The 70,820-nt window shown below is 46.5% G+C and overlaps 2 protein-coding genes across 4 annotated transcripts; both read right to left on the reverse strand.

The window, feature by feature from the left end:
- Positions 1-15,761: 15,761 nt before the first annotated feature.
- RNF122 (ring finger protein 122) lies at positions 15,762-29,761 on the reverse strand. 2 transcript variants are annotated; one of them, XM_047091866.1, is made up of 6 exons: positions 29,326-29,761; positions 24,455-24,611; positions 19,232-19,277; positions 18,674-18,715; positions 17,381-17,460; positions 15,762-17,105 (listed from the first exon to the last, which is right to left on the reverse strand). In XM_047091866.1, the coding sequence occupies exons 1-6, from the start codon at positions 29,348-29,350 to the stop codon at positions 16,991-16,993; spliced, it is 465 nt and encodes a 154-aa protein (XP_046947822.1). In that variant the 5' UTR covers positions 29,351-29,761; the 3' UTR covers positions 15,762-16,990. The 2 variants fall into 2 exon arrangements, with proteins under 2 accessions (XP_046947822.1, XP_046947821.1); XM_047091865.1 differs by having other exon boundaries at positions 17,381-17,463.
- A 12,648-nt stretch (positions 29,762-42,409) lies between these two features.
- DUSP26 (dual specificity phosphatase 26) lies at positions 42,410-48,068 on the reverse strand. Of its 2 annotated transcripts, none has more exons than XM_047091288.1 (4): positions 47,766-48,068; positions 45,427-45,721; positions 43,766-43,980; positions 42,410-43,264 (listed from the first exon to the last, which is right to left on the reverse strand). In XM_047091288.1, exons 2-4 carry the CDS (start codon positions 45,645-45,647, stop codon positions 43,065-43,067), a joined length of 636 nt encoding a protein of 211 aa, XP_046947244.1. In that variant the 5' UTR covers positions 45,648-45,721; positions 47,766-48,068; the 3' UTR covers positions 42,410-43,064. The 2 variants fall into 2 exon arrangements, with proteins under 2 accessions (XP_046947244.1, XP_046947243.1); XM_047091287.1 differs by having other exon boundaries at positions 45,427-45,724.
- Between the last annotated feature and the right edge of the window lie 22,752 nt (positions 48,069-70,820).

The raw sequence follows: 70,820 nt of genomic DNA on the forward strand, positions 1-70,820 counted from the left end.
AAGTAGGTTCATTGTGTGACTTCACAGGGCAAAAAGCTGAACACAAAGTGAAGGCTCATCAGTGGCACCTCTGCACTGGGGAATTCTTCCACCATTTACTAAAAGAATGAAGTGGAGCTCAACCAGACTACTGGGAGGGTTCTCCATAAGGTGTTGTGCAGTGGTGATCACAGGATGCAAGAGAGATGCTATGACCACCGTTTTATAAAACAGTGCTTTTAAAAATGCATGCTTCTGCAGGAAAAGACCTCTCTGACCTCAGGCGCAGCAATTTCTTACTTGACACATCCCCAAAGGCAAGGGAATTAAAAGCAAAAATGAACTATTGGGACCTCATGAAGATAAAAAGCTTCTGCACAGCAAAGGAAACAATCAACAAAACTAAAAGGCAACTGATGTAATGGGAAAAGATATTTGCAAATGACATATCGGACAAAGGGCTAGTATCCAAAATCTATAAAGAGCTCACCAAACTCCACACCCAAAAAACAAATAATCCAGTCAAGAAATGGGCAGAAAACATGAGTAGACACTTCTCTAAAGAAGACATCCGGATGGCCAACAGGCACATGAAAAGATGCTCAACGTCGCTCCTCATCGGGGAAATACAAATCAAAACCACACTCAGATATCACCTCACGCCAGTCAGAGTGGCCAAAATGAACAAATCAGGAGAGGATGTGGAGAAATGGGAGCCTTCTTGCACTGTTGGTGGGAATGCAAACTGGTGCAGCCACTCTGGAAAACAGTGTGGAGGTTCCTCAAAAAATTAAAAATAGACCTACCCTATGACCCAGCAGTAGCACTGCTAGGAATTTACCCAAGGGATACAGGAGTGCTGATGCATAGGGGCACTTGTACCCCAATGTTTATAGCTATTCAACAATAGCCAAATTGTGGAAAGAGCCTAAATGTCCATCAACTGATGAATGGATAAAGAAATTGTGGTTTATATACACAATGGAGTACTACATGACAATGAGAAAGAATGAAATATGGCCCTTTGTAACAACATGGATGGAACTGGAGAGTGTGATGCTAAGTGAAATAAGCCATACAGAGAAAGACAGATACTATGTTTTCACTCTTATGTGGATCCTGAGAAACTTAACAGAAACCCATGGGGGAGGGGAAGGAAAAAAAAAGAGGTTAGAGTGGAAGAGAGCCAAAGCATAAGAGACTCTTAAAAACTGAGAACAAACTGAGGGTTGATGGGGGGTGGGAGGGAGGGGAGGGTAGGTGATGGGTATTGAAGAGCGCATCTTTTGGGATGAACACTGGGTGTTGTATGGAAACCAATTTGATAATAAATTTCATGTATTAAAAAAATAAAAAATAAAAAAATAAAACTGAGTATAACCTAAAAAAAAAAAATGCATGCTTCTGTAAGTAAGATACATGAATATGTGTCAGGGTCAAAGAATACCCGGGTGAGGAGAAAACACGGAAGGATACATCCCAGGTTCTCAGCACAGATGGCCTTGGACGTTCTGGTAGGGCAAAGGAGGAAGACAGGAAGCTGCTAGAGCAACAGCAAACCAAAAACACGGAGAGGAAAGACTGGCCACACCGCTTCACAAAGCATATAGGTGACTTCCGGAAAATTACGTATGGATGTGGTTATATGTAAAGGGATTAAATTGTTAAATATTTCCTTTAAGGAGACATGGAAGAATGCAATAAATTCCAGAGATTTGGTGGCTGAACATTTAGCAGTGCCTCTCAGTTTCTCCAAGGCCATATAATTAACGATTTGAGGAGAAGACTTCTTCCTAAGGAGAAGCAAAAATGAGAGAAAGTCAAACAGACAAGGGTCCGCTCCCCTGCATGCCACGAAGAGTAAAAGCTGATGTGTTCAGAGCGTGACAGCATTGCAGCTACGCCTCTCAGGGTTCCCGCGGTCTCAGCGTGGTTAATAATAGGGTTTGGAACACACTGAAGGTCATTACTGCTCGTGGCAGAGCCACTTTTCTGATTGCCAGCCAAATGGGAAAAGGAGAAGACAATTTACAGCCCTTGAATGCCTGTGGAGGGCGAGGCGGCCACTATATCGTTTTGCGTATGAGGCTACAAAGTTTTTAACCTAATGAAGGCTGGTTTGGGCGAAAAGAGTATACGAATTATTTGGAAGGTTCACACGTGCATAAGATTTGTAGGGTAAGCACCAAATGGCTTTTAATGAGCCAGAATTCTTTGAAACAGTGTCAAGAGAGCTGTAAAACAAAAGAATCCTGTAAACACCGAATATCCACCAGAATAACAAAAGCCATATCTGTGTTGAAAATTTGACTACATGAGCCCGCTTTCGCTGTGCTATAAATCCACTGCATCTCCAATATGCCTTTCTCCCTCCTAAACGCTACGTTTGCTTAGCTCCTTTTTCAGATCTGTGCCGTCAGCTTAATATTTCTACACGCGTTTCTTATTAAGGTAGCGTAGGCTCTAAGAACACCTTACCCAGGGGCTGCTCCTTCTACGGGGGCTGGGATCCTGCTCACTTGTGTTTCCTTGAGGACTTCATTCCAACGGCATTCCCTTCCTGTGTTCTAATCATTCCCCTTAGTGCCCCAGAGGGCTCCCTCCATTCCACCGTTCAAATGTTCTTCCTGATGCCAAGCCCCTCTGCGGCCACCACCCTATTTGTCTGCTCAGCAAAACGTCTCAAAACAGAAAACAAAATAGCAAATCCACTCCCCATCTCTGTCATTCGCTTAGAAAATTTTTTTTCGAATGTTTATTTATTCTGAGAGAGAGAAAGAGAGAGGGAGAGGTTTAGAGCCAGAGCAGGGGAGGGGCAGAGAGAGAGGGAGAGAGAATCCCAAGCAGGCCCCACATTGTCAGCACAGAGCCTGATGTGGGGCTTGAACCCACAAACCTGAGCTGAAACCAAGAGTCAGATGACCAACTGACTGAGCTACCCAGGCGCCCCTAGAATTTTTTTTATCATGGAAATTTTCCTCCTGGTTATCTCTCTTGAGTTTTGAAATCTGTATAATAGCTTCCCTATTTTTTAAAAAGTGCCATCGAAGGGGCGCCTGGGTGGCACCGTTGGGTTAGTGTCAGACTCTTGGTCCTAGCTCGGGTCATGATGTCGCAGTACATGAGTTCGAGCCCCAAATCGGGCTCTGTGCTGATGGTGTCCAGCCTGCTTGGGATTCTGTCTCTCCTCTCTGCCCTTCTCTCTGAGAGAGTGCTTTCTCTCTCTCTCAAAATAAATAAATTTTTTAAAAAATGCCATTGAAGAAACAAGGCTATTTGTCTTGTGAAAGGACTGAAACTCTGGATTTAGCAGATTGCTGCTTCTTGGTGTCATTGACTTTTCCCCTTTATCTCCCCCATTTCCTATAGAGTGATCGTTAGATCTAGAGGCACAATGCAGGATCAGCCTCAGGGGCAGGGTTGTGTACTTCTGATTGTATCACTGGAGGCACGTGACTTCCCCTTTACATTGATGAGAGATCTATCTGGCATAAAGTTTCCCACCAACCTTTCCCTTGATATTTCAATACAGTTTGTACAGGAAAAGCATGGTAAATGCTTGGTTCTTCTCCTTTACTTACCAAGTTTAAGGATGAGTCCAGCGTCCTACCAGCCTTCAGTGAATACCTGATATTTTGCTGTTGTTAGTTTCATATGATCTCAAGGAATTTCATATATTTGATGAGTTTTATTCCATTGTCATTATTCTTTTCATACTCAAACTATCCTATCTCTTGCCAAAGGGAGTCTTGAAAATATCTTTAAAAATACAGTAATTTTTCGAGCAGTTTTAGATTCACACCAAAACGGAGGGAAATGTACAGATTTCCTGTATACTCCCCCACCCCCACCCCCACTCACACACACACACACACACACACACACTTTTAAGGCCAATGGGAGTCTTTTCATGTTGGCTCCTGTGTCTTTTTGACATGACCAGAAAGCTTGGATTTCTTCCTTGCTTTCTAGAATAGTAAGATTGAATTAACCATTCAGGAGCCCAGGCTCCTTCTAAAAGGAAATGTTATTTAAAGGCTATAATCCAGGGTCTCCTGCATGGCTTAGTCAGTTGAGTGTCTGACTCTTGATTTCAGCTCAGGTCATATCTTCCGGTTTGTGAGATCGAGCCCTCCCGGTTTGTGAGATCGAGCCCTGCATCAGGCTCTGCGCTGACAGCATGGAACCTGCTTGGGATTCTCTCTCTCCCCCTCTCTCTCTGCCCCTCTCCCGCTTGCACACTCTCTTTCTCCCTCAAAATAAATAAGCTTTAAAATAAATAAAGGCTACAATCCAAACAGTGGGATACCATTCCTCCTGAGTTTTTATTGATTTTAGGTTTCCAGGGGATGCCTGGGTGGCTCAGTCAGCTAAGTGTCTGACACTTATTTCAACTCAGGTTATGATCTCACGGTTAGTGAGTTCCAGCCCCACGTCAGGCTCTGTGCCAACAGTGCAGAGCCTGCTTGGGATTTTCTCTCCCTCTCTCTCTTTCCCTCCCCTGCTCATTCTCTCTCTCTCTTTCTCAAAATAAAGAAATAAACATTGACTTTAGGTTTCCAGCCTCAGCAGACACATCTAGGAAATATTTCAGCACGTCTGAAATATTTCTTCTCAGAAAAAGAAAATAAATCATGAATTCATATTGATATTCCCAATTCAAATTAAGGTATTAGGTTTATACTTTCGAAGTATAAGACATATTTCTCTTTCACTGAAAATCTTATTTTCTAAAAACATTAACAATTATTTGCTTTATCCTAAATATACACATAAAGATATTTAAAAAGTGTTATCACTAAACATAAGGTTATTGAACATGACTTAAGATTTCTTTGCTGTTCTTTTTTGTGTTTAGGATATGCCAGTGAATAATCACAATCAAATGTGTGCCAAGCCACCTGAAAAATGTTTTTCCCGTCTTTATGGCTCTGGGACCAACCTGATATACATGTACTCGATTCACTTACTTTTGTTTCTTTTCAGTTTTGTAGGAATGGCTTCTTTCTCCTCATTGACTTTTCAACACCCTCAACTCCACCCTCACTACCCACCCACCCCGAATCTAGCAAAACTGCTCTCGGGCCACCGATGGTCCCCTCGTTGCCAAAGCCAGCGGCCGCTTTCACACATCTCTTGTTTGATGGCTAAGGAACATTCGACTCTTGATCTTTCTCTCTTTAAAGCCTTCTCTTCTCCAGCTTGTGCAGAGCTCACCTCTCCTGGTTCCCCTTCCCCTTCTGTCACTCCTCCTTTCCTGGATCCTCTGCCTCCTCCTGGTCTTGAAAGGCTGTAGTGCCTCAGGGCTTGTCACAGACCCCTTCCTCATTGCCAGCCTTCTCTCCTGAGGTGAGCTTCCTGCAGCCTTCAGTCCCACCTGTAAGTTCAATCCCCACTGTGAACATGAAGCCCACTCTCGCCGCTGAGCTTCGGAATTGTGCATTCAGGGGACACCTGGGGGGCTCAGTCAGTTAAGTGTCCGATTGATTTCGGCTCAGGTCATGATCTCACAGTTGTGAGATCAAGTCCCGAGTGGGGCCTGCTTGGGCTTCTCTCTCTCTCTCTCTCTCTCTCTCTCTCTCCCTCTCTCAAAATAAATAAACAAACTTTAAAAAACAAACAAACAGGAGCTCCTCAGTGGCTCAGTCAGTTAAGCTTCCGACTTCAACTCAGGTCATGATCTCACGGTTTGTGAGTTCGAGCCCCGTGTTGGGCTCTGTGTTGGGCTCTGTGCTGATAGCTCAGAGCCTGGAGCCTGCTTGAGATTCTGTGTCTCTTTGTCTCTCTGCCCCTGCTCACTCTCTCTCTCAAAAAAATAAACATTAAAAAAAAACATAAACAAACAAAATCATGCATTCAGATTCCTATCTAGCATTTCCACTGGTATGTCTCATGAGTAAATTTAATATTTCTAAACCGAAATTAGAATCTTCCCCTCGAAAACTTTTCTTTCTATATTCTCATTCTGATTGAATGACCCTTCCATTCACCAAGTCGTTTAGCCAGAAACCTGTCACCCTTCCTATTCCCTCCCTCCCCACACGCAATCTGTTGGCAATTCTGTTGATTTTATCTCCAAAAATGTACGTTGAATTCATCAATTTTTCTTTGCTGCTGCTAGCCCCATCTCAGTCCAGGTTTACCTCACCTGATCCATTTTGGTAGCCTTCCAGTTGGCCTCTTGCTGCCATTCTTGTCCACCATCCCATCTCCTTTAAAAACTCAACTCAAATAATGTCACTTCTCTTTAAACCCTGTTATCATAACTTAAAACCCCTTACTGTCGCTGCTTGGACCTACATGATGTGCCCCAGTGTCCCTTCAATCTCATCTTGTACCTCTCTTCTTCTCTTGCTGAGCTCCAACCACACTGGATTCGTTCCCCAATCATCCGGGCTCTGTCTTGCCACCACGTTCTCACGTATGCTCTCCTGTCTGGTCTTTCCTCAGTTTTTGTCATTCTTCCGGTTTCTGCTTAAATACCTCTTGCTCCAAGAGGTCTTTCCTGCCTGCGCTAACACCCACCCCATGTTTAATTTATGTGGGCGATGCATACTTTATCACGTTTGGCACATGTATACATTATATTTAGTATCTGTCTCTCCCATAAGACCATAAACATCTTGGGAGTAGGGGCCATTTGGTTTTTGTTTATCAGTTAATATATGTTGGCCGATGAATAAATTTAAGAGTTTCGAATACATATTCCTCAATATTTGGCTCTAAGTACAAAGACCCATATCAGACTTCTCTACAAACAGCATATTCATCGTCTATCAGCTATGCCCAGTCAAGTAAAGCAAATCCTGGGTGCGGCACCTGTGACATCGTAAACGCTTGATGAAGGACTACTGGACTGTTGGAGGAAATACACAAGCTTTCTTATTTCTTGCAGACTTTTCATTTAGTCCCCTTACTTGGGGGTCTAAATCCCTATTACTTTAGAAACAAAAATAGCTTATATTTGAATCTGACTTTGAGCCTGTGTTATACATTCTTTTATGTATTCTTCTTAACCACAGTCTGGAGGCGGTATGATTATCTCCATCTTACAGAGGAAAAAAGTAACGCTTAGATTACTTAGATTAGCCAGGTCTCCCAGCTAATTAGAGACAGAGCTGGGTTTAAAACCCATTTTTTGTTCCACTACACAATGTATGTAGCCTCCTAATGAGAAGCAGCACAGAAGGTGCCCCTGATCTCCTAAAAAGCCACAGTTCATCGCTGTAAACCTTTTGCTTCTCCAATACTGAGCCCTTCCCCCACTGTAAAACTATAATGAACAAAAAGCATTCATTCAAAACTTTGCTCTCTTCATTTGTGCTGACTTCATGCATTTCTCTTTGCAAACCAGACTTAAGGAAATTCTGTTGCATTGTATGGGTATCCCTTGCTTTAAGAAAACCTGATTTTACATGAAGATTTTAGTGTTTCAAATTTCAGGAATTAAAAAGTGAAAAAGTCCTTAAACATCTTTTTAAAGACTTTTTTTAGTCCTCAGTAGACTCAAAGGTAGAATTCCCTTAAGTAATGAAACAGGCTTGACACATTCAAGGCAACTATTCAATCCCGTGGGCACCCTCACCAGAACATACAAGATGCCTGTCATGCATTGCCTTGTTCTGAGTCTGAATGTAGAAGCTTCTGCTCCTACAGACCTGTAATGAATTTGCTGGGGTTACTGTCTTTACTCTCTCTTCAGCATATAATAAAGGAATAATCTGCTGCTTTGCAGAATAGTTTGAGGACATTATATTCTAATTCTAACCACAAAGAAATGCAGATTTCCCCCTCTTTGGCATTTTTCTTTTCAAAAAGGTTGCTTAAAGTGGTACTTAAAAGATAATTCTAGCTTGCTAAATTTAGGGTGTGGAAAAAGTCCAAAATGAGAATATTCCGGGGGTAATTGTGCAAGAAATGTTAGTATGTGCAGTAAGAGGAGGATGTCCTACACTCTGGATGTATTTCTCCCCTCCCCTGCCCCTTCTTTTTTCCTCGACACTAGCATAACGTTGAGCAGGGTTAAAAGTTACCAGGGGCAGTGAAAAATTCTTTACTCACCCCATTTTAAATATAAAATGACCTGAGTCGTTTCTAAAACCACCCTGAAGTCAGAGCTTCCCTTCAAAATTTATCTGCAAGTTATCAAAAAGTGCATCTCTTCATATTCAAGGCAGATTTCTGGTCATTCTCCATTCAGCTGGAAACAGAGAAGCTAACTGTAAAGTGTAATATAAGAAGTGTACTGGAATCTGAAGTTTGCTTTCAAATGCATTGAAAACAATACATAGATTGTGGATAAATGGATAGATACGGGATAAAAACAAATATAACAAAATGTTGATTGTGGAATACAGGTGGTTCACGCTGTAATTCTTCAACCTGAAAAGGAAAATGGTGGCAGGTCCCGAGGTTAATGGGGGCTGGCACCTTAGCCTGAGATGGTGTCAGTGGAGGAAGCTGTGTGGGTTGGGCCCTTAACGCCTCAGCAGAGGCCTCTCAGACTGCAAACTGGGCACCGGGACTGATAGATATGGAGTCTCAGAGCCCAGAAAACAGACGGATCAGTGGTTTCATAGGGTGTACAGGGGATGGGGTTAGAGGGTTGATCTGCGTAAGACTCTAAGACTCCCGAATAATTCGGGGAGGAAGACAAGCACGGTGTGTACGGAAAGATGAGGAGAAAGTTGGTGGCTCAGGGTCGAAGGCAATTTGAAGGGAAGAAAACAATGTATTTCTGGAATGACTTTGTCATGGAGATTCATGCTTACAACATAATTTGGAAGACCACCATTAAGTTGCTTGCCCCTATGTCTTTACCCATGCACATTTAAAATACGCCAGTTTCTTCCTCATGGGACTTTTTATAGCCTCTCTGTTTTTCCGCAGACATAAAAATCTGAATAAAATTATTCAATAGAGATTTGGTCAATACTGAAGAACATTGAAGAAAGTGGAGAGGATGCTGAGTATAGACATGCTATTGCATTTTGGATTTATTGGGATTTTTACTAACTTATGCCCAACTTGACATCCACTGTGCTTCCAGATCAGTTTCTATCAGCTGAAGTAAACCTGTTGTTTCCTTCTTTTGGTTTTGGATGTAGTGGCCCCTCTCATGTTGCATCATGCCTTTATTTTTTTAATTCATTTTTTAAATTTATCTTTTTTATTTGAGAGAGAGAGAGAGAGAGAGAGAGAGAGAGAGGGCATGAGCAGGGGAGAGGGAGAGAGAGAATCTTAAGAGAGAGAATCTTAAGCCCCCTGATATGGGGCTCGATCTCATGACCCTGGGATTATGACCTGAGCCAAAATCAAGAGTCAGATGCTCAACAGACTGAGCCACACACACACCCCTGTATCGTACATTTAAAGTCATCATAGATTCTCTTTGTGTCTTAGAGAATATCAGCCACTCAGCCACCTTCTTCTTCTTCTTCTTTTTTTAAAGCAGAGAAAAAACCCTTCATTTCTATCAATTTAAAAAGTAGGAAACATTCTTCAAGCAAGATAATCAAAACAGTCCATAACAATTAACAGGAGAGCATGTACAGATTAGACTACAGATTTAGATACTTTGAATTAAGCATGTATAACCAAATCAAGAGGGCTGACAACTTTTGCACTGAGGAAAACCAGTGATTCATCATGAACACACAACTTATGGGAAACTGAAACTGACTTTTCGCAGGACAGCAAACCAAAGCGACAAACTGTCACTTGCTTAGAGAACAGCTTTGAACATGAAAGGGGTCACAGTGAAACATCATTGTAATGCACCAGTGTCCCCAGAGATCTGTTCATCTCTAAAACAGGGGTATATACGGGGCATCTGGGTAGCTCAGTTGGTTAAGCATCCGACTTTGGCTCAGGTCGTGGTCTCACACCTTGTGAGTTTGAGCTCCGCATCAGGATCTCTGCTGAGAGCCCACTTCAGATCCTCTGTTCCCCTCTCTCCCTGCCCCTCCTCCACTTGTTCTCTCCCTCAAAAATAAATTAATAAACTTAAAAGAAAATTAAAAAAATAATAAAACAGGGATATATGAAAATCAGTACTACAAATTCTCATAAAACTAGAAAAACCCTCTAAGCCCTAACACTTTGGAGATTACATAAAGACTGTTTTTTTTTTTTTCCCTTCCCTTTACTCTTCTCTAAATTAAATACAAATCAGGGGCACCTGGGCGGCTAAGTCAGTTAAGTATCCAGCTCTTGATTTCAGCTCAGATCATGATCTCATGGTTTGTGGGTTCGAGCCTGCGTCTGGTTCTCCACTGACAGTGTGGAACCTGCTTAGGATTCTCTCTTCCTTTTCCTTTCTCTGCCCCTCCCCCACTCACACACTCTTTCTAACAATAAGTAAGCTTATGGGGTGCCTGGGTGGTTCGTTCGGTTAAGTGTCCGACTTCAGCTCAGGTCATGATCTTGCAGTTTGTGAGTTCAAGCCCCGTGTTGGGCTCTGTGCTGACAGCTCAGAGCCTGGAGCCTGTTTTGGATTCTGTGTCTTCCTGTCTCTCGGCCCCTCCCCTGCTCATGCTCTGTCTCTCAGTAATAAATAAATGTTAAAAAAAATTTTTTTTAATAGGTAAACTTAAAAAAAAAATCTTCAAAAAAATAAAAAGCAAGGGGCACCTGGGTGGCTCAGGTCATGATCTCGCAGTTCATGAGTTCAAGCCCCACGTCAGGCTCTGTGCTGACAGCTCAGAGCCTAGAGCCTGTTTTGGATTCTGTGTCTCCCTCTCTCTCTGCCCCTCCCCTGTTCACACTCTGTCTCTCTCTCAAAAATAAATAAACATTTAAAAAATTAAAAAAACAAAATGAATAAATTAAATACAAAACAGTTTGTTTTTATTTAGTACATTTTTTTTTTAAGAGAGAGAGAGAGAGCAGGGGAGGGGGCAGAGGGAGTGAGAGAGAGGATCCCAGTCCCAAGCAGGCTTCATGCTCAGCACAGAGCCCAACTTGGGACTCAGTCCCACAACCCCAGGATCATGACCTGAGCCCAAATCAAGGGTCAGATGCTCAACCAACTGAGACACCCAGGCACCCCAGTATATTTCTGACTTACAACCAAAGCTTTGAAACGAAGAAAGGTTTCATGAAATGGAAATAGACCCACATCAACTCTAGGGAGAATCTCAAGGATCGCTCCTTGGAAAAGTTTTAAAACAGGAAATTTTATTTCCATGATGACACTGTATTTCCTTGAATACCTAATTATTACCAGGAAGGAATGCATATCCATGCCATCCAAGGGCTCTCATTCTTTTGGAAATGTTTCACCATCTCTCCATCCCCCACCTACTCCCTCCCTACCTCTGCTCCCAACACACAGACACACAGACAAACAGACACACACACACACACACACACACACACACTCATCAAATTGGGAGAATTTCCTGAAGCATACAGATAATGGCATTTATTTTGGCAAGAATTCTGCAATTTGTCAAAAGAAAGATAAAGTATGGCATTTATGAGCAATTGTAATTATAGTATTTCTCAACAGATGCAGGAAGTAGATTTTTCTTCAGAGTTGAAATATGGCTTCATGGTTTTCTGCATCTGGGTCTTGCAACTTTTCATCTAGAAACCAGACCAGATCAGTTATTTGTGGAAAGAGATGATAACTTATGACTGTATTTTTTAAAAAGTCACCATTGCTAGGTTCTTCTTTTGAGACACCAAATAGACAAGGGAGTTACTAAAAATGCAGGGGAATTGAAAAGAGCAATTCCTACTAAGAACATAACTTGGCCTTATGAATTGCCTCTCTGGCAAATTAACTGTGGCAAGAAAAGATACTGTCTTTTAAATGAAAAGTAATTAATGACATTCATCAGGTGGATACAAATGTCTCCAGAGATCCTATAACCCAGTGGAGTGCAGGTGAGATACATGCCCTCTGTATATACAGTGTGCAACTACCACCAGGACCACCTGAGTGCCCATTTCTTGCCTCAGCACCAGAGCACCAAAAGCAAAGACTCCAGGTACAAGCAAATAACACTGTTTTACCTATTAATTAGAATGGGGAACTCAAAGAAGGAAAAGGTACAAAAAAGGCGCTTTTGAATTTCCTGGTTGATCCCTATAGGGACACGAAAACACACGATTAAGTAAACAGGATGATTTCAGGGTTTTTTTGTTGTTGTTTATTTATTTATTTTGAAAGAGAGAGAGAGAGAGAACGGCTGGGGAGGGACAGAAAGAGGGAGAGAGGGAGAGAAAATCTCAAGCAGGCTCCATGCCGTCGGCGTGGCGCCCAATGCGGGGCTCGATCGCATGACCCTGGGATCACGACCTGAGCCAAAATCAAGAGTCAGATGCTTAACCGACTGAACTACCCCAGGTGCCTCTGATTTCAGTTTTTATACAAAGATATCAACTACCTTCCTTGGACTTAATGAGCATATATAAATATTAAACATTTAGAAATTCAGAGCTGGTCCCTGGGGTACCTCACACCATCATCTTGGTATAAATCTTTAGTAATTGGTGGTATCTTTTGAACCATTCATGACAATCATGGGCCATCAGGAGGGGTCTGCAGTGGCTTTGGTGTGCTCAGTAATATCAGAGAATAGGCTGGGATGAAGAAAAAAAGGAAGAGGGAGAAAAAAGGAATGAGAGAGGAGAGAAGAAGGATAAGAAAAATGGGCTGATGGATAGCAGTGGTGGAGAGCGACAAAGACTGAGAACACCAGGAGCCACCAAAAACGTCTTCTTGTGTTCCTGGTGCTGGCAGCTTCCCTTTTGTCTACAGAGCACATACCCTGGATCGTTGTTGAGGCTGTCACATGGAGATAAGAACAGAAGCTACTTCAAAGCACAAAGGTGACATTGGCCATATCTCCCTGTTTACATAGTATTGTCAGTTTATCAAAGGAAGAATTAAATGGGCATAATTTCTTAGAGTAGGACCAGTAGGAATCCAGTGCTGTTGATGGTCTTGGGTCTGGAGGACATTGGCTATATATCAGCCCACACGACTGGTCATCATTTGACCTTCCTGTCTCTAATTTGGTCACATCAGTTGCTCTGGATCTGTCCATATGGCTTTGACAGAAGATTCACCTGTAGTGAGTAAGTGGTGTGGTCAAGGGCATCCATGATGTTATTCTGACACCCAGAGACAGAAGAAGAGGGTAGAATGGAAGATACAGGCTGTTGGGGGGGGGGAATGGCAAAAATGGGGAGGCAGAAAAGGCCCTAATGAGAATGGGCAAAGCCCCAGTGGGTAGAGGGTGACTTTGAGTTGGAATAGAAGACTTGAAGGGAGAGAAACAGGAACAGTAAGCCTCCATTCTTCAAGGCAGCCACTGTCCCAATCTGTCAAAGTCTGGGATGTTCAAATTCTGCTCTGAGTTTCTCTTTCCTATTTCAATTACCCATTTTGTGAATGGTGGATCGACGTATGATTCCTTAAAAGAAGTAATCTACCGTGGAGTTAAAAAAAAAAAAATCCAGTCCTAGATAATGGTAATCACACAAATCACTTGACAGTAATCTGGGGTTTGTGTCTTCCATGAGGGCGTCCGCCCAAGAGCTCATAGCACCTGCTACTTTCAGAATCTTCATGGAGAGCAGTCTGCCTCCAAAGCTGTTGTTGGTCAGCAAATCCAACGTTGAACTTAGCTGTGCACAATCTGTGTAAGTATGAGTAGGCTACTTAGGTGCTTTTCTCAACACTCTTTTCCTAATCCCAAACTCAGAGGGGGATATACAGAAAGGAGAGCAAAATGTATTTTATAAAAGAACACACTGAGGGGTAAGTGCTCGTTATCTTTCGATTGATTGGTGTTTGCTTTGCCACAGATCATTGGAGTTGGGATCCTGGTATATATGATTATCGCTCAGCTTCCTTCAGTTTTTTACTTTGTTTTTTGTTTGTTTGGGTTTAAGTAATCCCTATGCCCAACGTGGGGCTCAAATTTATAACCCCAAAATCAAGAGTTGCATGCTCTATCAACTGAGTCAGCCAGGTTTTTAAAAACCCATGGTTTTTACTTTCTTTCTCTTCCTTCCTTCCTTTCCTTAGAGAGCGCAAGCCTGCTAAAATCAAGAGTCAGATGCTCAACCGACTGAGCCACCCAGGCACCCCTTTTTGCTCTTTGAAACACGTTTAAGATTCAAATTCTTTTTCAGCAGTGGGAGCAGTGCTATCTACACTGTAGTTGCCTGTGAACATTTTGTGCAAGGAAGAAAAGCATTGGCTTAGCTTCCAAATGGTGCTCTGATCTTTTAAAAGCCTGATCCAAGGAACTTCGGGATTCTTACTCTATCGAGTCTCAGGTTCCAGTGCCACCTGGGACTGTCTCTCTCCCAGCCTTTCCCCACCTCAGCTTCACACTGACTCGCGTGCACTCTCTGACCCCCACGAGGCTGGTTAATCCCTGGGGTGCTTTTATCCAGGATACTCCCTCAGGATTCAGCTCAGGTATCCCCTCCCCACGGGTGAGCTTGCTCACCCAAAACACACCGTTGCTTTCCCAACGCAAGGAATGTCTTGCCTTCCAGCACGTGGCAGTGTCTAGCCCAGGTGATCTGGACACATTGCGCTGAGAAACAAGACCACACTAATGGGTCATGAATTTGGGGCTGGGACTGGGACTCGTTACTGCCATTCCCGTCTGATCAGTGAGAACATTGTGCCTGTTCGCCGCTGTGCACCGTAGTACCACCTACCTAGCTCCGAGGCATTTTTACCCCGTCATTTTGACGTCAGGACAATGCCATTCAAGTTTGTAAACACATTTTAGTCCCAACATTCTAATCAGAATATGCCAGCACTGGTAAATTCTCCCTAAGAGGAGGGGAGATGGCAAGGTAGGAGCATGTAGATGGTGAAGCCAACCTGTTAGACCACCTTTCCCCCCTCGTCCCAGACCTGCCTCCACCATAAGGCTGCAGCAGGAGCTAGAGGGAGGGTCTGTTTTGCTAAGGAAATACATTTATTCTGCACACTGAAACTGGCAGGACTCGAACGGGTGCCCAGTGAGGAAAAGACCAGAATTTGTAGGGTTGGCAACAGCAAGGAGGGGGCAGAGGCAGGGAGCAGGGGTTATGCCCAGTGTGGAGGAGGTCCTTGGGCAAAGGAGAGGTGCTGACAACCTCACGAGGACCGCCTCGGGTCTGTCAAGCACGAGCACCCGGTGTGCCAACAGCCTCCATGGCACAACTGCGGGAGAGGGAGGGGGTCACGCCTGCCCTTTAGGCCTGGCTCCTCTGGGTGCACGGGCGGCTCTTGCACATCCATGACCCACGGCTACATTCGACTTCGCTCAACAAATATTCCTACTGTGCCCAGGGCCTGCTCCCCTGGGACGACCATTGGCCACTGCTGTGTTCCACCGACAAGGGTCAACCGCGGCTCACCGGCTCCATGCTGTGATGCCCAAGAACATTGTTCCCAGCCCTCATAATCCATTTTGCATATCCGTTATTGGTTCCACGCTCCCTTGAGACACTGAGAGCAAAGCTGGAGGGTGTGGGTACAAGATCTGAGCGCACAGAGGGGCATACGTTCGTTAATGCCAACACTTCTAGATGTGGGTTCAGGGGGTAGCATGTGTCCATGATGGTCAGCAAGTAGGCAAGAGAAAAGCTTAATAAGGGAAAGAGATCAAGCCTCTATGGTAGCAACCTTGACCTTTAGTTGTGCTAAGAGCACAATTGCTTGAATTAAACATGGGACGCTATTCATTTCAAGTCTTCGGAATTTCAGTGTCCTGTCACACACTTGGGTGACATACATCAACTTTCTTTAAGCCCGCCTTTAGAATATTTTTAGTCTGGTCTTAAAGTACACTGATGTGAGCCCTATGTTATATGGGTAATAACCTGATATCAGTGTTTTTGTTTTTTTTTTTTTAAGAATTAGGAACCTTTGTGCGCATAGTGTGCCCTGACTATGGAGAAGCGAGAGGCGGGTAGAAAACTTGTTTTCTCTGCTGGCAGAAAAGGGCCAAGAGACACAGGCCACAACCACAGGCAAAAAGAGAAACTTGTTATTAAATTTAATTTTCTTTAAATACATACCTTTCTCCCACCCTCACCTATTCTGGGGGGGGGGAGGAGGAGAGAGGAAACCCCACCCCCTCCATTCAGGGGATTCCATGTATAAAGCCTGAGATGGTGAGGATGAAGTATAAAAATACTATTTACAAAGGGGAAGAAGGTATCTGTTGCCACCTTAACCTTCAGACACCCCCATCCCCAGGCCCCTTTTGCTCCTTTAGAAAAAGCCCCTGGGAATTCATTTGAGTGTAAAATAAGCCCTTCCTCTGGAGGGGTACTATAACCCCGAAACGGAATAGGACGCTCTGAGATCAGCTGAGGAAGACAGTGAATGGATAGCACCTCAGATCCTAGCAGAGGGAAGGCATCCGCCCCCCATTACCCTGTGGTCAGCAGGCCTACAGGCCAAGCCTTTATTTCCATAGGCCCCATGTAAACATTGACTTTCCTTTTTCCGTGTCCCTGTTCTTCCTGATTTCCTACAGAGCCTCCCTCGCTTGCACTGGAGGCACTTGGTTCCTTGATGGTTCCTTCCTCCCCTTCTCCCCTTCCTGTGGAAGAAGCGAAGAGGGGAGGCAGGTTACAGGTGGGGCAGGGCCCATCTCCTCCCTTCTTCTAGGTCAGGGCAGCCAGTCCTCCTAAGGGGTGAGCTCCAAGTTCTCGGCCAGATAGGGGTGGATTGCCTTCCCCAGCTTCCCCCACAGGGACAGGCAGGTAGACAGTCCGGTACCAGGATATAGCGTTCTTGATGGGTGACACCGCCAGTGCTGAGTAGCAGGTGCTGAGTAGCTGAAGAAGGCTTCAGGAGGCAGAAAGGTGGGGCGACTCAGGCCCCCCCCTGATGGAGGGAGCCCAGCCCTGCATTACTGCCCCTTCAGGTAAGCACGTCAGTCACCACCCACCAGTCTTGTTCACCCGTAGCTGTGCGGAGGGGCCAGGCACCCATGAGGCAAGCGGTCTTCTCCAGGCCTTGGTGTAGAGGCAGCATTCACACCAGCTCGTCCAATAGGATTCCAATGCTCTGAGTGGCCTCTGAGGGCCCAGCAATGGGCTTGTTACACATAGGGCAGACACAGCGTACTTCTAGCCACTTCACCAGACACCTGTGGGCGGAAGAAGACCAGTTTTCCCCTAAGACCCCCAACCCGTTCCACGTGTCTCTCACTCAGAGAGCCCAGCTGCTTCTCCGAACAGCAACACCTCCATCCTTGCCCCGGTCCAACCCCTCCGGCTTGCCTGGTGTCCAGACAGGATGTCAGGCATCGCTGGCAAGGGGCAGATGGGAGGGGGTAGGGATTACAGGTTCTCGAAGACGCTCCCTACTCATTCCTTTCGAAAGGTATCCCCTGGACACACGTCCCCCACGGTGGATACTTACTTCCGGTGAAAGGCATGTTGGCATGGGAGCACACCTAGCTCGTCCTTCCCCTTGAAGTCTTCCAGACAGACTGCACAGGTCTGCTGTGGGAAGAAAGGGAAGGTGTGAGAGGAGATTGGGGAAGAACCGCATTCACCCATCGGCTCATCCCCATCCAAGAAAACAAAGCTCTAGCCCAGTTTCCTGATTAGCCACGGAAACTTGAGTCATAGGCTAGCCACTAACCACACCAGACTGTTCACAAGACCAAAGGAAGATGAAATTAAAGGTTTAGTTCCTCAGTTGCACTAGGTACATTTCAGCGGCTCGGTAACCACAATGTGGCCATGGTGGCTCCCATACTGGATAGGGCAGGTATAGAACATTTCTATCATCACAGAAATTTCCATTGACCGTAAGTGTTCTAGAGGAGTATTTTTTAATCCTTTCTAGCCTAGTACATGTTGCAAGGAGGCATGCATCTATATCTAAAGGTAAAAATGGGGGTATAATGTTCAGTTCATATTCTTGGACTCTAGCTTGCTGTAATTCTGGACTAACTTCTTGATCACAGCTGAATTCTCCCTCTCAAGGAGGGCTCAGGGAACACTGAATTTGCTGAGATGTGATAGCACACATCAAAGAGGGATAAAATGAAGCATTCCTAGGCTGTCTCATGTCTCGCGATCCCCGTGGGTCCGCCCGGTGCCCAACCACCACAAACACCCTGTGCACAAGTGTCTGTGGTTATGGACAGAAGTCTTGAGAAAGTTAGATGATCTCATGGGCACAAGTAGGGAAGGAAGAGGCAACAGCCCACTCCTAAAGAGTCTGTGTTGATGGGACCCAAGGAGTGGCAGTATTGCTTGGGGGAGGGGACTGGAGAGCAAACAGGCGAGAATGGCAGGGCTAGATGCACTGGTCAGGTCCACAGTCTGCCAGGACAGAGTATATGTGTAAGGGTAAAAAGGGCCTTCTTTAGTGAAAAACCAAGACGGGAGACCTAGAAGCAGGGAAGGGTAGCTGGGATCTGGCGTGGAGAGGTAGACCCATCCTCCCCTTAAACATGATGCACAGCAGCCTTTCCGGGGCCACGTGTCCTCGCTCATTCCAACCCTTCCGCGATCCCGTTATGTTTTCTGCCTGCGCCGGTTCCAGACATAATGAATTCCATACACGGATTACCTACTGGAATGAGTCACATTTATTTGGCCCAAGGAGATAAGTTCCTGAAAGGCCCTGGCTGAGAGCTGGAGAGGGTGCTGTCTGCCTTGCCAGCCAGGGCCCTCCTGCACCCTGGCCCAGGACACTTACCCCATATAACTGCAACTTCTTGGCATCACCTTTAAGCACCACCTGAAAAGGAGAGAGGAGGCATGGCGTCAGAAGAAGCCAAGCACAGGGGCCAGGTGCTATCATCCAGCCAAGGGAGTCACCAGCCCCGCACAGGCGTGTCTTTCTCTTCCTCTGGTGAAGGGGGAGCGCTTGGCCACTGCCTGGGCCGGGCCAGGCCAGACTCGAGGACGGTACAAAGCACTGGCCAGGGGGAGCCAGCAGGGAGGCAGAGGGGGTTCAGCTTGCTTGCTGCCTATCCTCTCTCTAGCAGGGCAGGTAGCAGAGAGGAAGTCTCACAGGAAGATGTAGCACTTGGGGTGCCCGGGTGGCTCAGTCGGTTAAGCGTCTGACTTCATCTCAGGTCAGAATCTCACAGTCCGTGGGTTCAAGCCCCGCGTCGGGCTCTATGCTGACAGCTGGGAGCCTGGAGCCTGCTTCGGATTGTGTCTCCCTCCCCCACTCACCCTCTGTCTCTGTCTCTCAAAAATAAACATTGAAAAAAATGTTTTTAAAAGAAAGAAAGATGTAGCACTTTACCTCTTTATAGCCGTATCGCTCACTCTGTGCCTGGTTCCGGAGTTTGCTAGGGGAGAGAGAAAGGAGAGGTTGCCATGCCTTTGTACAAATTGGAGCCATTCAGAGTGAGAGAGGCAGGCAGGCTGCATGGGCCCTCTTCTGGGGGCGGAGAGGCTGCTCCTCAGAGGGGCGTCTTGTCCCGGAGAAGCCATGGAGTATGGTGTGGTTGGACCTGTGCAGGTCGCCCAGAGTTGATTAAGGACTCAGACTCTTACTCAGCCACAACAGCCTCAAAACTTACCGTCAGGTCCCACAGATCGGGGAATTCTGGCAGAGCACATTCTGGCAGAATTATTCATTCGTACTCCCTGCTGTTTCCCAGAAAGTCAGTCTCCTCAGGCCCCCCAAGTCAAGAGGTCAATACTCCGCTTCCTGAGTATACAGAAGTTAGATATTCTTACAAGGGATCTTGCCATTAAGCCAGGGTAGCAGTGTAAGTGAGTCTCTGTTGACTCTGGGGAATTTTCCACCCAGGGGAACACTAATATTCTGAACCAAAGCACACTCTCCCCTTCACGGCACCCAGGCAAACACCGAGGATGCCCTCTTTGTTTTCTTCTCTTCAGTTTCCAGCTGGTGGCCTGCACACAACCTAACTCAATAGCCAAAACCCAGTGTGTTGTTACTAACGGCAATAACGCAGCGGTTGTATCGAGGACTTGCTTGCCCCCATCCCTGTGTTACCATATTCACATACTTTGCGAGAAACCCTCCTTTTTACAGATGAGGAAAATGGAGTCCAAAGAAGTAACTCGCCCAAACCTCCCGGCTAGTCGGCAGCAAGAGGCGGATTTGAATCAGTCTATCAGAGCATAGGGCCTGAGCGCTTTAACAGTGTGGCCTGTTTTCGCCTATTAGGTGGGACACACCATCGTCCTGAGAAGGAGACCAGATCCCTTGGGAAACACCCAATCTTCATCAACAAGCCTACAGCGAACGGCTAGGATCACGATTACGCAGTATTGCTGCTTCTTTATTTGCAGGGAGAGAAGCCGTCCAAATCAAGCAGGTGGCTCTGTGTCCTCCTATACTTGGGAGCCACATGGGGCTTTCTCTCCACTGAGCACTTCTGCCAGATCTGCGTTATTGGAAGGAAACATCAGAAACCCGTCAAGTTAGAATAGATGTGGCGGACGATGGCCTAAGGGCCACTTGTTCAATAGAGCCTATGAGCTAAGACTGATTTTTATTCTTAACTTTTTAAATGTTTATTTTTGAGAGAGAGAGAGAGAGAGAGAGCGCGCGCGCACATGTGTGCACGTGATAATAATTAAATATTACATATTATCTGTGGCAGCTTTTGCACAGTAGAGTGGGGGTAGTTAAGAAAGAGACTGTGTGACTTCCAAAGCCCCAAATGTTTGTCCTTTTGCAGAACAAGAAGGCTGACAGGAGTCAGAGGAAGAGAATCTCAAATCAGGAACCTCAACGAGAAGGTAAGAAGGTGCCTGCACCACAGGCACTGTGGAGACGCTGACTAGAACAGCGGAAGGTGCGGAATGAGGGGCAGAGCAGAGCCATGCCCCAGGCACAGTCGGGGGGCAGATCTGCATCTAGCTCCCAGCTATCTCCACTGTTCCTAGCACAAGTCAGGGCCCTGGGAGGCCGGGTGCCTGGAGACTCTTAAGAACTCCAGTCCAGGGGCACCTGGCTGGCTCAGTGGTGGAGCATGTGACTCTTGATCTCAGGATTGGGAGTTTGAGCCCCATGTTGGATGTAGAGAGGACTTGAAAAAAATCTTAAGGGGCCTCTGGGTGGCTCAGTCCGTTAAGCGTCTGACTCTTGGTTTCAGCTAAGGTCATGATCACGGTTTGGTAAGGCTGAGCCCCTCATTGGGCTCTGCGCTGACAGTGTGGAGCCTGCTTGGGATTCTCTCTCTCCCTCTCTCTCTCTGCCCCTCCCCCGCTCATGCTGTCTCTGTCTTCCTCAAAATAAATAAACTTAAAAAATAATAATAAAATCTTAAGAAAGAACTCCAGTCCAGGTTGACTCCTGCACCATAGGGCTAAGTCCCAGGGCAGCACATCCACTGGAGGGTCTCTGGTCATTGGAGGGTTGGGCCAAAGACCTAGCCAGGACTCCCACTGTTCCGTCCTTTACTCAGAGAACGCCTCAGTCCGGGAAAGCTTTTCAGATGCATGCATCTCTGTGCCCGCTTCCAAACAAGACGGACGGGGCAGGGTGCATGCAAGGCTTCAACGAACAACTGTCACCTGGCTGACACCGAATGAAGCTGGGGAAGCAAAAAAGTGTTCTCACAGTCAAAGCGCTCACAGCCGCATTCTCAGGCAGTCACCGTCGCTGTCGCGGGGATGCCGAAGAGTAAATAAGGAAGTGGTGAGGGGCCTGCTTTTTAACCCCGAGAATGAGAGGATGCCACACATCCTTGGGGTCTCAACCACCTCACCTGCAACACGGCTCTACGCAGTTGGGTGTGCCGTGCCTTTCTGCTCGCTGTATCCTGGGATGCGCAGGGCGCCTCCTGCCCACCCTCACCCCCTGTGTCTGCCTGGCTCCATTTGATGGTCGCAGTCAAGGATCCTCCAGCAGCCTGGGTCTCAGAGCCCAGTACCACCAGAAGAGTGAAAGGCTGCAGACCCACCCCCTTCGCCCTGCATGCAGACTTTCCAGAACAGGAAGGTGTACATTGTGATGAGACCCAAAAAGGTCGCAAGGGAAACAAAGCAGAAAAGCAAAGCCCCTGGGACATCCCAGCAGAGGAGGTAGTGCTGGCTACTTTGGACAGGTGGCCCTCTCAGCTGTTGGGTGAGCAAAGCTACTAAAAATACTCCGATTTCAATGAGACCATTTCTAGCCACTGCCAGCGGGCTCTCCCTCACTGCTTTTCCCTTTTGGAGCAAACAATGCCACCAGGTCCTGAAAATAATTGCTCCTTTCCTGCCTATTTGTACTTCACTGGCCCCTCCATCCTGTGTAGGGCAGAGGTCAGCTCCTGGGGAACAGGGAAGAACGGGTGAGGGGAGCAGGGGAGAGGAGGCTGGCGTTGGCCAATGAGCTCACCAGGTGGAGAGTAGGGGTCATGGGCCTATTTTGGCTACGGAGGAAACTGAGAAGCGGGGAGAGGAAGTGGCTTCTGTGCCTGTGTGTCTTTCTATATATAGACACCCACAGGCTGCCACACAGCAGCGAGCCTCTGGAACCATGAAAGTCCGGGGTCAGCTGACTCTGGGCAGGCTGCAGGACAGAAGGTGGGGGTGACAGAAGGGGCAGATTACTGCGGAAGGGACAGGTGGCGCCAAGCGGCCCGCAGTCAGGAAAGCTTTTGGTATCATGTGGTTACGGCTCTGTTCTTCCACTCCAGCCAGACAAAAATAAATCAGCCCTATCTAGCTCCCCAGCCTGTCCTTCTCAGGACCCCCATCTCCGGCCGTATGGGGGTGCTAAGGGATGCTGCAGCTGTTCCTTTTATTTCCATTCAAGGAATGGGAACCCGACAGGGAAGGTGAACATATGGAATCTGAAAGACTCTAGCTAATGACCACTGGGCTAGCCCACCCCTGGATCTTCCTCGATATAGGACCTTGGGCAAATTCTTAACTGCCAGAGCATGAATTTCCTCATTTACAACGTGGGCTAATATAGAAACTGGAGGGGTGTTTCACAAAATGCCAACCATAGTGTGGCACAAAGAAGGCACTTGGTAAAGAAGAACTAAAACCCAAGGTCGCACGTATTAGTGGCAGAGTTAGGAAATGAACCCTGGTCACCCACATCCTGGCCCAGAGTGATTTTCTAGATTTTTCTTCACTTGACTGCCTTTGCAGCTTGTGTGTGTGTGTGTACACCAGAGCTGCTTTTGCAGACCCCTCTCCCAGTATCATATATATACCTTTGGCATTTGGTATGTCTCCATCTTTAGTCCCTGGGGAACTGCACGAATTGCTCGGTATGGGGAGATGGGGGTGGCTGGTGGTCAGGAAGGCAGAATGTTTGAGGAAGAAAACGTAGGCTTGGGGAAAGGGGAAGGGGTGGGGAGATGCTAGAAAACTGCCCTCACTCCCACTTATGCAAATGTTAGGCTCGGTTGTACAAGAGGGAAAATACACCACGATCTTCTCTGCATCAACTTTTAAGTGGAAGACTCCAGTCCCAGGAACTTTTTTAAAGTTCTGAGAAAGAAGAGGCCTAAAGTAGCTGACTAGGGGCACTGAGGGCCCTTCCTCTTTTTTAGAGGAAACTCTTGCTAGCCTTAGGAATAGAGACTGAGTGTCTGCCTCCCCCTTGCCCCTTCTCTGGGCAAAGCATTCAGACCCACCAAGACATCTCAGGAGGAAGCCAGAACTCCTCTGTCCCTCCTTTTAATTTAAAGGATTTAAGACTCCAGCTGCTGGCTACGTAGAGATTTCGTAAGGTGTGGTGGGGGTAGGGGGTGGTTATCACAATGGCCCTAAAGACCATTAGCACGTTCAGGGATGCTCAACATTCCCCAGTGTGCAGGACAGTCCCATACAATGAGGAACTGGTGATCCCAACAGCATGCCCTTGCCAGAAACACTAATTTCCACTCTAAATGCCAGTCATGCCCTAAATTTTGGGTAGAAAACCAGCCACCAATTCCCATGTCTTTCAACGGGAGGTGAAGAAACACCTCCCTGGCTAGCCCCGCCATGCTCAAGTCCTCCCCTGGATCTCCAGGCAGTAAGAATAAGGGGCGTTTTTAGGGTTTTTCTCACTATCAAAAAAGAAGAGCTTACGAGGCAGACCAAGCGGCTCTCCAGACATCAGCTTGCTAATATTAGCATCTGGATGGCTGACGGCAGGATTTCCCAGGAGGGCAGAGGAACATGCCGTTGGTGTAACCGATGCCCACCTATCCCCGGCCACCCAGAGGTTACGCGTGGGGAGTGGAGACATGGTTAAGGGATGACCAATGATATCACTTGGTCAGATAGTAATTCTAGGCCACCCTAGAATAACTGGCCAAGAGATGCGATGTAGCCCAACCAATGGTGACCTTATATGCTCTGGGACAGCTCCAGAGGCTGCTGAAAATAGAAACACCAGGCCTCAGGGGCCCAAGGAAGGACAGGCTGAGCCCTGTCCTCAAAGCAGGGGCCCCAGTGGGAAGTTAGGGACTGCTGTGGGAATCTCACTTGGCCCACCCTACCCCCCGGCCTCCTCCTCCTGGACTCCCTGCCCCAGGTCACCCAGGGTGCCACCCACCTGATAAAATAGCAGCAGAAGATGAGACTGAGCATGAAGACGAAGATGCCTGTGCCAAAGATGACCATGTAGATGTTGAGGGGAAGGTCTTGGAAACTGATGGGTGGCATTGAGCAGGACTTGTTGGTGCTAACCAGTCCCAGGCCACAAAAACACCCTGAAAAGAAAGGGAGAGGGAAAGCATTATAGTTGTAAATTGACCACTGGGGCTGATGGTACTCAGGTCAGGCAGGACGGAGAGAGAAATGGCAGGCTCCGGGGTCCTAAACCTCTCTGATGCCGACACTTAAGTTTATAACCCAGCTCTGATACTGACTAGCTACATTATCTTGGGTCACTCAGCGATCCGTGAAATGGGATACTACACACAGTACTTAAAACTGCATCCCCATCCAGGGGATCAAGGATTCAGCAAATGGGAAACTCGACTCCATCGCGTAGAAGCTCATTTAGTGCAGTAGCAGAACGAAGAGCCGTAGGTGAGAAAATGGGTACTTGGGTTCCAACACTGCCTCTCCCTAGAGAGGTGACCTTTAAGAACTTACTTATCTACGCTTCACTTTGTCATTTAAAAACAAGCAAAATGCAGAGAGGACCCAAACTGGTGTGAGACATGTACTTTGTAAATTGCCGAGGTGCAGTTGCAAAGGTCATCTGTCATTATTAAGCCACCTGCTCCAGGAGACAGGCTGCACCAGGACCAGAATAGAAACTGTTCACCCTGAGGCTGGACCAGTGTTCCAGAAAGAGATGGGGGGGGGGGGAGGTGCAGCTTACTTTGGGCACCCTTCTCTTTCCTACTCAAAGCAGTGCCATAGTAGTACTGGCAACCCCTGGAGCTTGTTAGAAATGCAAAATCTCCGGCCCACCCTGGACAGAATGAATCAGAATCTACATTTTAACAAGGTCCTCATTAGATTCCTATACCTGCAGCGGGGGAAGCACTGACCAGCCACCAGATGATTCCCCTTCTCACGTGACTCAGAGGGTAAATCCTGATTGGCTGACCAAGCATCCTCAGAGGGTAAATCCTGATTGGCTTATCAATCATCGTTGTCACCTGCCTCTTGCCAGAGTTTGGTGTTGAGGTAAGTATGTGACAGGGTTCTGGCCAAGGAAACAAAGACAAGTTCTGCCAGAGCAGGAAAGATTGGAATGGTGGCAGCCAAGTTAGAGCTGGAAAGAAAGCAGTTCAATATAAAGCCAATGGCCGAGGGTGGCGGAAGGGAGAGGGAAAGAAATGATTTATGTCCGTGAAATTGCTGGATTAACCAGTCCTGGGGCCACTCTCTATTTTGGGAGTACTCGTTCTGAGAATTAGTAAATGTTCTGTACTGTTTAACAGTAAGAAAAATATATAGGATAGAAACAATAAGCTGGTGGAGTGTTTAGTCCTGCAACCAGGACAAAATATTATCATGATCCAAAAGGCAAGAACAAAATTCTTAGATTTCAGAAAGTGAGGAGATGAGAAAACTAGAATCTTGCAATACCCCAAGCACATTCTCACGCTACCAATTTAATCTTTGTAATGCCACTGAGAAATTTACTTACCCCTTCTACAGGAAAAAAAAAAGAATCATTAAATAAATCGTCTAACGTCAAACAGCTAAGAAGGCTTGTTTCCAAAGACCTCTGTACCCAAGTCTTCAACATGGGTTTTAAGTACCTGCCTGACAGCTTGGTTAGAAGCCAGGACCCATTAATATACTTGAGAATTCTAGATTAAAATTACCAGTGCTACAATTCAGCAGAAGACTGGCTGAAAGGACCGGAAGTCGATTTTGACATCCTACATCTCATGCCTCAATCATCCCCTAGATCAATCTAGTGACCATATAATGAGCCTCCCTTCAAACCTCTTTCAGATGTCGGGACCGGTTCTATTCCAAGTCCCCACCCCAGACCCTCACTGATGTCAAGTCCTTCCTCTACTTTAGCCCATGTGTGTGACATATCCTCCCACTCAGTTTCCATTATGTATTTCCCAGGCTCATGACTGGTTTTAAGTCTTGCTAAACATGCACACACTGGGTCGCCTCAACCTCCACTGCTCATAGTTTTCCAGCATCCCCGAACATAGACCAGTCTCCTATTTCTTGTCCAACCTGTCCTCACCTGCCTCCATACCTTTGTTCATGCAACTTTCCCTGCCTGAAACTCCCCCTCCCTTGACGCCCACCAAGCCTGGTCCTCATGATATTCCAGTGACCCCTCTCTTCCCTGAATTCTACAGTACTCACAGCCTCTACCACACATTCTGGCTCTTGAATACTTAGTATTGTGTTACGTTTCCCAAAGATTCCAAGCATCAACTTAATTTAACTCGAACATCGATTATATGACAAGTACCATGATAGACACGTAAGATAAAAAAAAAATTAAAAAAGGAATCACGGGGTGATTTTACAGTGTAGGGATGAAGAGAACACAAAGGCTTCTGCCATACAAAGGGAGGCACGGCAATAGAGATAGAACTAGAATACTGGAATCAGAAATGAAAAAGTCCTAAAAAGCTCGAATACTCCCAAGTCTCAGGACAGCAACTTGGACTTTTGTAGCTCCTCCAGTGCCTAGCCTGGTGTTTGGCTTGCTTTCACTTAATTAGTTAGCAGATAAGTAACTCCTGATTCTTCAAGACAACCTGGTACCCTTGGCAAAAGCTCCCATCCCTAAGTAAGGAGAGTGATATTTGGGAAAGTTGCCCAGAAACTGCCCTCAGCTAATGAATGGCCAGCCAACCAACAAGTATTAATCGAGGGCTGATTTATGCACTGACCTAGACATTGTGGGAAAACAAAAAGGAGAAGTAGTTCTTGTCCTGAAAGACTTTGTTGAAAAGATTAAATAATTAGCTCCTACCCTTATTATTCTCAACAAGAAGCCCTTGCTTCTGGGCTCCCTACCTCACTAACAACTGATGCACTAAGAAGGTCTAACCTCCGATCTGTCTTGGCTCTCCATGCACCTTTTAGGAGATGAATCCTGGTTACCTTTAGGGTCCCAGAGAACCCCATTTGGTTTCCTGTACTGGGAAATTGTAGAGCACTGGCTATTATAGAGGATATGTATCTACACTCTGGTCTCAAGTGGTCCTCTGATCAGTTTACCTTGACCATCTTACCTCTCCTAACAGACTTTCCCTGGGCTTCCAGGATGGAGTCGGTGAGCTTGGAACTTTATGTGAGAAAGAGTTGTAGGTGAGAAACACTTGTAAGGGCAGAATGCCAACCCCAGAAAAGAGAGCCTCCAGATATTTTTCCACAAAGGGGCTGGGGGAAGGGATTGCTTCCTCACTGGAGTCAAAACAGAGGATCTATCAGCCACTTTAAGAAGTGAAAAGAAAAAGAGTAAGTCTTCTGCTGGTCTAAAAACCCGATATGAAAATAGGAGCGCCAGAATAAAGTGCCAGCCACCTTGGTTCTTGCGAAGTCTCTGTTCCATTGTCTCAGCTGACCTATGAAAGCCTTGACATCAGAATGTCTCATCTCGGTGGTGTGCAGGCTGGGAGTTGGAATGACGTCAAGAGAAGGCTGGCCAAGGAAGATCGGTGGGTCTGGGAAATGCTTCCCCCTCCCAGCCGCCGGGAATCTTTCCCAGATGCCGGGATGCACCGTCCTTCCCCACCCCCCTGTCCCTCAATGCCCGCCTATCACACACAGCTTGGTTCATTTTCAGGAAATTAGATCCTACCAGCAAGAGGAAGAGGGGGTTGGGGGACGCTCATACACATGCTGTCCAAACCCTGCCTTAAAACAAAAGCCGCTTGAAATAATTAATCCAAGATCTGGCTGGGGTCTGCCCTCAAGAATGGATTTTTCTTTTTTCTTTTTGTAACTACCCAGCCTACCATACTCAGAGATAAGGCCCCCGGCCCCCACACACCTCCTCCGGAAACTCCAAGCCTTGGGACTTCGCAGTCAAAACACCAAAACCATTGGAACGTTAGTATCTAACACCAATAACTTTTAACTGAGTCGCTCAGAAAGACCCTCCTTTAAGATAGCTTGGGTGAGGAGTCAGAACCAACCTGTATCACCTGAAATACCAAAAAAAAAAAAAAAAAAAAAAAAAAAAAAAAAAAAAAAAAAAAAAAGAAGAAGAAGAAAAAAGCCTCAGGTGAGATGAATTTAGCATCATTCCAGGGCAGGTGGGTAGGGAATGGGGTGGAGGGGTCATTTAGGTAAGGGGGTGCGGCCACCACCACAGCTCAGAAGCTAGTACCACAGTGTGGCCTTGGGGACAGAGCACGACTCCTGCTGGCCTAACTCTGCACCCAAAGGTACCCGGGCGCTGAGACATCTGCAAGGCTTTATCAATCCAATAAAGGCACGCTCTTTAATCCGGCATCTTCCTCAAGCACAAAGCCCCCTAGCAGCCAGTGAGAAGCCAACAAAGGCACAGAGGAAGCCGCCTCCGCGCCCCGTCCCGCACGCTGCATTGTATACATATTTAAAATAGCCTGCAAAGTTCCAGGCCGGGAACTTGAGCTCCCTCTAGGAGATCCCAGCCCGAGCGCAGATTTAATTCTCCTCCGACAACCACAACAAAGACCAGAGTTTGAGCGCACAAAGGCAAGGGAAGGGGGTAGAAGAGCGAAGGCGCCACACAAAGGCCGCGAACCCCTCGGCTCCCACGCCCCCCGCACGTTCAGAGACGTTCCGGCCCTGGAATTAAACCTGATTTTTTTGTTTCAAATTCCGCGCTGTGCAGAGCCTCGTTGGGCGCCAGGACGCCTGCTCGCCCGTCCCATTTCATGACAAACTTAGCTGAAGAGGAAGAACGAGCCCTCCGTCTGATCTTAAGCCTTGCGCCCCTCCGCGTCTGCGGCCGGCCGGGCGTCCGCTCGCCCTCCCGCCCCGGGAACTCACCGTTACACCACTGGAATGGGTGCATCAATGAATTCTCGGCTGGCTTCCTCCGGCGAACGAACGCAGGCGGCCGGCGGGTAGGGCAGACGGGGTGGGCGCACCGGCTTTCGGGTCCGCAGGAGGGGCCGGTGCTGTCCGCGGCAGCCGCCTTTCTTCACAAGTCGAACGCCCTCCGGGGTGGTGGTGGGGGGGTTCGGCTTGAATGGTTTCGGAGCAACAAAGAGGGAAAAGGGGAAAACAAACAAACAGAAAGTCCCCAGGATCAACGCACCGCCGAGGAAATGCAGGAAGGGCCCCCGAGCTGGGGGAGATGCAGGGCGCTACAGAACAGGGTGGGGGGCCCGGTTCGCAGAGGAGGGAAAAGCTTCACCGGGAGCCTAGGCTCAGGATCCTTGGCGCGAAGGTGAGCCGCCAGGACTCCGAAACTGACACGGGCTGCGCACACCCCCCCTCCCTTTTACTCCCCCCACCCCGCAAACTCCGCCCCCCGCCCGTCACCCGCCCTCGGGCCAATGAGAGTCTTCCTGCTGGCCCCGGGTATTATTTGCAGGCCCGCCCCCCTCCAAGGGGAGAGCATCTTTGCACAATGGGCGCCTCCCCTTTCGCCTTCCCGGTCCTCGGGAAACTTAACTCTAAAGACAAGCAAGCTGCGCGGTGCGAAGCTTGGCGCAGGCGGGGGCCAGCCTCCTCCGCCGGAGGAAACCGAAGGATTAGTACCACATTGTTTTCCGCCTCCAGAGCTGTTACTGTTTAGTATTTCTATAGCTCTTTGAGAAGCCAGTTCTAGGGAGGGGTTACATTTCTGCTCCGAGGTCCAGGACTCGGTCCTGGGTGGTGGCTAGCAGCACGTTCCTTCGCTCACTGCTAAAGGGGGAACTGAAGCGAGAGGGTAAAGTAGATGAATTGCAAAAATGAGATCTGGAAAGAGGTCAGGTTGTCCTCTCATGTTTGGTCAGCCCCTCATTTTACAAACAAGGAGCCAAAGAGTAAGCTTAAGGTAGATCTGTCAAGGCCTCCATGCTCCAGAGTAGCAGAATCAAATCCAGAAATCCACGTGGGCAATACCTTAAGGGCAGTATCTTCAGCATCTAGAACCACCTAGGTGTTGAATAGCACTTGGAAGAGAGACTGTTTTAATTCCCCGTCCAAAGTAATTTCTTTTTATCTGACATTGCATCGCTTGTTTTTTTCCGTCTGTCATTCTGTCTTTCATTTATACAGAATGTGTTCACCGTGAACCTACTTCGTGCCCAGCGCTGTTTACACCGGAGACCCATCTAGGTCCCTGGCGACGGAAGGATTCTACTCTTCCTGAGATTCTTAGTGCCTGAGGAGACAGACAGTAAACACGCAAGCAAACAAATAAGAATGACTCAATCTCATCTTCCAATTAAGCTTAATCTGTTAATTGAAGGTGATAAACACTTTCCCTAACGCTTGGGAATTTGTGACACTCAAATAAGATTATGCATATGAGTGCTTTGTCATTTAAAAGCATGATGGTTAAGGTATTAAATAACTTGGCTGAGATCACACAGCAGTATGCAACAAACAGTTTAGCACTTAATTACGTAATTGTCTTATAACAATTGTTTTTCTTTAAGAGCTGGTCTGGGGGATTGGAATCATGTACCGATCCAACTCATTTCATCTCTTAATTGGGCAATTGCAAAAGCTTCCTAACTGACCTCTTTGACTCCAGTCTCTACCCCAGACTTTAGAGCCCACAGGAATCACTTATGTTAGAGATGTTACATATACAGACTCCCAGGCCTGGAGCCCAGAGGTTCTGATTCAGTAGTTAAAGGGTGGGCTCCAGAATGCTTTGTCTCCACCTTCCCCCACCCCTCCTCAGCCAAATTCTCAAGCAATTATGCTGAAAGAAATAATGCTCTGATCTCACTCTCAAATCTGTCCTCTCTGCTGGGCCCAGAGTTATCTTCCTAAAATGTAAATCTGCTCCTTTACTTCTCTTGCTTGATAACCTTTATTGGTTCCCATTACTTGCTGGGTAAAGTCAAATTGTAGAGTATGGCATTCAGATGGTTTCAGTCCGGCCTTTGCCTGTCTTCCTAATGCCAAATACTCTCTTGCTCACATGCTATTCATCAGCCACAAAGCTATTGCTGTTGTCCCCTAAACATAGGACATTCTTTCTTGACTGTGATTTCGTACACGGCATCACTTATGTTTGAATGCCCTTTTTCTTTCTGTGCCTGACATTTTGTAAGATTCAGCTGAAAATACATCTCTTCGGTGGCTCACCACTGTCATTGTCCCTCTCTGCATTTCTTTCACCTCATGTAAAATGTGGTCTATTGTGGGATTATCGGGATAATTCCAGTGATTTCCTAAATTTGAGCCCTTCACGGGAGCCCTCCTTGAAAGAGATTTTTCTTTTTTTTTTAAATTTTTTTTAACGTTTATTTATTTATTTATTTTTTTTATTTTTTTTTCAACGTTTATTTATTTTTGGGACAGAGAGAGACAGAGCATGCACGGGGGAGGGGCAGAGAGAGAGGGAGACACAGAATCGGAAGCAGGCTCCAGGCTCTGAGCCATCAGCCCAGAGCCCGACGCGGGGCTCGAACTCACGGACTGTGAGATCGTGACCTGAGCCGAAGTCGGACGCTTAACCGACTGAGCCACCCAGGCGCCCCGAAAGAGATTTTTCAAGGGCAGGAACCACTGTTGTAGGACCAGTGTCTGGTTCACTAAGTACTTTTGGAATAGATGTATGTGCGAGCATGTGAATCAATTACCATACAATTTAAGCTATGTTCCAGACAGTGTTGATGATTTAAAAATGTGTATAATTATTATGCAAGAATTCTTTCTATACATTGGCTCAAGGGGAAGGCGTCAATAGGTGAGCCTGATTGCATTAAGTTCCTGCTATGTGTTGGTCCCTGTAGGGCATAGATTTTCCAACTTTGACGGAAAAATTGACGAGAAGTGAGGAATGTCTCCTCTCCCCACCCTTCTTAAAGAGCCCCAAAGTGGGAAGACACTTTGAAGGTAGGAACAGCACAAGTTCTCATGGGGAAAGACCTGGTCTATCAGGACAGTGACCATCTGAGGTCACACCTATAAGGGCCATGATTACAGTCATCAGAATGTTCTATAACAACTTACGTTTTAAGCCTGATATTTTAAGCATTCAGTAAGATCTCCCGAGGCACTAAAGGACTCTAATTTGGGAAGCCCAATGCATCCCTTCCCAGTCTCCTCTCACCCTCACCCCTCCTGGGGATGGCCAGGAGGGCTGTGCCTTGGATGATGGCTTAGATTGAGAGATACAGGTTGAAAGGCTTTGGTCTTACACATCCTTGAAAAGATTAGTTCAGTCTCTCAGCATTTTCTAGACTGAAGGTCTTACCAAAGACAAGCTGATTTCCCACATCATGTGAATACAATTTAGGTAACTTACCCCCGCTTCCCCATCCAGAGCGTTCAGACCCCTAGCCTCTTGTGAGTCAGGAAGATATATCTGGTTACTTTATGGAGGAAGACACTGAAACAGTAAAGAAGATGATGGATTATATATTCAAAGTTACTTGAGAAAGCTGAAGTAGAATTATGTTTCTAAATCTCCCGTGGAAAGAGGGAAGGGTAATACTAAGCCTCCAGGAAAACGTTTAAGGAGCCGGAGATTCTCTTCATCCCTACCTCCCCACCCCAGCATCCTCTTAGATACCCCATGTGCCCCTATTTTAAGGCCTTGCAAGCATTAGAGAACCACTTCGGGGAGAGACAGCTCATTCTGTGGAGGAGCATGGGGCCAGAAAACTTGACCGTCCCATTTCGCCTTCAGTAAGGGAGTCTCTCTTCTGTGGTCCTCCTGATCCAGCCCTAAGGTCTGGAAGAGAACACTAACCATGCTGATCATTAAAAAGTGATCATTGGGTCACCTATGTGGCTTGGTGAGTTGGACACCTGACTCTTGATTTCGGCTCAGGTCGTGATCTCTCAGTTCATGAGATTGAGCCCTCTGTCAGGCTCTGCACTGATGATGCAAAGCCTGCTTGAGATTTTCTCTCTCCGTCTCTCTCTGCCCCTCCCCTGTGCCCTCACTCACTCTCTTTCTCTCTCAAAATACATAAATAAATAAAAATTTAAAAAGTGATAATTCAGCCCAAATGAACATAACATACTTCAAAATTAGACAAATTTAGACATTTCCCCCAATTTTTCTTTTCTTGAGAGACAGTGGGAGAGAGAGGGAGAGGGAGAGAGAGAATCCTAAGCAGCCTCCATGCCTAGCTCAGAGCCTGACTCAGGGCCCCAGGCAGGGCTCCATCCCACAACTGTGAGATTATGACCTGAGTGAAAATTAAGAGTTTGTTGCTCAACCGATTGAGCCACCCAGGCACCCCACATTTCCCCAAACTTTTATTTCTTTTAAAAAAATTTTTTTAATGTTGGGGCGCCTGGGTGGCTCAGTTGGTTAAGTGCCCGACTTCGGCTCAGGTCATGATCTCGAGGTTTGTGAGTTCGAGCCCCACGTCGGCCTCTGTGCTGACAGCTCAGAGCCTGGAGCCTGCTTGGGATTCTGTGTCCCCCTCTCTCTCTGCCCTTCCCATGCTCATGCTCTGTCTTTCTCTGTCTCTCAATAATAAACGTTAAAAAAAATTTAAAAAAAATTTTTAACGTTTATTGTTGAGAGAGAGAGAGCAGGTTTAGCTCTCACCTCAGTTCCTCACCTCAGTTCCTCACCTTGTAGCAGAATCTACCATAGAGGGTCACATGAGGAACAACATTCGATAAATGCTTGGCATATGACAGAACAAAATAACTCCAGAGACTAGCAGGGAGAGGCCTCTCCCCTCAATTCTCAAGCCCCCGGTAAATGCTCATTCTTATCACCACCAAACTACATCATGAAGTATCATGGCTGAGGAGCAGCATTGGACCAAACAGCCAGTACGTCTCGTGTATTAATTAGGACGCACGCTGGGTCTTTGTGGTGGTTTCGAAAGTATGTCCCCAAATTCTTGAATGCTCCTCCCCGGAAGAGTGGGGCCTGGTTACCACTCTCTTGAGACGGCGCTGGGCTTGTGGACCTTCTAACAAGTAGAATGAAGCACAAGTGACCACCCTTGACTTTGGAGATTGGGTCGTAAAAGTGTACTGTAGTTTCCTTCAAAGACACTCAGGGCGCCTGGGTGGCCTGGTCGGTTAAGTGTCCCACTTGGGCTCAGGTCATGATCTCACGGTTTGTGAGTTTGAGCCCTGCGTCTGACAGCGCAGAGTCTGCTTGGGATTCTCTCTCTTTTCCCCCCACCCCACACTCTCTCTCAAAATAAATAAACTAAAACAAACAAACAAAAAGACAGTCACCTATGCAAAAGCGGTGTGGTAAGGAATGAAGGTCTCTGATAACAGCCATGGGAATGAACTTGGAAGGAGATATTTTTGCTTTAGTCAAACATCAAGTGACTACAGGGCTTGCCAGCACCCTGGCTGCAAACCGCAGGAGAGACCCTGGGACAAAACCACACAGTTAAACTGCTCCTGAATTCCTGACCCGTAGAAATGATGAGACAACAAACGTTTGTTGTTTGAAGCCACTGAGTTTGGGGGAGGTAACGTGCTATTTAACAAAAGATAAATCAGGCAGCTATTGTAACAATGAGACATAAAAATGCAGAGCCTCAAAAGACTCTAGTTTATTTCTGTCTTGTAAATATTCCAAGAAAAGGAGGTACAAGGCAAGGAGGTAGTTCTGCTTCACAAAGCCATCCAGAGACTCAGGCTCTTTTCTCTTGCTACTTGGCCCATCCTGAGATGTGTTCCTTGTTCATACATTAGAGGCTGGCTTGCCAGCTACGTGTCTTATGTTTCAACCCCAAGGGAAGGTATGAAAGAGTGGGGGGGACGGCGTCTTCTCTGTAAGAAATGGAGCATTACTCTTGTTCCCATTCCATTGGTGAGAACTTAGTCACATGGTTCCAGCTATCTGCAAAGGATGTTGGGAAATGGAGTCTCTAGATGGACAGTCATGAGTCCTGCTGAAGCTCAGGATGGTTCTGTTAATAACAGGAAGAGGTGGAGAATGGTCTGTGAGTAGTCTCTCCCCACCCAAGTCCTGGTGTTTGTGTCCTCTCTGAGACTTCGGTTAGTTACCTCTCCAGGGCTGCTTTCTCCTTTATAAAATGAAGAATCAGTTGGTTAAGCATCTGACTTTGACTCAGATCATGATCTCCTGGTTTGTGAATCTGAGCCTGGGGTCAGGCTCTGTGCTGACAGCTCAGAGCCTGGAGCCTGGAGCCTGGAGCCTGCTTTGGATTCTGTGTCTCCCTCTCCCTCTGCCCCTCCCCTGCTTGCACTCTGTCTCTCAAAAATAACTAGACATCAAAAAATAAAAACACAAAATAAAGTGATTGGTGGATTACAAACCTTTTTTTTGAGCAGAATCTTTTTATTACGTATATATGTGTGTGTGTGTATATATATATATATTTTTTTTTTTTTCAAGAGAGAGAGAGAGATCATGAAAGCAGGGAAGAGGAGCAGAGAGAGAATCTTAAGCAGGCTTCATGCTCAGCATGGAGCCCCATGCAGGGCTAGATCCCGTCATCTTGGGATCATGACCCAAGCAGAAATCAAGAGTCGGACATTCAACTGATCGAGCCACCCAGACAGCCCTATTAAATAATATTTAAAAATGGAAACTGCATACATAAGGAAATAAAAACAGATCTGCTCTGTTTGAATCACCATAGGGTTTCTCTTCCTGAACCTGCTCCCCATCGGTGGCCCCATGGAAAGCTATTTGAAATGCCAGGGCTCTGTGAGGCAGGGTCAGAAAAGTCACTGAATGAGAGATTCTCCTGGATTCCTGCCACTTCTGGTATTTTTGAGGTTGTGATCATTCACCTGTGTGTCCTGAGCTGGGCCGGATCGCACAGCCTTGTCTTGTTTGGCAGCTGGGAGTTTGCTCTACATGCATGTGTTTTTGGCAGAGGTTACCTGAGCCTTTGCTCCAGGTGTCTGGCCTCTCCTCACTTCCTTTTAACCCTTTCCTGATCTCGTGGCGCATCTCTCCTTTCTCCTAATGCAAGTGAGCGTCCTCCCATCCCTGGGCCGGGGGCCAAGGTGCTGTGCAGCTGGGAAGGAGTGCTCTAAGTTGCCAGTACACCTTATCCTTGTGTTCAGTCCCACAGGTGGGGATGTGGAAATTCTTGAAGCTGACCCTGTCTTCCTCCCAGGTTAATATTTCTACCACCCCTCTGGCCTCGGCCTTTTTTGGGCTATTTTTGGCTTCAACTGGGATTAAGAACTCAGGCTCTGCCAAGGTCATAGGTGGTGAATGTGGACTTACCCAGCCCTGACCGAGTTTGTGAGGGAACTCCAGAGACTAGCAGGGAGAGGCCTCTCCCCTCAATTCTCAACTGTACAAACTGCCTCCAGGAAAGTCGCCTAGGGGGACGAGAGTCCTTTTCTTTTAGTCTGCAGACCATCAGAACGTGGCTGATAAACATTCCTCTCCTTGCTTCCCGAGGTCACTTTCCAGTTCTCCCCACTAGCTTCCAAGGGATCTTCCTGAGGGATGGGCTGTACTAGCCACGTTCTCCCAGGCTGCTTCCAGACGCTTAAATGAGAGTTTGGCAGAGGACTTAAATGTCTGCCAAATCAAGGGAACAATCCTAGGTCATTTCGCAGGCTAGTGACCACTGCCCATGAGCAGAACAGTCCAAGAATGGCAGGGGTCGAGGTGGAGAAAAAATGAGGCAAAATGGACTTCTCTGGGCTTCTTAGGATAAGGAATATCTTACATTTCTTGGTAAGATGTTGACACCGTGATAGGGTTGATTTACCACAGGGACTGTAGGCAAATGATCTTTTTTTTTTTTTTTTAAATATGATTTATTATCAAGTTAGCTAACATGCTCTTGGCTTTAGGAGTAGATTCCCATGATTCATCGCTTACACACAACAGCCGGTGCCCATCCCAACAAGTGCCCTCCTCAATGCCCATCACCCGTTTTCTTCTCTCCCCCACCTGCCCCCATCAACGCTCAGTTTGTTCTCTGTATAACAGTCCCTTATGGTTTGCCTCCCTCTCTGTTTGAAACTATTTTTTCCCCTTCCCTTCCCCCATGGTCTTCTGTTAAGTTTCTCAAATTCCACATATGAGTGAAAACATATGATATCTGTGTTTCTCTGACTGACTTATTTCGCTTGGCATAATATCCTCCAGTTCCATCCACGTTGTTGCAAATGGCCAAGATTTCATTCTTTTTGATTGCCGAGTAATATACCACTTCTTCTTTATCCATTCCTCAGTTGATGGACATTTGGGCTCTTTCCATAATTTGGTTATTGTTGAAAGCGCTGCTCTAAATATTGGGGGCGCATGTGTGTAGGCAAATGATCTTGAATGAAGCAGGCTCAGTGTAAGAACATAGTGATGGGGAGTGAGGACCTGGAGAGCAGGTATTACTTCATCCCAATGGGACAGCCCCTACTCACCATTGTCATGTGAAAGTGTAGGCTCACTGTTCCTTTCAAAAGTTTAGGAGGAACTAGAAATCCACATCTTGTGGGACATTTCCCAGGCGTGGAACCATTGCACAGATCATGAGATACCCTCTGCTGGTAAATTTAAGTGTCAGGCAGCCAGTTTGCTACCCCTGATGTAAAGGCCTTCCCAAATGAATCTCTCTCCCCCTACTGTGTGTTACCAGCTCTCAGTTGAAACAAAACAAAACAACAACAAAAAAACATGCTGGAGATTAGTCTCAGCATTTGGAACCAGTGGTTAGATGCTCACGTGGAAAGGTCTTCATGGAGAATCGAGGGGCTGATATTCGTTTCTCATTGCTGTTGTAACAAATCACCACAAAGTGAATGGCTTAACCAATGCGAATTTATTATCTTACAGTTTTGTACATCAGAAGTCTGACATGGGTCTCGCTGGGCTAAAATCAAGCCCTGTCAGCAGGGCGGTGTTCTCTTCGGGAGGATCAGGGGAGAATCTGTTTTCTTGCCTTTTCCCACTTCTAGAAGCCAGCTTCCTTCCTTTGTTCACAGCCTCCTTCCTTGTCTTCTAAGCCAGCAATGAAGGTTCAGCCCCCATGTCAAATCTCTCACCACAGTGTGAAGAGGTTCTCTGATTTTCAGGGTTCATGGGGCCCACCAGACAGTCCAGTGTTATTTCCCCATGCAAGGTTATAGTTTAAAGTTTTGGGTTTTTTTTTAAATTTATTTAAGTAATTTCTACACCCGACATGGGGATCAAACTCACCACCCCAAGAGCAAGAGTTGCGTCCTCCATCAACTGAGCCAGGCGCCCCCAAAGTTGTATTTTAATCACCTCTGCAAAATCCCTTTTGCCACATGAGGTAACATTTTCATAGGATCCAGGGATTAGGGTATGAACACGGCTCTTCCCTAAACGTTTGGATCTTTGCTCCATCTTCAAAAAAAGCTCTAGGGAGAGGAATCTATGATGAACTGGATCCCTCCCTCCTTCCTTCCTTCCTTTCTTCTTCCTTCCTTTCCTCTCTCTTTCTCCCTTCCTTCCCTTTTGTTTTATTTATTTAGTTAGTTATTTATCTATTTATTTATTTATTTCTAAAACAATCTTTTTTAATTCCAGTATAGTTTACAGTGTTGTATTAGTTTCAGGTATGCAGTATAGTGATTCAGCAATTCCACACATCACCCAGTGCTCATCACAAGTGTACTCTTAACTCTTAATCTCCTTCACCTGTTTCACCAATCCCTCCCCCCCCTCCCCCGCCTGCCTCCCCCTGGTAACCACCAGTTAGGGTTTATCTTTCTTCTTCTTCTTCTTTTTTTTAATGTTTATTTATTTATTTATTATTTCTTTTTACCGTTTATTCAGTTTTGAGAGAGAGAGAAAGAGACAGAGCATGAGCAGGAGAGGGGCAGAGAGAGAGGGACAACACAGAATCCGAGGCAGGCTCCAGGCTCTGAGCTGTCAGCACAGAGCCCAACACGGGGCTCGAACCCACAAACTGTGAGATCATGACCTGAGCCGAAGTCAGACGCCTAAGGGACTGAGCCACCCAGGTGCCTCGGGTTTGTCTTTCTTCTCAACCAGATTCGTTCTCCCCGGCCAGGCTTCCTTCTATGTGAGACCCCATTCTGGCGGAGGCCTTTCTGCGCAGCCAGCCGGGCCCAGCCCTCTCCATGCGGCAGACACAGCTCTCAGCCGCCTGTCTGGTTGCAGATCCATCTGCTACGTCGGGGCTCAGAGCAGCCGTTCTCTCTTAGCTCCTCTCCCTGTGGAGCTTCTCAGCTGGGATTAGTTACAGGGGTGACGGACTGGGCAAACATTCCTCCTTCTCTCCAGAGGCAGCCCAGGCTCTGGGGCTCGCCACAAGGGCTTGAGTCAACATCGCACAGGCCAAGGCTGGAGGCGGCAAGGGCAGGAGCGCAGCAGGATTACACGATTGACTGGGGCCGCAGCTCCCGAGGGGCGAGGCCCAGCCGGCTGGAAGCACAGGCTGAATCTAACAAGGGCTCACTTATTCCTGTGCATTTCCCCTTTGCTTGGGTTCAAATGGTCAACTTCTTCCAAGAAGAGGATTAGGGAGACTGGACGTTCAACGTCGGTTCCGGCAGGTGGCACAAGACCCAGCTGTGACAGCAGACATCGCCAGCCCCTTGGGAAGAGAGCACTGATTCTATCTGTGTAACAGCCAGGCTGTGGGCAGCCTCTTCTCTCCCTGCAACCATATAGGCCCACAACACACACACACACACACACACAACCTTAAATGGTGGAGTTAGGGACCAAAGGCGCAGAAGCAGATGATCACACACACAGCTTCTGGGGCCAGAGTGCCAGGTTTGAATCCTAACGCTTACATTTACTACTTGTGTGCCCTTGGGAACAGTATTTCACCTCAATTTCCCTGTTCTTCAGCAATGCCAATGACACCTTTCGCAGGGGTTTTATGGGGATTAAATGAGCTGGTGTCTTATCATCTGCAAAGGCAGAAGACTCCCTAAGCAAAGCAAAGCATGGCTTTGTTAAATGATAAAAATATGCCACCTCCTCTGTGAGGATGATCTTTGGTCAAATACGCTTTAGTAACTATCCTTTCCTACCAGAAGTTAGAAATAAATTCTCAAGTTGTTCAGCTTGAAAAAATTCCAGGGGATTTACGGGAGGCAGATTCAGCCTGCAGGAATACAGCCGAGGCTGCGGTTACCTCAAGAGTAATCTATCTACTAGACTGAAATGGGGGGGAGTGTCCCAGCTCTACCGTACTTTGTACTGGTCAGGTCACACTGACAGTCCTTCTGAGAGCCTGCGTTACTTCTGGGTTATTTGTACTTACTCTTGAGTCCTCCTGCCCCTAGTTCTGACAGGGAATCGATGCATTTGGATTAGAATCCACATTCCTAAGGAAGACCTCACTCTGCCCCTTAGAATAATTTGACCCTCAACGGTAATAGAAATTTGAGGTCCCAGCTACTAGGTCCTGCTGGTCTCCTGTCGTCTAGGTGTAGCTTCACGCACAGAGACCAGTGCTGGTCGCCACAATCAGATGCCTCCGGTGGCAAGGCTGGGGAGGAAACTCATGACAAATGCACTCTTGGAAACAATCAGAGCTGCTAGGCGGAAAGTAAGAGGACACAGGACAGCCAGAGAGCTGGCTTCAAATCGCGGGGAGGGACGGAGCAAGAGAAAGAACGCTTATTAAATGCTGACTGGGCTCCAAGCTTTGTATTGCATATCTAATCAAATGCCCGGAGCAACTCCGTGGAAGCAGACAGAACTATGGCATGTGAGTTAGGTGGGGAAGAGACAAAGCGACTTGCCCAAAGGCCCTACGAGCCACGGAGCCCAGGCTGCCAGATCTTTTGGCTTCATCTCACTACCACTGTAGCAGGACTGTGTGATGCAGGCACAGTATCAGAGCCTTTTCGTGTCGAGAGCTAGTAAAATGGGGTGGAAGCTATCAAAGGTGTCCAAGGTGTCTAAGCGGGTGCCTGATGATGATCACGAAAGACTTTAAACAGGCGATTTATTTATGCCTTGTTGGAGGCTGGAAATGGAGTATTTAGGAAGGTACCTTCCAGCTTTGAGATTCTGTTTCTATACTTTGGGGTAAGATACGTTCTTCAGGCATATTGAGCGATTTCTCTTCCCCGTATTTTTCACTTTCTCTTCTGTCTCCTTCTACTCCTGCAGATATTCTGCTCTGGGACCTTGTCTTTTTTATTTAAAAAAAATTTTTTTTAACGTTTTTATTTATTTTTGAGACAGAGAGAGACAGAGAGAGAGGGAGACACAGAATCAGAACCAGGCTCCAGGCTCTGAGCCATCAGCCCAGAGCCCGGCGTGGGGCTCGAACTCACGGACCGTGAGATCGTGACCTGAGCTGAAGTCGGACGCTCAACCGACTGAGCCACCCAGGCGCCCTGGGACCTTGTCTTTTTTAAAAGGAGGGACGTGGGAGCTGACACTTTTGCAGCTGGGAGAACAGAAAGACCATACTATTCTCTCTGGTGGGTGAGTCTAAATTTTTATCAGTTTACTAAGGAGACGTTGTTACACTCTAATGAGGCAAACCTGGAAAGATTACAAGAAGAAGCAATCACATCAAGCCTCCTTCCCTCTCCTCCAACTCCCTGGTAACCAGGCAAAACCCGAACCCCTGAATGTAGGATTTAAGGCTGGGGTTGATTTAACATGGATATTCGATCCCATCACGATGGGGACTTGATAGAGAAATGAGAAATGTTTGAAAACGAAGGTATTATTTCCTACACCCCTGAGTTTGGGAATAGAGACCTATGTTAAGCTTGGCAGACGGAGGAGGGCATGCCCTGCCAGCAGCTACACCAACTGGTTGCAAGCCTGAAGTTTTTGGTCCTCTGCTGCCCCTGTGTGGACATGGAGGGAAATAACAATTCAAGATTTCGCTTGTGGCCCAAGTAAAATGGGACTTGAGAGAAAAGAAACCATCCCTAAGAACTACTGGGGGTTTATGACCACTGTGAGGGAGTCAGGAACTGTGGCTATCTCCAGCAAGACGGGGGTTCCCAGAAGGGAGGTGGGGAACACCTACGAGCTGTCAATGACTTCACAAGGCTCTTCTCTTGTCCACCGTCTTTATTTCTCCTGGAGACACCTGCAGCCAGCAAGTGAGCGACCCTCTAAAGACTCCCAGCCATGCCCTTCTGCAGCTTCTGGCCGCAGCCAGCGCCCACAGGCACAGCGCCAATCCTCCCACACTTCCTCTTCCTGTGCTTGGAGTAACACGTCTGTGGGTTTCTCCCTCTGGTCTCACAGCTTTTCACACCCTCTCTGCACCGTCTGTCTCTACACCACCATCTACACACAAGGGGACACCATCACGTTCGTGCCTGCGGCATCCCCGATTCCCTGCGCAGGCATGGGGCAGAGATGGCACTTTCGTTTCGATAAGGGAGTGAGGGGGGACAGTTGGGCACAATGGGGGGAAGGGGCTCTGGGTCACTGCGAGCAGCCTGGCTGGAATCCAGGGTGTCTGAATCCCAGGACTGCCGTCTACCTACACCATAGCTGCTTCCTTCCCTGGTCAGCTCCCTCCTGGGCACCCAGCACATCACCCGACCTCACTCCCCATCCCCTCCCAGCAAATAGCAGCAGTGATGGCAGCCTCAGCCCTGTCGTTCTCCCGCCTACGGGAGACGGTGGGACATCTGGGCCTCCTCCCTCCAGCCGGAAGCCAGGGACCCATGCACCTGGCCTGACTTCCTTTCCTCTCCCCTCATGCCTCCAGACCCTGCCGCAGCCTGCGGTCCAGGGCCAGGAGCTGCCTCAAGAAGCCCCGGTTGGGGATGATGCCTCGGTGGTCCTTGACTTTCTTGATGGCCTCCACGAGGGTCAGGTGGTGGTACAGCATGAGGTAGGCCAGGACCAGTGTGGCGGACCGGCTCACGCCCACGGCACAGTGCACCAGGATCCTCCCTGCGAGGACAGACACACGAGGCAGCTGTGGGGCTGTTGGTGGGGGGTGGAGAAGGCTAGGGAGAGAGCTGTAGGGACAGGTGAGGAGGAAGACAGGTAAGGAGGGGTGCGGGGAGACGGGATGGGGTGCAGACTAGCGGTGGGAAGAACGAAGACCCCCCGGGAGGCCCAGACAGAATAAGATGGACAACACAGCAGCTCAGCTCAGCAACTCACAGGGAGACACTCATCACCGACGGAAGCCTGGGTCTAGCCCAGAATGGGGACCCAGGGGATATTTCCCGAGTGCGTTATCGTCGCCACTCTGTTAACATTTTGGATTATCTCCTTCCTTCCTTTTCATGCATTGCCTTTTGCAAACAGTTGAGGGCATTTTTCTTTCCTTGATACTATACGCTGAGCATTTGGTCATGTCATTAAAATCTCTTCCATACTTGAACCCTCGGGCTTTCCCCTAACTTAATGTCCGTTGTTTCTTTCCTCCCTTCTCTTCCCTCCTACCTCCCGGCTGGTTCAGTGCCCGGTGGATGAAATCGGCAGCCGTCTGGAAGTGGATGCTCATGTCAAAGGCTGGCGAGTCGTGGGCCTCGACACCCAGGTAGCGGATGCCCAGCCCCTCGTAGGCCTCCGGCGTCCCTCGCCACCTGCTGTGCGAGGCATTGAGGACGTGGGTGATGCCCAGGCGGCGGAGCTCCCGGCGGTTGTTAGCTATGTCCCTGCATTGGGTAGAGGTTAAAGGGAGGGTGGGGAAGCGAGGCTCTGGGGCGAGGAGCCCTCGTCTCCCCCCTGGCTGCTGCCTAGCTAATGTCATTGGCTCCATGCGTCTGCCTTACTTACTGATGACCCAGAGCGGGGACCCAAGATGGGCAATGACCCGGAGTCTCGTCCTTGAGCAAGGGTTGAGAGCACTGGGGAGGTTCTGCCTGGGGAAGAGAAGACTACGGGGTGGGTGAACAACAAACATGATAAAATATTGAGCGCTCTGAGGCGGCGGGGTTTGACTTGATCTATGGGAAGAATTCACCGGATCTGTACTTTGTGTAAGGAAGTCTGTCCCAGCCATGGAATCACGCTGAAGAAAGATTGAATGGTTTTCAGTCATTGGCAGAGAATGATTTTCCTGCCACCGGGGTATTCAAGCAGAGGGAGGAGGTCAGTGTGGAGGCATGGATGTGGCAGAGGGAATTTGGACATCAGGTGGGCTGTTGGGCCAGCTCACATTTAACCTCCCTGGTAACCTTGAGGTGCTGTGATTCTGGCCCTTGCTCCCACACCTAGCTCCCCTGTTACCTTACGCTCTCTTTGACACCCAGAACCTTCTCATGTTTCACCAGTTACTCCACACCCACATTTACCGTTTTATGATGTCACCTTCAGGTGTCCGTCTGGCCCACACCCCTCAGCTCAGTGGTAGACACCTCTCAGGCACCATGGCCATATCTCAGGGCAAATGCCCTGTCCAGTGCAAACTCCTCAAGTAGAAAGAGCACTGAACTTGAACCTGCAAGTCCTGGCTCTGCTACTTACGCCCCGTGTGACCTTGGGCCAGTCACCACTTCTCTGAGCTTCAGTTTCCTCATCTGTAACCTGGGGATAGTGGTACCTACCTCACAAGGCTGTTGTGAAGATCAAGAGAGAAAATGCATGTGAAAAACTCCTTGTACACTGTAACGCCCTTGAGAGAGAGAGGGGAGGACTACTCTTCCCGTGATGCTCTTCTCTCCATGGCCCCCATCTTCCAGAACCTCTGCACACATCGTGGGTTTGCCTGGTCAACCCTTCAGCTTACTACCCACTTCCTGGCTCCCACTGCCTGCCTTTTTTTTTTTTCCCCCAGAATCACAGCACAATAGATGGAAGGTCAGAGAAGTCATCTATTATGTCCGGTTTGTAGCACTGGCACTCAATAATTAATTTTGCTAAATCAATGACATTATTACGTGAACAGAGACTTTCTGTCCAGAGTTGGGTATCTTCATAATCCTCCACTCTCTGTCCATGCACCCCTACCCCTCAGTCCTCAACCTGAAACCCACAACACGAGTCAGCGCCTCCCCTCCACCCTTCTCCTTCCTTCTTGCATGCATATGCACGCGCGCGCGCACACACACACACACACACACACATGCTCGGCAGTGACCCCGGGGCTGCCAGGTACATACTGGTCTCCGAGGTAGAGGCCTGGCCAGACCTCATCGGCATGGTTACAGGCTGTCTTGCCTGTGTAGAGGAGCCTCTCCAACTCAAAGACATTGAGGAAGGGATGTTGAACAGCCGGCATCTCTTCCAGGACCCCTCTAGTGCGAACAGGAGACCTTGAGCTACTCCGGGAGAAGCGGGCCATAAAAGTCATAGACGCCCAGAGCCAGTTACCGGGGCACATCTTAGAGGTGGCGGAAACCGTGCGGCAGCTGCAGGGGCGGCTGCCGTGAGGATGCGTCCGTCTCCAGGTGGCTGCTGCTGGAGGAGGAACGGATGGGAGGCACACCTGAGTGAGCCTAGGGCAGAGGCTCCCCTTCTTGCCAACTGGGCTGGGCCCCGGGGAGAGGATCCTCAGGGAGGGAAGGGAAGCCTGGCCCTAGCAGGGGGACCTCCACAATTATTTTCTCCTTCAAGCTGCCGCAGCTCCTTTCTGCTCTTTGGCTCAGCCGCGCAAGGAGGTGGGAGAGTCACATGTCCTTGTTTACGGGGAAAGGGAGATGCCCAGCTGCTGGCTTTCTGCTCCGCCACTCCACCCCCACGCCTGACACACGTACACAAACACACACACACACACACACACACACAAACACACACACACACATTTGATATTTGGGTGGCCGTGCCCACTGCTGGAGCTCCTGCCAGCCTGAATCTGGGTCTCATTTGCCTGGGGCCACAGGCAGAGAGCTTAGGGAGCTGGGATGGGAATGAGGGGTGGCTTTGGACCCACCCAGAGAGAATTAGCAGGAAGACAGCAGCAGCTGGGGCCATGACATATGCCAAGCCTGTCTCCTCAGCGCCAGAGAGATGGGCTGCTTTAACCCACTGCTGCCCTATCACTGCCTCAGAGCTAACTAAGCGTGCTATGGGAAGTGTCTGTTGGGGGACGGGGTGAGTGGGGATTAGCAAAGAAGAGGAAGTGTACATTTTTGAAAAACACTTGCTGGATGCATGCGCTAATGGAAGAAGGCGCCGATCTATGTGCACGACAGACAAACCACCCTCCTTCGATCGGCGTACAGAAATTATTGATTAAACCTCATCTCTAATGTGAGGATTTCTGAGTCAAGCGAGGCTGGAGTAGTGTGTCTGGGTGTGTTGGGGAGAGATGGAGGCTGGGGGATTGAAGAAGGGGGAGGCAGGGAAAGGATGAGGGATCCTGCCAGGCCCAGGAGCTCAGAGGCTGCAGTGACCATCTGTGTTGCTGTTGGAGTCAAGTGACCCCTAGGAAGGGCATGGGATTGGCAGTGAGGGGCTTAGCATGTGTGCCTCGGGCTCTGTCCCTTCTGAAAGGGCCCTTCTGGCCAGCTGGCCCTTCTGAAAGGGGAAGCCTGCGCAGCGTGGGGGAGAGAGCCAGCCTTGGAGACTCTTCCTGGGCCCTTCAGGCAGAGAGACCACTTGGCAAAACCCCCTGTCTCCTCTTCCTCCTCCTTCTCTCCCACTGTGATGGAGGGCTGGTCCCAAGGGTTTCCCTTCCTAATCTTCTGCCCCCTACACCTCAACCAAAAGTCTGGTAGGGAGAGGCCATCTTTGACCTGCACACACTCTGGGAACCCATCCTTCATGGCCAGCCAGGCCGCCCCCCCCAGCTCTCCTTTCCCCCAGGCCAGGGGAGACCATGTACCTACAGGCCTTAGGAAGCAGGGGCATTAGAATCACGACCGCTGAGGGGAGCCTGGATCTTAGGGTGTTCAGGGAGAGAGAATTTTGCAATGGCTGGGGCTGAAGAAGCACAGAAATACGGGACTATAGCCACAACCACCGCCACCACCATCATCATCTGCCTTGTCTCCTTAGGCCTAAAGACCCCATCAATTTATTCCCAAACCACGGTTTCTCGGTTTCTCTAAACAGGTTCTGCTGCCTGTGTGATGCTGAATGGCAAAAAGGAAGCGGGAAGGAGACCAGGTGTAGGCAAGAGCTCGGTGGGACTCGAATTCTCCCCGGGGCTGGAGAAGCCCCGTTCCGTCCCGGGGAGGGGGGGACGCCCCTCGGCCTTCTCCAATCCCATCAGCCGCTTCCAGGGGCCCTCGCCCGCGGCACCCCTCCCCCCACGTCCGCCGTGGCGGTTGTAACAGGTTCATGGCTGTCGCCCGAGCCCCGGCCAGCCCAGACAGTCAGGCGCTGAGGGAGCAGGGAGGCAGCCCGGGGTGGGGGGTGGGGTGGGGTGGGGGGTGCTTAGCCAGCTCGGCTCCCGCGTCCCCTGCCTGGGCGCTCCCTGCCCCGCACCCCGCCCCCAGCCTCGAGCCGTTAGCCTCTCGGCGCCGGGGAGGCGACCACCCCCCCCTCAGTCCGGTACCTCGGTGCGAGCGCGGCGCGGGGTCTCAGTCCCGGAGGCAGATCGCAGGCGCAGCCGGCCCCACGGCCATGACTCTCCCGCCGCCGCCGCCGCCGCCGCCGCCCCCGCCGCCGCTGCGAGACCGGCTGACGGATTAGCCTCTATTTTTAAGCCATGACACGCACGTCGAAGCAGGGCTCATATCAGCGTGTGTGTGTGTGTGTGTGTGTGTGTGTGTGTCGGTGACACGCAGAGACACAGCCTCACACCCAGCGGTCCGAGTGGACGCGCAGCGTGGGCTCGCCCGCGGGTGTTTGCAGACCAGACACGGACCACAGCCCCGCCCGGTGTGCACGCCCCAGCAGACGTGTATTTTCGGAGCTGCGCCAATTACAAGGCATTTTGCTTGAAGATGACATTATACAAGTCGTCCCAGACAGCGCCTGAAACACACCCGCTCCTCCCCTGGCAGCATTAACTAATTACACAGACATGATGGTGCACCTCGCTCGTCCATTTCGTATCAAGACCACCGTGTCATAAATGACACCGATCCGTAGCCCTTATTAGCATTTACTATAGACCTCGTGTTTCACATAACTCCGTTTGTCCTCACCACCGGTCTGTGAGATAGAGAGTATTATCAGGGTCCCCATGCTAGAGAAGAGGAGACTGAGGCTCCGGGAGGCCAAGTAATTTGCCCAGGCCACATGCTAGTTATGGGCTGAGCTGAGCTTCAAATCCTGGCAGTGGCACTCAAAGGTCATGTCCTTAACTGTTCTAGATAGTGACCCCACACCATGGAGAAGGGCACGGTGGATTTCTATCAGCTAGCCACTCCCACCAGCTCAGCTCCTGGCCTGCGCCACTTTCCCCCTGACTCTGGAAGAAATTGACGCCCAAACCGCTTCATTTGTGCTTTTAGTGAGGTTTACCTCGACTTGCTTTTCTACTCTAATCACCTCATCAGTTACAAGATTGTCAACACGTGGAAGGCAAGGGCGGTGTTGGGGTCCCCAGTCTCTAGTTCACTGTGTGATGGTGGAGGTGGGGGAGGTAATGAATGGCATCAGATGATGCTGTTGAAAACCAGGTAGATGGCAGACTCCAGGAGAGCTGTCTGCGGGAGGGAGGCAGGAAGTAGATAAGATCACTCTGGACCTGGTTTCAGATGAGAAGACATTAGCAACTGTAGCTGAAATCAAGATTGACTGTGTTCCCTGTGGGGGTGGGAGATGAGGCTTTGATCTCTGGGTTAGGTCAGTTCTGTGCTAAAGGGGAAGTTCCAGCACAGACCAATTTCAGTCTTCTTGGCCTTTTCCTTCTGGAGAAGCAAACTCAATTCCTTTCCATGCCTTCTTGGCTCTGGAGTTTACATGAAGAAATGAAATCCTCATCATTTAAAACAAAGGCTTGGCCTGGGAGCGTTGAAAATGTACTCTGTCGTTCCAGGAAAAAATCAGTAAAAAATTGCCATAAGTCAAATTGTGAAAGACCACATATTACTGGACAAATCTCATTTTAAATGACAGAGTCTTTAGGGTTGGTAGGTTGAGAAGATGTTGTAGATGAACTTGATCTCAACCTTTGGCAAGGCCTTCATTTCAACCCTGCATTTCACTTTTCTCAAAAAGCTGGAAAAATATGTTTTAAAGCATGCTATAGACCTCATGGGCAGATGTTTATGGGCTATTATAGAGATTGTCCATGGATCAACATCTTCATGAAAACCATTAAATTACTAGGAATCAACCCACAACTCAAGGGGCTTTATGTTTTTCTTTGTAACTAGGAGGTTTATTATGTTTCCAGATGACACCAAACTAAGGACAAGAGGGGGAGGGAGGCTGGAAGAAAGAGTTAATGGGGAGAAGGTAATGAGAAGGTAGGACAGGAGAGGGGACGAAACTAATAGATGCAGCATGTATTGATAATTTATTATGTCAATTCCTTGGGCTTTCACATTTATCAGCTCATTTAATCCCACCCAATTTTTAGGTGGGTGTTATTACCTTCACTGAATACATGAGGAGACACGCTTGGCTAGATGAGTTTACTCACCCACAGCTAGTAAATGGCAGAGCACAGGTGGAAACCCAAGGCTATCTGATTCCAAACGTGTATATTTCAAGATGAGGCGGACGAATCACATCCTTTAAAAAGCCTTCTAGATTCACTCTCTTTTTGTCTGTTTCCTTCTTTGTGTTGATACAGACATCTATCAAAGGACCTATGAACATATTTTACTTCTATATTTCTTTAAATCTCTGCTCTCAGTACTAGAAGTCATGAATGGACACACTATATGGGGATGAACTAAGATGGCAAAATGAGGCTACTAAAAAATAGGAATAGGTCTCCAAACGGTCTCAAAAGAAATGCCTCCCTCGCCCAAAAATATTTAAATAAGAGAGAGAGGGAGAAGAAGGAGAGTGGGGGGTGGGGAAGGAAGGAAGACCAACAACCATGTGTTAAATGGTAATTCCAACTGCTACCATTAACTGTGAGCTGGGCACTACGCTAAGTGCTCTACATAGATTAGCTAATTTAATCCCATGAAGTGGATATTATTAATTCCATTTTACGGTTGAAGAAATGGGTTTAGAGTTGTGGTAAATCTACCCTGCAGCAGCCAAGTAGCTAATACGTGGGATTTGAGCATGGATTTAAACCCATGACTGTTTTAAACCAAAGCCTGTACCTCAAATCACTGTAGCAAGTACGCATACCTAAAGAAAAAGAATAGCAATGGCTAAAACGTACCAAGCCCTACTGCGTGTCAGGCACGTAGTGTAAGTTACATGAAGGAAGGCATTCTCAAGCCTTGAGCCCTGGCCCCTTAGGGGGCGTGGCTCCCACCCGCAGGATCCGCCAGGTGCGCGCGCCCAAGGCTGGCGCGGTTGGGGACGCCGGCTCCTGCACCGCGTGGCTTTCGGCTACACAAGACAAAGCAGAAGCGGCACTTGGCTTCCCGCCAACCACGCCCGAAGTGCCGCCACGCCCACCGCTCCTGGGCTCGTCCACCGGGCTCTGCTGCCAGTTTAGATGGCCTTTTCACCCGAAGGCTGCGGTAGCAAGCAGAGGACCGACAGTGGCGACTTTATTTAGCGGTGGGCGTGTGGTGTGGTGAGGGGAGGCGGGGCAGAAGACTCGAGGCGCCCCGTGTTGATTCTGACTTACTCTTCTAGTTCTCCATTCTCCCAATTCTCCCAGTGCCCGTCCTTCGGCTTCTTCCTGGGCCCCTAGTTAGCACCTTCTCTCCCCCCAGGTCCCCACTTTGGATAGGTGGGCCTGTCCTCTCTGGCGTCAGCCAGCCGGGTGTCCGGATTTCCTCTGCCGGGCTCCTGCTGGGTCTGAATTGGGGGTAACTGGGAGGTACGCAGTCCTTTTGGTAGAGTGACAGTCTGCTTTTTGCTTCAACTCTAATTTCATCCTTCTCCACCTCTCCATCCAATGCATTCGGTAGCCCCTTTCCCTCTGGTTTACCTCAGGGTGAGCACATGTGACCACTGTGAATATTCACTCTCTTCTAAGAGCCACACGTTACAGCAATTAGCCTGACTTTGGAATGAAAATAAACTCTAGAGAGGCTAGAGCTCTTCTAGCAGAAATGAACCAGGACATTATTCGCAAATAAAGCAAGAATCAAAAGGGAAAATGCAGCAAATGTCCCTATTTAAAAAAGAAGAAAATAAAAAGAAGAGCAGCTATAAATACACATTTTGAAGAAGACTGAGAGGAAATACGCCGAATATTAAAAGAGGTAATCTCTAGCCAGAGGGGAATGACAGATAATTTTTATCTTGTGCTTTAAAAACATCTACATTTCTCAATTTTTCAGCAGTCCATATGAATTAATTTTCAATGTCCGTTCTATGAAATTGGTTGAGATTTTCTTTTTAGTGGCTTCCTGTGTGGCCAATTTTAGCAAATGTCCTGCACATGCTTGCAGAGAATAGTTAATCTCTGTTTTGGAATGGAAATTTCTATTTTTATTTTCATGCTATATAACGTTTTAAAATAGTCTATATCCTTATTTCTTTAATCTTAATTTATCAGTTTTTGAGAGATGGATTAAAATCTCCCAGGTTTGGGGCGCCTGGGTGGCTCGGTTGGTTGAGCGTCCGACTTCGGCTCAGGTCATGATCTCTTGGTGGTGGGATCAAGCCCTGTGTAGGACTTGGTGCTGACAGCTCAGAGCCTGGAGCCTGCTTCAGATTCTGTTGTCTCCCTCTCTCTCTGCCCCTCTCATGCTCTGTCTCTGTCTCTCAAAAACAAGTAAATATTTAAAAAAAATTTTTTTCCCAGGTTTATGGACTTGTTAATCCCTTGGTCTAATTCTGCCCTTTTTTGTGGTCCTAGATACATAACATTCACAGGTTTACAAAAAAATGATTATTTATAACTTAAAAAATGTTTATTTTGAGAGAGAAAGAGAGAGAGCATGCCAGGGAGGGGCAGAGAGAGAGAGAGAGAGAGAGAGAGAACCCCAAGAAGGCTCTGTGCTGTCCGTGCAGAGCCCAACTCGGGGCTCTATCTCATGAACTGTGAGATCATGACCTGAGTGGAAATCGAGGTCTGCTCGGTCCACTTAACCGACTGAACCACCCAGGCTACCCTATAACTTTTTTTAGTTGGTGAGTCGTCTAAAACTTTAAAAAAAAATCTTTGGAATACATGTATATACACTTCATTTTATTTTAAGTGTAACTCGTATAAACTATTTATAACTAGGTTTAAAAAATCGCTATTTTAATAGTGATTCTCGTTTTGTATTTATTGTGATTACTGATGTATTGAAAGTAATTTCTGCCATCTTATTTTGTGTCTTTTTCAATTTATCATGCTCTCTCTCTCTCTCTCACACTCTTTTTTCCCTCCTTTCTTTGGTTGGGTTTACCTAGGTTTTTTGTTCTCTGTCAATTTTTAAGTTAAACAAAGTCTACGTCTAATTGGTACTTTCACTCTCTATGTGAAGATTTTTATTTTAATTTCCTTCAGAAATACTTTTTCTCCCATCTTTTTTGTCATTATTATCCAGTACTTTGAGTCCAGCCTTAGAAAAATTTCTTTGGCAGTAGCTTGGTTGGTTGAACACCCGACTTTTGATTTTGGCTCAGGTCATGATCCTAGGGGTCCTGGGAGACCTGCTTAAGATTCTCTCTCTCTCTCCCACTTACCCTCTCCCCCACTCATGCTCTCGCTCTCAAAAAAAAAATTCTTTGTTTTCATGGTCATCAGTCCCATAACACGCATAAAGATTGATGTTCTCTGCAGGGGCGCCTGGGGGGCTCAGTCGGTTGAACATCCGACTTCGGCTCAGGTCATGATCTCACGGTTTGTGGGTTCAAGCCCCGCCTCGGGCTCTGTGCTGCCAGCTCAGAGCCTGGAGCCTCCTTCAGATTCTGTGTCTCCCTCTTTCTCTGCCTCTCCCCCACTCATGCTCTGTCTCTGTCTCTCAAAAATAAATAAACGTTAAAAAAATTAAAAGAAAAAAAATCTATGTTTTCTGCAATACTTATAAAACAATAGCAACCCTCTGCTTACAGCTCTCCATCTGGGTCTTCCCCCTTTGCCCTTGCTTCTCATCCTGGTTCCCTACTGCCTGGAAGCAAACATATTGAAAAACGCCAGGTATTTCTTTAATCTTATCTCTCTCAATAATATGTTTATATTGCTGTTTTTTGAGTTTTCAGTTTTAGACATTCCCTACTGATTTCTCACTATGAACATTGAGGGTTTTTTTCTCTTTATTCCGCCCCCCACCAAAATATAGACAAACATCCCTCTCTTTACATTTGTCTTTTTTTTTTAATTAATTTATTTTGGGGGAGGGAGGGGCAGAAGGAGAGGGAGAGGGAGAGGGAGAGGGAGAGGGAGAGGGAGAGGGAGAGGGAGAGGGAGAGGGAGAGAAACCCAAGCAGGGTCTGTGCTATCAGCACGAGCCCAGTGCAGGGCTTGAATGCACAAACCGTGAGATCATGACCTGAGCTGAAATCAAGAGTCAGATTCAGGGCAGCTGGGTGGCTCAGTCAGTTAAGCGTCCTGCTCTGGGTTTTGGCTCAGGTCCGGATAGATCTCACAGTTTTGGGAGTTTGAGCCTCCTCGCATCGGGCTCTGTGCTGGCAGTGCGGAATCTGCTTGGGATTCTCTCTCCCTTCCTCTCTCTCCTTCCCCCACTCATGCGGTCTCTGTCTCTCTCAAAATAAATAATAAATAAGTAAACTTAAAAAAAAAAAGAGTCAGATGCTTAACCAACTGAGCCACCCAGGTGCCCTCTATGCATTTGCCTTCAACAGTTATATCATAATTTTGTTTATAAGTAGCCAGTGTGAATATAATTGTTATTCACAGTTGAACCATGTTGTTTGCTATTACTTTTCCTCTCTTGCATAACTTTGTTTTCCGTTCAGTTAAGAATTATTGTTTGTTTAATTTCCAGCAGATGTCTCACTAATTCAGCCTCACACTTTCCCCTAATTGCCTAAATCTCCTCTTGGCAAATACATCAGTTACTTTCTCAGTGTCATTTGTTTTTTTGTTTTTTGTTTTTTTTCCCCATAAGTCTTTTCTGGACCTTTCTGACCTATCCTCATCTCTACGCTAGTGTAGAGCCGTTGCCCTGGGATCTCCTCTTATTCTCATTCTGGGAATTCCTTTGGCTTCTGGAAGCCTGGTTTCCTGGGCATCCTCCTGTTTTTAGTAGGATACCAGCGTGCTCAAACACCCCTGATATTCCCCTCGTCAAGAGACCCTCTCTTTTAATCTTCAGAGAGTGAGCCTCTAGTTTCATGCTGGGGGAGGGGAAGAGCAAATGCCTGATGTGCAGTGATAGATCTGTCCAGTTCACCTTGAAAGATGCCCAGTGCAGTCTGTGGGTTTCGTCCGTCTTCCGCTCACCTCTACTGATAGCTAGCATTGCCAGTTGCCTGGCCTTTTGGGTGCTCTGTCCTGTAAATCAGATCGATCGCCAATATTCCCCAACTGACTTGCCTCCTGCTTTTCAGCATCCAGCATTTTGTTGCTGCTGAAATACTTCCTGTTCTTTTCATTCTGGTGGGTTTTATGTTTGAAAAAAAAAATCTGTTGATTGTCATTTTTTGTGGGGTTTCAGGAAGAAGCAGAATCAAATGGTAGCTTTTAATATGCTATCTTTAACTGGGAGTGCCAGCTGGTTTTTGAAAACACACAAAATGATTGATATTGTAATTTTTTTCACATTCAGTATTTATTTAGACTTACCAGCATATTTTAACAATTCTTCTGCATACTCTTGCTTCTTTGTCCTTTTCATCCCTTCTAGGTTCATTTTTTCTTATTTAGTATTTCTTTTTGTGAGGGTCTATTAGTAGTAATTTCTAAGTGCTTAAGTGTCAAAAAATTTCTCATTTGCCTCGACTTGTAAATGATATTTTGCCTCACTTTAGAAATTTTGGTTCCAATTTTGTTTCCTCAGCACATCAAAGATATTACTTCTTTGTCTTCCAGCATTTATTTTTGCTGATGAAAAGTCTTTTTTTTTTTTTTTTTTTCAGTATTCTTGCCATGACTTTATTGTAATCTGCCTTTTTCCTTTGTTGGCTACAGAGTTTTTTCTTTGTCCTTGTAGAATGCTGGCTTCCCAAATCGTACCCACATAACCTCTTGGTAGCAAAAAACTGTCTTTATTGCTTATTAGAGGAAGGGAGAATGACAACTCCACAGATAGTGTCTCCACAAGACCCGACTGACTGGGATGTTGAACTGTGGTTTAAGGCAGGTCTTTCAACTCAGGGACTTGGTTGCAACGAGGTAATTATCATGACATAAGAGTTTGGGATTTGCGGCAATAGCAAGGTGAGGGTTTTGAGACAAGGCATTCAAAGAGTCTTGGAATGTGAACTCTGTGTTGATGCTTTCTTGAATCGCTGGGTCTTATGATGAGTTCCTATGATGAGCTACAAAGTTATTTGCAACTTTTCCTTTCTTGGATACGAATCACCTGGGATAGCAAAATTATGCTACTGAGGGCCGTGGAATGGGAAGGGGCCGTGGAATGGGAAGGGGCAGTGGAATGGGAAGGGGCCATGGAATAGGAAGGGCGTGTTAAAGCAGACACCAAACGATGTGGGTGTAGATAGTTTTCGTTTTCATTGTTCTCCCTTGGGGCCACTTTCAGCCTGAGCTAGAGGAGAATGGGCCGCTAGTATAGGTCTTCGCTGCTCTTCGAGGTCTCACGATCTGGTACCAAGTTTCTGGGAATGTTTAGTTCAACCTCCAAGGTTCTGAGCATGTTTGTTTCAACCTCCGTCAGCATCAGATTTCTTGCTTGTTTTGCTGGACGAGTATTTGCTCCCAGCTCTTGACTTTACACCATGTCTCTGGAGGACCTGGTGCACCTGTGGGGCCAACTCTTGCTTTGCTCATTGAAAACTCAGCCCCCCTCTTTGCCTGGTCTTCACCCCGCTGCGGGACCCGTGGGTTTGTCCCTCTCTTAGCACTCCTCCCGCTTCTGGTGTGTAGAGGTTTTCCTTTCTATTGCTATGTATTTTTCTCATCAACATTTTATGCTAAAGAACTCCAGTCTTAAAGAGAATTTAAAAATATAGTGAAATGAATATTCTTCATCCTCTAGATTTAACAGTTGTTAATGTTTTGTCACATTTGCTCTATTTGTGTGTATAAACATGTTTATATAAATATGTATGTGACTTATTTCTAATTTCTTGCTGAGATATATCTGTATCTATCTATATACATACACACATAATTTTCTGCTGTTTTATAAATATAAATTTATAATTAATTTGTGGACCCCCAACATCCTTTTATCTCAAATACCTTAGCATGTACTTACTAAAAATAAGCACATTCTCATATATACCCCAGTGCCATTATGAAACCTAAGGAAATTGATAGTAATTCTTCTATGTATTTTAAGAGGTATACTCAATTTTCTCCAATTGAGGATATATATTTTTAAGTTTATTTATTTATTTTTGAGAGAGGCAGAGACAGAGAGAGAGAGAGAGAAGGTAAGGGGCAGAGAGAGAGAGAGAGAGAGAGAGAGAGAGAGGGGAGCAGAGACTACGAAGCAGGCTCTATGCTGACAGCAGAGAACCCCATGAAGGGCTTGAACTCACAAACCATGAGATCATGAGCCAATGTCGGAAGCTCAACCGACTGAGCCACCCAGGCGCACCCTGAGGAGAAATTTCTGTAGCGTATTTTTTTCAACAACGACCCAATCGATGTTTACGAATTACATTTGGTTGTTAGGCCTTTGAACTAAGAATACAATCCCTCCACCATGTTTCCCCTCATTACATTGGTTTATTAGACATACCAGCCCATTGCCTTAAAGGATGTCCCACATACTGGACTTATTTGATTGTTTCTTCATAGTTCAATTAAAATTTTCTTCTACCCCTGTATTTCTTGTACACTTAGAGTTATGTCAACAGCTGTGATTAGTCTTGGGGTAATCAAGTTGGCTCAAGTCAGTGGAGCATGTGATGCTTGATCTTGGGGCTGTTATTTGAGCCCCATGTTGAGTGTAGAGATTATTTCATAGGTGGTACTGTGCACTTCATATTATAACACATTAAAAATGGCTATATACTTCTAAAGTATAATTTTACATTAAACGTATTTATGTGTTTTGAGCTGAGTAGGAATGGCAACAATTCAGTATGTGCTCAAATAATCATTTATGGTAGCAATATAGTTTTCATTTGTTTGTTTTTTAAGATTTTATTTGTAAGTAATCTCTGTACCCAATATGGGGCTCAAACTCACAACTCCAAGATCAAGAGTTGCATGCTCTTCCGACTGAGCCAGCCAGGTGCCTCTGCTCCTTTTTTTTTTTGGCTTTTTCTTAAGAGAACAGATACCCTACAATATAAATGTTGAATGAGTGACTAAATAAATGCAAATTTAAGGAGTATGTCCAGTTCTGGGTTGCACGAAGGGGAGCGTGGTCTAGAGAGACCATGAGGAAGATCATCTTGACATTTTTTTCACCAATGGTCAAAACCTCCTGGTATTTAATTTAGCATTAATTCAGCATTTAATTCAAATCAGTGTGGTGTTTAATTCAACACTAGCTTAAGCACTGAAAGTCTTTACCGTGTGCAGGACATAGTCCTTACCTGTCAATCTTTTAAAATTCATTTTAGCAACACAGATTCCAGAGATTAGAAAATACGATCATTTACAAAAAACAAAACAAAACAAAACACCAAAAAACTTTTACTGATGAGTAATTTGGCTGCAGAAGGGAGGACTGGAGAGAAATTAAAAGACTTTTTTTTAGTTTATAAAGTATTCTTCATCCTTGATGAAGTCAGATGTGCTTCCACATTAGAGGCCAAGAATAGATAAATAGGACTTCTGACAGTGTTAGATCTGTTACAGAATGTTCCTAGCAGGGCACCTGGGTGGCTCAGTCAGTTAAGCGTCCAACTTCGGCTCAGGTGGTGATCTCGCCATTCCTGAGTTCAAGCCCTGGGTCTGTCTCTGTGCTGTCAGCTCAGCCTGGAGCCTGCTTAGATTCTGTGTCTTCCTGTCTCTCTCTGCCCCTCCCCCACTCACACTCTGTCTTTCTCTCTCAAAAATAAACATTGAAAAACAAACCAAAACCACCCCAAAATGTTCCTAGCAATAAATATGTGTTATGAATAAATATATAGTACAGCCAGAAGCTGGGATTAATTTTCTTCAATCTGAAAGAGTTTAAGTTAACTTCTATAGTTCATCGGGTCAGTGGTCTCAATGATGTCTCTAGGGATTTCCATACTTCTGATTTCAGGTTGAAAATAGGTAGCAAAAATTAATTTAGCTGATTCTTAGTCATTCATGGTGGGAGGAAAAATTAGGAGAGTAAATGTATACAGACTAAACAGTTCTTTTTTTTAATTTTAATTTTAATTAACTTATTTGTTTTTAATATAATTTATTGTCAAATTGGCTAATGTACAGTGTGTAAAGTGTGCTCTTGGCTTTTGGGGTAGATTCCTGTGGTTCATTGCTTACATATAGCATGCAGTGCTCATCCCAACAAGTGTCCTCCTCAATGCCCATCACCCACTTTCCCCTCTCCCCCACCCCCCATCCACCCCCGGTTTGTCCTCAGTATTTAAGAGTCTGTTATGGTTTGCCTCCCTCCCTCGCCGTTTGTAACTGTTTTTTTTTTTTCTTCTACTTCCTTTCCCCCATGGTCTTCTGCTAAGTTTCTCAAGATCACATATGAGTGAAAACATATAATATCTGTCCTTTTCTGACTGACTTGTTTCACTTAGCGTAATATCCTCCAGTTCCATCCATGTTGCTGCAAAGGGCCATATTTTATTCTTTCTCATTGCCAAGTAGTATTCCATTGTATATATAAACCACGTCTTCTTTATCCATTCATCAGCTGATGGGCATTTGGGCTCTTTCCATAATTTGGCTATTGTTCAAAGTGCTGCTGTAAACATTGGGTACAAGTGCCCCTATGCATCAGTACTCCTGTAGCCCTTGGGTAAATTCCTAGCAGTGCTATTGCTGGGTCCTAGGGTAATTCTATTTTTAATTTTTTGAGGAACCTCCAGACTGTTTTCCAGATTGCCTGCACCAGTTTGCATTCCCACCAACAGTGCAAGAGGGTTCCCCTTTTTCTACATCCTTGCCAACATCTGTTGTTTCTTGAGTTGTTCATTCTAGCTACTCTGCCCAGTGTGAGGAGGTATCTCAGTGTAGCTTTGATTTGTATTTCCCTGATGCTGAGTGACATTGAGCATCTTTTCATGTGTTTGTTGGCCATCTTCCTTGGAGAAGTGTCTATTCATGTCTTCTGCCCATTTCTTCACTGGACTATTTGTTTTTCAGGTGTTGAGTTTGGTAAGTTCTTTATAGATGAGACTAAACATCCTACAATGGTGACATTCTTTACTAGTGATCCTGAGAAATTATACCTCATGAACTCACTGAGATACTTCTGCCCAGAGTTAGTGAAAGGTTGGTGAAAAGTGTATGGAAGTTTCTTGTACTGTTCTTGCAACTTTTCTGTAAATTGGAAATTATTTCAACATAAAGAGTTAAAATAAAGCCTCTGGCACCTAAGAAGAATGAGACAGACATATCGAATATATTTCTCCCTGGGTGCCACACGTTCATGATTGTTAATATGTTTTATTTATGTGCCCTTATCAATGCATATTTACCTTTCTCTGGATAGAATTTCAACATGATTGGTTTCTCCTTCTAAATCTGTAGGAGATTAAAGGAAGCAAATCGGAAATCTAGAATGGTGATATTTTGCAACCTAATAGCAATGCCTTCAGAAAAAGGCAAAAAAAAAAAAAATCCAAGAATTAAAAAACGTAGAGGCAGATAGTCCCCATACTTCAATAGCTCCTCAAGCATTGCTGTTTTACGGGATTGCAAAAAACTGAACGATGCACGGATATTGATTAAGGAATTCATATGTGTAAAGCAATTAGAATAGTGTCTGGTGCATGGTAAGCACTAAATAAATATTAGGCTATTATTAGGTTTATCAGGATATTCTTGTGTTGTCACACAAAGGATAAATTCAGCTCTTTTTTTTCTAAGAAGGCAAGCAACTTTGCAGTATATTGTGTTGGATGGTTGAAGGTGATGATGAAAGTTTGGTGCCTCTCCTGTGCTCTAGAAAAATGTAGACCCAATTTTCCTCCCCCTCCCCCCCCAACCGGCTTGCTACTCCTTATGTAGCGTGTTCTGTTAGGCAGTGGCTGTAGCAGCCATGTGGATGGGGTGGGGGCTGTAACTCACACTCCAAGGCAGCATAGACTATTCCAAATAGTTTGAAAGTAATCGAGGGAAACAGAGGAGAGGAAGGGGGATAAAGCAGGGAGGAAGGAGTGGAAATGGATGATAGGGAAGCAAGCCCTCAGCTATCTAGGAAACTCAGCTGTTCACAATGAGTCATTTCCTTCAAGTTCGGCTGGCATCTAGGACTTCTTTCCAAAGATGGAATGAAAGGTTTTGTGTCTAGTAAGGGAATTTCAGAGCCCAGGAAAACAGGAGTAAATAAAGGAACACAGTGCTTGAGTATTGGCTCTAGGCCATTTTCACTGCCTGTGGCAAACCACCTAACCTCACGGAGACTTCCCTCCTCACCTGTAGATGGAGTATTCTGATTTCTACCCAGCGCTGTTGACTTTTCAGGGCTGTTTGAGGCTCTTAGGGAGGTCATCTATGGTGACCACGTTTCCTGAACCAAGAATCGATAATGCATGATCTGACAAAAGCAAGGGTATGTGCACAGGATATTTGTAACTGTGTTGCCTCAGAAAATCCAGGACTTGTAGGGATAAATGAACTGGGAGAAAAAAGCAAAAAAAGAAGCGGTTTGGGGTTACGAGCAAGAAAAAGAGATGTGGGAGGAATTCACCTCTCCAGCCACTGGAGGCTGCTCTGGTTTTTCTTATAAGTAGCTCCATGCAGCCAACATGCTTTATTAGCCAAGGAATCTTAACACTGAACACTGAAGAGCAGAAATAGGAAAGAAAGATGATCGAAGGAGAAAACTGTGGACAAGAGCTCTTCGTCCCTGGCAGAAGAAGGATGACTCATGAAGAGGGCATCTCCTATGAGGGCATAACTCCTTATGAAAGTCCGGTGTGTGTTGGGTGGGGGAGGAGGGGCTCCTGGGTGTGTCTGAGGGTTAAGCTTCTGACTCTTGATTTTGGCTCAGGTCATGAGCTCATGGTTTGTGAGATCGAGCCCCAAGTCAGGCTCCGTGCTGAGTGTGGGGCCTGCTTGGGATTCTCTCTGTCCCTCCCCGCCCTCTCTCTCTCTCTCTCTCTCTCTGCCCCTGTCCTGCTCATGCCTTTTTCCCCCTCTCTCTAAGTAAATAAACTTAAAAAAAAAAAAAAAAAACGAAGTCTGGTGGGATAGTAGGTGGGCTCAGCTACGTGACATCTGACATTATGGAACTCAGGTTTCCTCTTAATTAGAGAACATAAGGGGACAGTAAATACCTCTGAGGGAGAGGTGTCAAATTCACACAGAGGTGCAAATGACTAACACCAGGTTCTTTCCTGATAGTGAAACTTTATGAGCCAGAGGAAGGAATGAAATCTATTTCCTCCTAAAAACCTGTTTCTAATTGTAAACCTTTCCATTATGGGGAAAAAATGCAAAAAAGTGTAAGAAAAACCTATTGCTCTTGGTCCCGCAATCCAGAGATAACTTCTGCTGATTTGGTGAATTTATTTTCGGTTTTAAAATTTGCCACTGTAGATATAGAATAAATTTATAAGGCAAACCGTTTGGAAACAATATGAATTTTTAAACCCTGGGATATTAAATATGCATCATTTTGAGTTTGGCAAATGCATAAAGACACAACAGGGAAATAAAAAATCATTTCAAATTCTCAATACTCAGAATGATATTTTGCTGTTTTTCTTTCCATCTTTTCTTCTAAGTATAGATGCACACATATTTTTCTGAAAATTAGAATCATATTGTACATACTATTTATATGTATGCACTATTTATGTATCATACCCATTCTTTTCCACTTAGGAGTACTTCACAATGATTTCCCCCATTCATTAAATATTTTTAAATACAAACCATTTTAAATGGTAACACATTATATCACTGTGTGAATATATCCTAGCGTTACCAATTAGAAAGGGACATTTAAAAAAATATGCAGGAAAAGAAATTTCCCAGTACTTAAAAGCACTTGGAGACAACCATTTAAATCCAAACAATTAGAGAATTCTTACATGTTCACAAAAGAAGATTCAGTAAGACAGGTCAAATAGGAGACAGTTAAGATAAAGACAAAACAAGGCAAGGGATGCTGGGCTGGCTCAGTTGGTAGAGCATGTGACTCTTGATCTCAGGGTTGTGAGTTCTAGCCCCACTTTGAGGGTAAAGGCAAAATTAAAAAAAATAATTAAAAGAAAATAAAGCAAAACCCAACACAGTCATAATTTTTCACATAAAGTCTATAATTTAGATTTTTTAAAGGTTTTTTTTTTTTTTTTTTTTTTTTGAGTAGGCACCACACCCAACATGGGGCTTGAACTCATGACCCTGAGATCTGTAGTCACATTCTCTACTGACTAAGCCAGCCAGGTACCCCTATAATTTAGTTTTCTGTTAACTCTAATTAGTCTCTGCCCAGTGAGCCCAAACTAATGGAGGGGCTTTCGTGTTAGTATTTATCCTATAAACACTCAAACCCAACGTTCTCTAAACCACATTGATTTCTCTCTTCTCCCCATTCCTCTATCTCCTGTCTTATTAGCAATGTGGCTCCCTTTCCTCCAGTTGCCTAATCCTGAGACCTAAACTCAGGCTCCCTTAGTTCCTCCCCTGCCCCCACCTGATTCATCAGGTCTGTACCCTGGGGTTGGTCCTGCTCATATCTTGCTTAGACTACCCTAACCATTTCCAGACTGGCCTCCTACTCTCCATTTTGAATTTGCTCCAAGTTTCTTTCTAGGTTGCTAACTGAGTAGGGGCCTTTTTAAGCACACATTTCATTTTGTCCCCATTGATTAAAATAGTTCCCTGGCTCCCCACTGGCTTCAGAGAAAATCCAAGCTCAGCAGGGCAACCTGTCTAACCTCATTTCTTATTTCCCACTCAATCGTATTGTACATCAGCCCTAAGCAACCTTGCACAAGTTCCAAAATAGTCCGTGTTCGTTCTCATCGGCATAGCCTCGTACAGGCCAAGGATCTCCTGGTGAGTCCCCCTGCCTCCCCCCACCCCCCCCCCCTTTTTTTTAAAGTGGCTCTATCTACTCATCACTTAAAACTCATCTCCAAGGTTATCTTACCTGGTAGGTGTGTCCTTTTCTTCTCTCACTCTCCAGTCTGGTGTAGTTCTCTCCTTTATGGGCTCATATGACCCCCAGAAACATAATCCTGTCATAATACTTTCCCACTGCCTTGCGACAAGTGGTTACTTATTTCTCACCTGCGTTCAACTTGGAGCCATCTGAGGCAGGGACACTGTCTTTTATCTCTGCATTCCCCTCTAACTGCTAAGTACTTGGGACATAGAGGGCGCTCCGTAAATATTCTACTCATTGGTGAACGACTGACACTTTGGACTGAGTAAGGGCTCACACCATTCATAAATGGGTGTTAGAGTCAAGAAAATAATTTCTGATGCGTGGGAACTTCTCAGAACCTGGGACAGCTTGGGTCATTTAACTGAGAGAGGTAAGATCCCTGAGGGGAAGGAAGAGGTTTGTATTTTTAAATTAATGCTTTTTAAAATTTAAGTGTATTTATTTACTTTTGAGAGAGAGACAGAGAGAGAGCAAGCAGGGAGGGGCAGAGAGGGGGAGGGATAGAATCCCAAGCAGGCTTCGCACTGTCAGCGCACAGCCCAATGTAGGGCTCGAACTCACAAACCGTGACATCTTGGCCTGAGCAGAGATCAAGAGTCAGACACTTAACCCCTAAATTAATGCTTTCTTAAGTTGATAGGTGTGGTGTCATTAAAATATGTCCATTAATTGTTTTGGTATTTCTCCTTTTATTTGTTTTCTTAGAGATTTTTTTTAAATTTTTAGGTAATCTTTACATCCAACTTGGGGCTTGAACTCACAACTCCGAGACTAAGAGTCGCCTGCTCCACTGACTGAGCCAGGCTGGCGCCCCAATATTTATCCTTTTAAAAAGTGGAGCCTAGGGGCGCCTGGGTGGCTCAGTCGGTTAAGCGGCCGACTTCGGCTCAGGTCATGATCTCGCGGTCTGTGAGTTCGAGCCCCGCGTCGGGCTCTGTGCTGACAGCTCAGAGCCTGGAGCCTGTTTCAGATTCTGTGTCTCCCTCTCTCCCTGACCCTCCCCCGTTCATGCTCTGTCTCTCTCGTCTCAAAAATAAATAAACGTTAAAAAAAAAATTTTAAAAAAAAGAAAAAGTGGAGCCGAATTCTCCTCCCCTTGAACATGGGTTGTATTTACTGATTTTTAATGAACTGAATGTGGTAGAAGTGAAGGCATGTGACTTCAGAGACGAGGTCATAGAAGGCATTGCAGTTTCCTCCTTGAGCTCTCCATGGACAACTAGTTTTAGGGAAACCAGCTGCCATGTCATGAGTGTGATACTGTGATTTATAATAAGAAATGCATATTTGGTCTTTCTCTCTGTTCCTGGCAGAGAATGCCTAAAACCTTTGTGATTTCCTCTGCGATGAGTGATAAAAGGTGACTTGTTATGTTCAAGTGGTGACTTTTGGAAAGCCCTTAGGGGACTTAAGGATGGGGATTGGTTGGGGGGGGGGAATCCAACTGGAGGGTTAGAACTTTTAGTCCTATCCCTATGACCTTTGGGAAGGAAAGAGGGGCTGAAGAGGGGAGGATAGAGTTCAGTTGCCAATGGCCAGTGATCTAATCAATCGTGCCTATGTAATAAACTCTCCATAAAAACGTGTCCGTATGTAAGTACAGGGTTTGGAGAGCCTCCAGTTGTTGAACATATGGAGGTGTTCACACATCTCTCTGAGTGACACAGTGCATGGAGCTCTGCTCCCCTTCCCACGTACCTTGTCCTGTGAATCTCTTCATCTGGCTGTTGATTTGCGTCCTTTAATATCCTTTGTGATAAACCGCTCATGTAGCGAGTGAACACTTTCCTGAGTTCTGTGAGCTGTTCTAGCGTATTAGCCGAACACAAGGAGGGAGTTCTGGGAACCTCTGATTCATAGCCGGTCAGTCAGAAGCACAGGTGACATCCTGGACTTCTGACCGGTGTCTGAAGTGGGGCGGTCTCGTGAGACTGAGCCCTCAACCTGTGGGATCTGCACGTAGATAGTGTCAGACTTGAACCGAGTCGTGGGACACCCCGCTGGTGTTGGAGAGTTGCTGGCTTGCGTGGGGAAAGAACCCACGTGTCGGTAGCGACCCAGCGGAGATACCCAAGTGGCAAGCATCTGAAGCCTCCTGCCAAAAGCCAGCAAGGAGCTCAGGTGAGTGAGCCATCTGAGGAGTGGACCCTCTGGTGCCAGCCAACATCCTGACTGCGACCTCATAAGAGACCCTGTGCCGGAACCACCCGGCTAAGTCGCTTGAATGCCTGGACCACAGAGATAATAAAAGTTCGCTCTTCGAAGCTTTTAATTTTGGAGCACTTTGTTACACAGCAACAGGTAGCACAGTGGGGCAGAGCACAAAGGAGCAGCAGATAACTCCTCGTGTCGAAGCCTGGCTGCTTTCTGGCAGGCACTACCGATCCCCTGCCCAGCCTGGCAAGTCTTCCGGTTCTCATGAGAAGGCCCTTATCCTGAAATGGAATGGTGGCTTCTACAGGGACCCAAAGGCTCTAAAAGGCTCCGGGCGCAGAGTAATTAGGTGGGCAGCCCAACCAGTCCATTGTGTTGGCTGTTCTTCTGTATCAGCTGAAAGGGAAAGTTTTGGGCAAATTTCTCGGCTTTGTTATTTGACACCAGGGCCCGCAAAACGTATTTAATCGAAAGAGGAAGAAAACTGTAGGAAAAGGAGATGCTGTTTATTTATTTTTTCAGCTTCCCTTGCCCCCCCCCCCCCACCTCATCAACACAGCTCCTGCCTTTGATTTATGTTTGTAAATATGAGTTGTTAGAATTTTCACTGGGTAGAGAGGGGGAGTTCTGATGGACAATTATGGTAAAATAAGAAAGAACTGAGGACTCCAATGAAACATTTTGCATAGTCCTTGATTAATTTAAATTCTCACACACTTTGGTGGAGGGATTTGCTTTATCGTGTGGGCTATTGCACGGGAAGGACCACGGCTCAAATCTGGGGGCTTTGCAGAACACCTGGGTGGCTCAGTCAGTTAGGCATCAGACTCTTGATTTCGGCTCAGGTTGTGATCTCACGGTTTGTGAGTTCGAGCCCTGCTTCGGGCCCTGTGCTGACGGCACGGAGCTGCTTGGGATTCTCTCTCTCCCTCTCTCTCTGCCCCTCTTCTACTCGTGTGTGCATGCTCTCTCAACATAAATAAATAAACTTAAAAAATATTAAAAAAAAATCTAGGACTTTGCTAAAAGCTCTGTGTCTCTGGACACGTTTCTAAACCTCATTAGCTCCAGCTTCCTCTAAAATACAGGAAAATAATACCTGTTGTAGCCATTGAACAGATATTTGTTGAGTACCTGTCATGTATGTTGACTATCATGTGCCAGATAATGAGTGTGGTCCCAAGTATACAGGTAGTCCCTATTCTTAAAAAAAATTTTTTTTTTAATGCTTATTTTTGAGAGAGAGACAGAGACAGAGCACAAGTCGGGGAGCAGCAGAGAGAGAGAAAGGGAGACACAGAATCCGAAGCAGGCTCCAGGCTCCGAGCTGTCCTCACAGAGCCTGACACGGGGCTCGAACTCACGAACCATGAGATTGTGACCTGAACTGAAGTTCGACACTCAGTCGACTGAGCTACCCAGGCGCCCCTGGTCCCTATTCTTACTGACCTCTCAGCTCAGGGGAGGAAAAGGACAAGTCAACATGAACTTTGATTTTAAGAGTCTGATTAGTGCCACCTTAGAGATTATTAATGGGTCCTATGGTATCTTGAAGGATAGGTAGTAAACTCAGTCTTGGAGTGTGGAAGAGGTTTTCAGGAGGAAGAGACTTCTGAGATAAGACCTCAAAGATTAGTAGACATTAGTCAGAAGAACATCAGGGTGGATGGTAGTGACAGGGGCAGAGGGTCCAGGCAGAAGAAGCACCATTTATAGAGGACTGCAGAAGAGAGATAACTTGGAACTTCAGGAAACAGACAGAAGGTAGTTCTGTGTGGCTGAAGAACGGAGTTCTGGGTAGAGATTAGTGAGAGGAACCAGAGGCATAGCAGATGCCAGACTGGGAAGGACTTCACTAAGTTGATGTAAAATTTAAGTGAGATAATGTGTGGAAAGTATATCATTAGCATCTTGTTCCAGAGTTTATCTTGTGTGATGAGGGGACGATATTCTGTAGTTTGGGGGCTCTGATTTTCAGTGAAGGATGTCTTCGTAGACAGTTGCCAGCTCATTGAGGAATAAGGACCAGGTGGTATTCATCTTTTTTATACCTCGAACTAAATCTCGGGCTTTGTTGGATTGAAGCCTGAATGCAGGATGTTTTCAGAGTGCCTTCCTTTAGATAGTCTCTCTGCTGGTGCCATTTACTTCTTATCCTTCTTAGGATTTGTTAGTGTGTGGATGTCTTGGGGAGCTGATAACAGCTGAGGTTACAGTAAATGAAACAGATGAAAAGCAATTGTTCGTAGAGAAAAATACTTGGCAAACGCACTCTGCTGTCAGATTGGAGACAGCTGGGACAGTGGGCATGGCCAACATTCCCCACAACCATTGCAGATGGGTGGGAGAGCAGGGGGGTGACAGGAGGGAGAAGGCAGGGGAGAAGAAGGGCTCCTGCCTTTTAGGTCCTCGTGATATGCTAAAGGAGACGCGTGCAAATATAACCCTTACATTAGAGCAGATTGTGGAAATGTCTCAAAGAGGCCTGAAAATATCAGATATAGAGAAATTACTTCCGACTGAGGGATCTAGGGAAATGCAGAGGTAGAATTTGGGCTGCAAGGAGGGATGTAACATGCTTGGCACACAGAGCACTCATTCACTGGATGTTACACCTTTCGTTTCACTGTGTCTTCTGCTCTTATCCTCTCTGCTTAAGATCAAGCGATAGTCTATACCTAGAAGCGGCTCTGGAAGGATACTGTGTAGGGACAGCAGGTTTTTTGGCTGTGGTTCCCGGGTGCCTTGCAGGATTGCTGGGAGGATGAAGCGGGCCAGAAGAAACTCGACACACATGAGCTGAATACAAATGTGATTTGAATGAGTTCCGTGCCAGGCTTTGGGATTTTTTTTTTTTTAATGGAAAAGGGAATTTAATCACCAAATATAGTCACCGAGAAAAATGCCATCCCCAAAGCTGTTCTTGATTTTGAACGCTAAATTGGTCTCGATCCGCCTATTACTATTTTGTATTTCCTTATTTTGGCAAAATATACATAGCATGAAATTTACCATTTTAACTATTTTTTTAAGTGTAAAATTCAGTGGCAATACTTGCATTCACTATGTTGTGCAACCATCACCAGTATCTATTTCCAAATCTCATTTGTTACCCCAAACAGAAACTCTGTAACCATGAAAGGAAGCAATAACTTAAAAAAAAATTTATTTAATGTTTATTTATTTCTGAGACAGAGAGAGACAGAGCATGAGCGGGGGAGGGGCAGAAAGAGAGGGAGACACAGAATCTGAAGCAGGCTCCAGGCTCTGAGCCATCAGCCCAGAGCCTGACCCGGGGCTCGAACTCACAGATCGCAAGATCATGACCTGAGCCGAAGTCGAAGGCTCGACCGACTGAGCCACCCAGGCATCCTAAGCCAGTCGTAACTTCTAACCTACTTTTTGTCTCTACGAATTTGCCTATTCTCTGTACCTCATGAAATGGAATAATACAGTATCTGCCCTTTTTGTGTTGGTTCATTTCATGTAGCATAATGTTTGCAAAGTTCATTTATGTTGTGATGTGTCAGTACTTCATATTTCTTTATGGCTGAATAAGAATTCATTGCATGGACATACCACATTTTGCTTACCCATTCATCTGTTGACAGACCCTAGGGCTGTATCCATCTTTTGGCTATCGTGAATAATGCCGCTGTGAACATTTGTGTACAAGTACCCGTTTGAATTCTTGCTTTCAATCCCTTTGAGTATATACCAAGGAGTGGAGTGCCGGCTCACCTGCAAATTCTATTTTTAGCTTTTTGAGGAGCTGCCAAAGTGTTCTGCATCACAGCTGCAGGATTTTAGGTTTCCACAGGCAATGCATAAAGGTTCCGATGTGTCCATATCCTCACCGACATTTGTTATTTTTTTTAATCAAAAAATTTTTAAAGCATTTGAGAGTGAGAGAAGGAGAGGGAGAGCATTTTAAGCAGGCTCCACGCTCCGTGCAGAGCCTGAGCCCATGACTCTGGGATCATGACCTGAGCCGTAATCAAGAGTCAGACGCTCGACCGACTGAGCCACCCAGGTGCCCCAACATTTGTTAGGTTTTTAAATCTTTTTTAAAATTTAAATTAAATTTTTTTTTAAAATAATAGCTATCCTAATTGGTATCGAGTAATACCTTGTTGTGATTTTGATTTGTATTTTCCTAACAGCTAGTGATGTTGGGCATTTCAGGCCTTAAGATTTCATGCACGTTTTATCTCTTGCTTTCCAAACCATTGCTACCATTCTGTGGATGTTGAAACCGAGGGCTCTTATGAATTGTGACTTGGCCAGTTTCACAGGTTTAAAAGGTGGAGGCAGAATGGAAATTCAGAACTTTTGACTTTGTCCCTTCTTATTTTGTAGATTGTTAAGCACCTTACAGCACAAGGTAATCTTTATGCGATTCTTACATGGCAAGGTGTAAGTCAGGGTTTTGGGTGAGCCTTTCCGGTTTTAAGCATGAATATTTGGGGCTCACTAAAAAGCAGTTAACCTTTTACCTGTTAAGAGTGGACAATAGCTCCTTCCACCCACACTTAGGGCCTGAAGAACACAGGTGACTGATCACTGAAAAGCTGAACCATTTACTAATCAGGAAGGTTCAGGGAGAATCTCTGCCTTGCATTCAGTGGTGATAGTTCCAGAGAGAAAATAGAAGGCAGAAGTCTGGTGGGAAAAGCAACAACAACAAAAAACAACAACAAGAAAAACCAGACTCCCATAATATTAGACCTGAATGCAGTTTCCTTTTTTCTGGGCTTAGCCTCCCATTCCTAGAAAGCAAAATTCCTATTTGTACTCGGAAGGAAATAGGAGTCACGCAAAATGTTTGATTTTGATTTTGATTTTTGCAAAGGCTCAGCGCACACCACCTAGTGGAGAGCATCTGAAAGCACAAGGCTGCATGTTTCCTGCCTTTGCTGGAAGTCCTGTTGACTTCTGTCTTCCTGCAAATGGGTTAAGCCAAGGTGGCAGGAGTCAGTGCTAGCTTTCTGGTGACTTTCACTTACTTCTTTTCTTCCAATTTTTGTGTTTATGCCATCGGTTTTGCAGAAAGGACGAAGTCTCGGGTATGTGGAACTGCGATGTCCGTTTGTCTT

Source organism: Lynx rufus, unplaced genomic scaffold, assembly GCF_022079265.1.
Source record: "Lynx rufus isolate CCGP_SWC_20201006 ecotype Redwood Valley unplaced genomic scaffold, mLynRuf1.p SCAF_3, whole genome shotgun sequence".
Classification (NCBI taxonomy): Eukaryota; Metazoa; Chordata; class Mammalia; order Carnivora; family Felidae; genus Lynx; species Lynx rufus.

Coding starts and splice junctions, on each gene's coding strand:
- RNF122 (XM_047091865.1), bottom strand. CDS start 29,350: ATGCACCCATTCCAGTGGTGTAACG. Junction 17,464..18,673: donor AGAAGTTGCAGTTATATGGG/GTAAGTGTCCTG, acceptor TTCTTCCCACAG/CAGACCTGTGCAGTCTGTCT. Junction 17,106..17,380: donor CAACATGCCTTTCACCGGAA/GTAAGTATCCAC, acceptor TTCCGCCCACAG/GTGTCTGGTGAAGTGGCTAG.
- DUSP26 (XM_047091288.1), bottom strand. CDS start 45,647: ATGTGCCCCGGTAACTGGCTCTGGGCGTCTATGACTTTTATGGCCCGC. Junction 43,981..45,426: donor GGCCTCTACCTCGGAGACCA/GTATGTACCTGG, acceptor TACCCAATGCAG/GGACATAGCTAACAACCGCC. Junction 43,265..43,765: donor GGCACTGAACCAGCCGGGAG/GTAGGAGGGAAG, acceptor CTGTCCTCGCAG/GGAGGATCCTGGTGCACTGT.